Here is a 71,194-nt window from a genome sequence, read left to right on the forward strand (position 1 = left end):
CCATAAGTTCACCCGAACTAGTGGTTCATCTGGAAATTCAATTAATTAGTTGCCATTCACATGGAGCAAATCTATTATCTATCTATCTATCTATTATATTACATCTTTGTAAAGCAGAAACATTTCGAAAGCACTGGTGGAGAATGCGATCGATTTTTCGTATTCTCACAAATCAATTTGATTTTTTCTTAAAAAAAAGCTTCGACATATAAAATAATATTATATACAATTTACTTAACTGTGCAGTAAAGTTTACTTAGCTATGAAGTAACTTTTGCTTAGCTATGAAGAAAGCACAAAAAGAGTTTAATTTGACTCCTAGAATTAATAAGGCGGTGAAAACTTTATCTAATGTAATTCAATCTTATACCACGGTGAAAAAAATATTTAAATAGGAAGAACTACTTATAGATCCCCATTGACAAAAAGAAATAAAATAAAGGAATATTAAAAATATAAAATAACTATTACAAATTTAATATAACATTAATAAATAAATATATATATATTAAAATTAAAAATTTTAAAATATTAGAACTAAAATTACAAATTATATTAAATAATCAAATCAATTAAATAAAATTAAAATGAAATAAAAGAGAGAGAAATAAAAAGGTGATTGGAGGGGATGGGGACGCCCCTGTAAACCACCATCTCCATAGGAGCCATGTTCTTAAAATTTTACTTTCCATAATGTTAGCATAATTCTGTTCAACTTGATTCTATAATATTTCAAAAATTATCATGCTTGCATGAATTATCGACTAGTACATATTTAAAGTGGAAGCATTTCAAGAATTTTAGCGAAGCGTGCCATATTTTTCATACTCTCGCGACTTTCTTTCTTTTTATAATATAAAATTATAAATTTCATTTTTCTAACTCACAATATAAAATAATATAAAAAATATACATTACTTAACTATGAAGTAAATATAATGATAATATGAAATAATATAATACTATATATGTTTACTTAATTATAGAGTAAATAATGATAATATATAAGTTCACTTTTTTTTTCTAAATTTTGTAATATAAAATGATACTATATATGCGACTTGAATTAATATTGTCACATTTAATTAATTATGACATAAATTTTACTTAACTATGAAAAAATACAAGAGAAATCCTATTGGAGACCTTTCAATGTTAATGGCAGTTTGAAAAGTAATTAGATGGGACATTACTTAGGGTTTTCAGGGTTTTGTCATATTTACCCTAAAACTAGGGAGAAACAAGGAAAAATTATATACAGATGCCTATGACAGCAACCAACAAAATGAGGAAAACCATGAAGGCTCTTTATATAAATAAGATACATCAATATGACAGAATAAAGGTCAGTCAAAGAGAATATCATGTACCCTTAGTCCATGTTGATTTCCTTTGAATTCCGGTCAAATGAACTTTTGCTATAATTTATTGGTGACTTTTTTTTTATGTGTTTTCGGTATTTGCCTGTATTACCCATATGTAAAAATATATAATTATATAATTTTTTTTTCAAAAGCTAAATTTTTTCAACAATTGAAAACTATTCCTGTAGATATGTAATATTCTTTTAAGTTCAATATATTAAATATCCTATAAACAGGAAACATAAAAATTTATTTTATATGTGATCATTCTACTCGCAATAATTTTTTTTTTAACGTTGACACCTATATTTATATAATATCTCTCGCTCTTCGTAGGTACCTCTATATATATTACATTATTGTTATCTTTTAATATATATGTTATTTCATCATAAGACTAGATAAATATTTGTTTGTCGTCAAAATTTTTCATTTCTAGACTCTGATTCACAATTTGTAATGTACATATGTATATACGTAGTAGAAACTAAACATTTTTTATTATGTGTTGATTATCTATTTTCAGTCATAGAAAATTGACAAGAAATTACCGCACAAGGTCAGGGTTACAATTAGTTATCAATTATAATATATAAAAGCCGACAAGAGTAATGTGGACGCACCATACTAGCCTTGGGATATCTTGAGCTCATGATTAAATGACTCTCCGACTACAACATTAACGACCAAATTATAATCATACTTATCTAGGTGATCCTATGGTGTTTGACTAGAAAAAATAACTATATGATAGTTGACTATAAATCGTCGTTAGATTTTAATCAAGAAATCTCATCCGTACATGTGAAAATATTTATGTAAAATGACAATTCCCTGCTTATAGTTTTATTTTTTGTATTTTCATCCATAAATATTTCCTACAATACTCGATCACACCCAAAGACCAATCGATCACATAAATTTTTTTTTTGGCTAACCCGTGGTGTTCGGGCTTCGCCCCACTAATTCCCGAGGCTCCATAAACTCCAGCGATGCACAAAACGGGTAATCACGCCAAAAGCGCTTCAGTGGCTCCAAGGAGTTTCGAACCCGGGATCGGGTGGTACTTAAACTCCTTCTTACTACCAGGTCAAACTCCTTGGAGTTACCAGTCAATCCCCTTTAATATACTTATTATGGTGATAGATATAACATCAATGGGAAACGTATCTGCAAATTGGAGCTCGTACAAAATGGGGTTGGAGACTGCAGCTCCATGAAAGATGCAAGTGAAGGCATCGGAGGGGGAGGTGTCGGTGTCGGTGTCGGTGTCGGTGTCGGACATGAGAGGTGCAGGTCGGAGATGGGAGACGCGGGTGGGCAGCAGAGAGGGAAGGGATCCGAAATTGATCGTTCTGAATCGATTTTCAATTGTGTCAATTAGGGATACTTTTTTTTTCTTTATGTATGATGTTTAATTGGATTTTGATCATGGATTGAATCGATCTATGGCGGTTTTTTTTAATGTTTAATATAATTGAGTTTTGATTGTTGATGATTTTTATATATTTTAAAATTTATATAATTGAATTTTCTGCTTTATTAAACCGGCCAGTATGGTTAACCAAAAAAAAAAAGGCCAGTATGATCTGGAAATAATGTGAACTGGGAGTGACCCATTTTTTAGTGTGTCTGAGTGTTTTCAAAAATATCCGTGAACGGAAATATAAAAAATAAAATTCTGGATGGGAAATTATCAACTACTATAGTTAAATGGGTGGCTACAACGATTGGTATCCAAAAACAACCACCACGATTGTTTTATTATGGCCGTCAAATTACCTTACTTAAGATCATGACTACACACGAATACTAAATTCTTTTTATTTAAAATTCACCCCTCATAATTTAACAATCCATATATTCAGCCACGCATATTCTCGTCGACGCTCGATCTTATCCGTGAAAGAACCAGATCGGTCAGCTATTAAATCGAACTGAATTGCACCAGTTCAATCAAATAAAAAATAATTTAATTATTTAGAAAAAATAAAGAAACATAGTTTAACGTAGTCTTCTATACATCTTCTCAAATTGAACAAAAAACAATTGAGGATGGCATACAATCTTGAAGAGTCTCTCCCCTCCTAGTTTCTACTAATTAATTTGTCGTCAAATAACAGCTCATCAATCTGTGTCGGTACATAGAAAAATAATAATAATCGCATTGATCAGGAAATCTCCCAACAAAGATCGAACACGACGGTCCTCATAAGATTCACTCTACCATGGCCAAAATATTAATTTCAAATTTACACATGATCAAAATATTTTTACTTGAAGATTCACTCCTCATATTTTAACTTTCATTATTTTCGGCTGCACATTTTCTCGACGACACTCGATTGCGCATGTGGACGAGTTGAATCCATTTTGAATTAATATCAAACAGAAATCTATCGGTATAATTAAATACATAATAATTTTGTTACTTTATAAAAAGGAAGAAAAAAATAAATAATGAAACAAACAATTTTTGATATCATCGTTTATTTTCCTCCTAGAATAGAGAACCCCGGTAAAATCAAATCAAACAACGCTTAAAAAATTCAATCGATATTTAGTTTTGTGCCATGCCCATTGTAAGCTCGTGGATGTTCATGGGATCTGCAAGAATTGCCTCTTCTCGTTCGTCATGATCAACAAATCATTGCCGAGATTTACATATTACCGGTGGGGAAGTTGGGGGCAGCATCAGACTCTGTGGGCTGTAGGATAAGGAAATCAAGTGCGAAGTTGTGCTCATGCTATAACATGCCATGGATCTCGAGGGATCCCATCCAGATATTGATTCAGAACACCTCGATTTGTGCATTGAGTTTTTATATTACTCTAATGCATTGAGTTTAAAGTCAGCTTTGATGTTATTATATTATTCTGGAAAATCTACTAAATCTGATGTTTGCTTAATGTCGATTTAATTTAATTGAGTTTTCGTTTGAATTTTTTAGGGGTTGCTTGATTTGATTTTGCGGGTGTTCTCACTTCCAATCTTGAGAGAGGAAATAAACGACAATGTCGAAAATTGTCTGTGTTATTATGTGTTTTTTCTTCTTCTTTTTTTAACTTACAAATTGTTATTTATTTAGTTGAATTGGTAGATTTTAGTTCGGTTTAATATTAAACCGAATTCGACTCGTTCACGTATGTGATCGAGTGTCGTCTAGAAAATGCATAGTCGAAAATATTGAAAGTCAAAGGATAAAAGATGAATCTTCAAGTAAAAAAAAATTTAGACACGTGTACGGCCCGGATCTTACCTTACGGGATCTAATGGCTGAAAATAAAACAATCACGAGGTTACTTTTATTAGTCAACCGCTGTAGAATCTCCAATAGTTATATTATCTACTAGCTCTCACACACCTGCGATATTACTTTTATATTATTATCTATCAAACCTTGGTTTTGATTTTTATGCAAGATTTGTTAGATTTATTAAAAATATGATTTATTTTTGTTAATATTTGGTAATTGTTATTAAACAAGTAAAGGTGGATAATTTTTTAATGGAAAGAAAGTGGCCTAATTTTTAGAAATTCTACCTTTTTATTTCATAAAAATAAGAGTATAATAGGATTGGGGTTTTACAATAAGTTTAAACTATAGAAGAAAACATAAAAGCAGTTACAACATGATACTTCTAACTTAAATAATAGTATAAGATAAGATATTAAAATACAAAAAAGGGACTTTATTCATGACTAAATATCAAATTATTTTTGAAAAATAAAGAAAAACGATTCACAAATAATTACTAAAAGTATTCATAAAATTCTCTCAATAAATCAAATTTTTTCCATATATTGAATAAATTAATTTGATTAACTTTATAATATACCCGTGCCTACACCAAGGTACTGTTGTCTTATACACGGGTCGTAGTGGATTGTTTTCCCACTGATCGAAGAACTAGTATATAACCCATGCATGCACAGGGATTTTTGAAATATTATAGAAGCAAAGTTAACAAAATCGTGCCGACGTTGGGGAAATTTTGACATAGTACAAAATCCTTTAGTGAAGTAACATTTTGATATTTGTTAAAAAAAAAGTTCGTATGAAAACTAAAATTGTTATAATTTTTATACAAATTGGACGAAGTTTTAATTTTAAGTTAACACCATTAACTTTAGCTAACGTGACTCCTGCGCAGCTATTGGCATGTCGAATTTTGAGAACATGGCCCCTATTGAGATGGTGGTTGACAGGGGCGTCCCCACCCCTATTCCGATCACCCTTTTTTCTCTCTTTAATTTCATTTTTCGTTTTTATTGATTTTATTCGATTATTTAAAATATCTGTAATTTTAATTCTAATATTTTTTTTTAAAATGTTGTTTTATTTTTATAAACTTATAATATTTACTTTTATATTATATTATATTATTTATTAGTCTCATTTGGGATCTATAAGTAGCACTTCCTATCTAATTATTTTTCCACTGCGATATAAAATTAAATTATATCGGATAAAATTTTCACCACTCATTAATTCTAGAAGTAGAATTAGACTCTTTTCATACTTTCCTTCATAATTAAGTAAAACTTACTTCCTAACTGAGGAAACTTTCCTTCATGATTAAGTAAATTATATATATTATTATTATTTTATATGTGAATACCTTTTAAGGGAAAAAAAATCAAATCCATTTGCGAGGATATGAAATTGATCGTACTCTCCATAGGACTAAATGCTTTCGCTTTACATATGAAAAATAAATAAATATGTATATATTATACTATATATAATATAATAGAAATATATAATAAACATGTATAATAGACAGATTTAACTCTTCTTGAGAAGTTACTATGTGTATCATGATAGACTTGAATAAAAAAATTGATTATTTTCAAAAATAAAAAAGTATCTTGCTTCATAAAAAAAGGTTCTCCAAAAAGTTAAAATTAAGATAATTTTTCGAACTTGCGTAACCGCCAAGCATAAGCAATTCGCGGAAATTTACGGAGTGAATGAATCTTCATCCTCATCGTCAGCCAAATATTCTTCTTTCTTTTTCTTCTTAAAGGATAAAGCACAAAAAGATACGTCACGCGCTTTCTTCCTCAAAAAGGGGCACTCGAAAACGCGTCGAAGTGACGCCCATCGTCCGTTCCATTTATGTTCCTCATCTGAAAACAAAATAAAATAAAATACGATAATAATAACAAGAAGAACGTCTTGATTCCGCCATTATCGCCACCTCCGTCATCGCCATCCCTCTCTCTTGGAACGGTTTCTTCTGGTGGGTGTGTGTGTGTGACGATCTCCGTCTCCTCTCTATCTCTCTGTCTATCTATCTGGCTTTGTCCGTATGTAGTAGTCTCGGCTCCATCTATATATGCGTCGATTTCATTCTTTTGTTTTTCTCGGTTTCAGTTGGTCATGCTTGTCGTCGTGTTAATGGATGGATCAGTCCTGTGTGATGATGTTCTGCACGGTCCCTTTTGATAATTGTTCGTTTTGAAATTATGGGCATGTGTTAAACAGCGATTTCCAATGGATGAAATTTGTTGTATATATGTGGTGATTGCATTCCAAGCCAATGGCTTTGCTTTCAGGTTACGCATGTTGTTTGGATTTCGCTTTGATATGAAAATATAATGTTACCTATTTGAATGGAGGGATTTGGTGGTCTGATGCTCTGCCCTGGGTCATCCGTCTCCGAATCCATCATCCAAACAAGGGTTAAAAGTTTAGCAGAAGATGTCCGGATTTTGGGTCACATGATAAAATTCTTTTGCTCGAGTTGGTGGGGATACTACATGGGAAGCAGTAGCCTGTTGGAGCTTGTTTAGATCACGGGTTACAGCTGGTTATGGAGAGTAATGATTTGCTGAATGTCGTCATAGAACACTGTTGCCCTAGGATAGCTCGGCCCGCTTGCAGAAATTGGTTCAGAGTTTTTCAGGTTTCGTAATGTGTGGGTCTTTAGTCATTGCTTCTCTATCCATAGTTTAGAGAGCCATTCTCAATCATAGAAACCTTAGTCCCTGCTTATGTTTACTGTGACTTCAACCTATCAAGAATAACACCGCTAATCTTGATCCTTCTTTATGGGAAAAATGAATAATCCGAATGACTTTTAATAAATTAAAATGCCCCCAAAGTAAAATTTCATTAAACAGCCTGAAAAGATGCAAGAGTCTCTGCTTCATATCTTTCTTTGCACACTTGTGTTACCCTTGAATGACTCTGATAGACAAGGACATGCATGTTATTCTAACTCTGCAAGTTTGGCTGTTGCAGTAGTGTAAACAATGGGAGGTGGAAACGACAATCACGGCAACGAGTCAACTGACAAAGGGCTATTCTCGCATCTTGCTGGATACGCTGCAGGCCACTACCCTCATTCACATGGGGCATACGCCCCTCCTGGTGCATACCCTCCTCCGCCCCATCAAGGGTATGGATATCCCCAGCAGGGGTACCCTCCTGCTGGATATCCTCCTGCTGGATACCCTCCTGCTGGGTACCCTCCTGCAGGTTACCCACCCCCAGGAGGATACCCACCACCAGGGGGTTACCCTCCCGCTGGTTATCCCGGTCCTTCAGCTCCATATCATCCAGGTAAGAAATTATGAAAAAGACGCTTCTTATTTAGTATTTGTGCATTGTAGTGTGAGTAATTTCACTGTTCAGTCGACTTGTACTGCAAAATTTTGGGACTGCCTCTTTGGTGCCTTTTGTTTGTACTTTTGTGCCATAATTTGAACCAGAGATGGATGTTGAAGAGGCACTTGGGTGAGATGCGGGAACTCGTGCAGATGTAGGATCATCTCCGTGTTCAGTGTTGGGGATCAGCAAAATAACATTGAAATTGATTTTTGTGCTAGAAAAGTTAGGTTGAATGACCGACGTTCTTGGGAATTTTATTGCACAAACAGAGTATTTGCATGGGAGTCAGAAGACTACTCGAGAAAGATTCTATATTTTGTCCAATGCCATTTTGCGTTGTCTCCAATCTTGCTGCTCTGGCTGGGAATGACATAATATCTATCCCTTTAGGTGGGCATAGCGGTCATGGAATGGGAGCAGTGGTCGCAGGGGGACTTGCAGCGGCTGCTGCTGCCTATGGGGCGCACCACATGTCTCATGGAAGCCACCATCTGATGCACGGCCACACGGGATACTATGGGCACGGGAAGTTCAAGCATGGCAAGTTTGGGAAGCGCTGGAAGCATGGCATGTTCGGGAAGCATAAGGGCAAATTCTTCAAGAGATGGAAGTACTAACCTCGGTCTGCTTTTGCAGCTGCTGATGCCACCGCTCGCTGCTACCTCAGCGGGGCCTTATGATATTTGCAAATTTTATGTCCTGATTTTAACGTCAAGATTCTTATTTTGGTTATTTTTGTTTTGGTCGTGGAGATTATGTTTGGTTGTAAATACGCGAGTGATTCTATCCGGAAGAACCAACTATTAGTCATGAATTCAATGGTTGTGTTGTACCTCGTTCATTTAGCCATGCTACTGCTTTCAAGATTATTTTTTTTAAGCTAAAGGTTTTCGTGAATAATTTACTTGGATGAAAAACACAACATCGGGCTGTTCAAAAAAATCAAAATAACCGAAATTTTAAAAAATCAAATCAGACCCATTCCAAATTTGATATGGTTTGGGTTTTGGTCGGATGTGGTTTGGGTTTTGATTTTCAAAGTTGAAACTGGAAAAGTACGAACGGAATAATTTATTATTACTTATACTGAAAAAGTGAGGGTGTAATATTCATTTTTAAAAATTACTCCTTTTGAAATATTTTCGCTTAATAGCAATCAAAAGAAGTATTTCGATTAATGGTAATCTCCAAAATCGGATTATAATTACAAATATACCAATTAACTACATATCTTAGTTTCTCTCCATCACTTTCTCACTCTCCTCTCTTGCTATACATTCTCTCCCTCACCTCACCATACATATCCTTGTTTTTTTTTTAATCAAATTTATTTTTATTATTAATTCATTTTAAACAAATCAATTAATTAAATTAAGTTGTAAATTATCAGCACTGGTTGGCAATCTACACTAAGGTGAATAAACTATTTACTGAAACTAATGTTATTAAATTAAATTTATTTATCAGTAATTTGTGATCATAAATCCTGCGCATAGCACGTGTATGGCCTGTATTATATACATATTAAGTTTTGGGAAGATGACCTAAAAAAGCATGAATATTGCCAATTTTCTTATTTCTAGCACTAACTTTTAAAAATGGCATAGAAAGTCTCCAAGTTCGATTTCGTTATCATGCAGTCAATTCCAATCAATTTTGACAGATTTTACTGATGTGGCACTAATGGTGAGTCATAAAGTATTTCAATTTAAAAATATTAAATTTGCTAGAAAATTACAAACAACAAAAGAAAATTATAGAGAAAAGAAAAGCAAAAAATGATAGACTTGAAAGAACGAAAAGGGAGCCAACATGGGGGCCTTGTAGTCGCCACCAGCACCCCAACCGGATGCTGATAACCTCAGAGGTCGCTAGCGACCCCACATGGGCAGTGTTGGCACCGACGAGGCCCATCCAAATTTACAGAAGAAAAAAAAACAAAAAAAAAGTGATGTGGAAAAGGAGAGGGCATCTAGTGTTGAGGGTCATGTCGGCACCATGACCACTCTAACGGGGTCACTGGTGCTCCACAATGGCGGTGGTGGTGCAAGTGAGGCCCTCGCTGCCCCGAAATTGAAAAGGAAAAAAAATCATGAAGAAGAAAGTTGCAGGGTCGACGGTGGGATCCTCGCCAACGGCTACTGCCCCTCCAATTGGGGTCCCCCGTGACATTAGATCTCATGGGCAACCCTGATTGGGGTAGTTGTGGTCATCAACGTGGGCCCCACCATCGGCCCCCCTTTCATCTTCCTCTTCCCAATTGGTTTTCTCTTTTTGTTTAAATTCGAGATAGTGGGGGCCTTGCCGACGCCACTACTGATCCAGTCAAAGTCATCGGCGACCAAGGTTGCACTGGCAAGACCACTCTACCAGCACCCCTCCTTCCATAATTTGCTTTGGTTTTTCCTTTTTTGTCTTTAATTTTTGGGTAAATTGCACTAATAGTCCAAAAAGTTTTACAAATGTTTCAATGTGGTACAAAAATTTTTTTGCTACTTAATGGTACAAAATGTTTCAAAATTGTTTCAGTATAGTACAAACCGTCATCTCGCTATTGACGCCGTCAAGCCGTCCTTTACAAGATCTGTAAATTTTGCACCATCATGTAACTTACATAAAACATTTTGTACTATTAAATTACAACTTCAAAACATGTTGCACCATCATGTAACGTCCCACAAAAACTGATTTTGCACCATCAGCGTCGATTTGACAGCGTTAATGGCGAGATGACGGTTTTGTATTATACTGAAACAACTTTTAAACATTTTGTACCATCAAGTAGCAAAAATAACTTTTTGTGCCATATTAAAATTTTTGTAAAACTTTTTAGACCACCAGTACAATTTCCCCTTATTTTTTAACAAACTTAATGCTATTTAAATGTTTTATGGGCCCACCATGAGTGTGACGTGTGCGCCATTAGCACCACATCAATAAAATCTGTTTAAGTTGTCAAAGAATTGATGACATACTAGACGTGATAATAATATTAAAGTTGGTGACTTTCTATATCTTTTTTAAAAGTTCGTGTTAAAAATGAAAAAGAAGAAGAAGAAAAATTCATAGTTTAATGTCATTTATTCTTAAATTTTCCCTCTAAGTGGTTTTTGTCCATGATGATTCTAGGATAGAACGCTAACTTATGTTCCATGGTAGAATATTATTTTAGCCATTAAATTCTACTAAATCTCATCCGTCCATTATTTACATGTTTTGCGCTAGTATTTCTAGTCCTTTATAGTTTAATTTTACGATTTTCTCTTAGAATACTATACCATTGACCTCAAATATGTCTATCACCTTGTACCAATTACATTTAGCCACGTCACCCATTAAATCGGTTATACGAACCGTTATATTAAATCGCATCGAAATGAAAACCGAATGTTGCAAAAGTACACCAAGCCATATAAATCGGTTTTTCATCTAACTATAATCTGGTCACATTATCGACACGTCATCAACATTTATTTCGACATGTAAGTGACCTCTAAATTTATTTTACTATATATGCGCCCCGATGGATTTGAGACAAAATTGAAAGTTCTATGGGTGAGAATGTTATAATAATTTCCTTCTAAACCAATCCCGAGCATTTTTTTCCAATTTAAGTTTAGGACCTACAGATACGAAAATTAAAGAAATCTTAGAACATCTTAGTTTTCTTTCGTCTCATCTTTTTCAATTTCAATAAAATTTTTGGCTATATTTAATTATAAATTAATTAAATAAGTATTTAGACATTATTTAAAATAGCTATATGAACAATGAGTAGAAGATCATGGTCTAGTCTACTTAATTATGAATAAATTACACAAAAATTTCATGTTTTTACTTTTGTCTCAGTTTTGACATTACTTTTTATTTTTGACATAAAAAATCACAAGTTTTTGTTTTCATCTCAAATATGGCACATTGTTTGCCTTCCGACACATTTTCACTCTAATTGCTTATGTGGATGATAACACCATCAAGTAGACCCCATTTGGCCAATAGAAAAGTGACATGTATAATATTATATTTTGAAAAATAAAAAATAGAACCTCTATTTTTCTTAATTTTGCAAACATGCCTAAACTATCTCCCTTCTCAGCCCCTCTCTTATACAACTCACTCTCTCCCATCTCTCTCCTCTCCTCTCACCATCTACCAACAATATCGTCGCCACCGTCTCTCTTTTTTCTCCTTTCAGCTTCCACCTTTAGCTCCCCCTCCCAATAGTATATTTGTACGTAAGATCAGAGGGTCTCACGGGCGGTGAGGCTATGCGGTGAGAGTTGTCAATCGATGCAGCCACCAATATGAAATGAATCATTATTTGATTCATGACAAATTTTGTTGAATCTCAATATTTAGAATAATGTCCATTGATGATTGTAAGCTGAAATTTGAAAAATATAAATGCCCGACTATTTTTTGAAACTGTGACCTATGTCAGAACCTTTGAGCATGACTACCATGGCAGCCCTCTTTTCTATCCCCAAGAACAAGGAGCTCTCTAGAGTTCATGATTGATCTTCTTAGATGATGTCTGATCCAAAATTGTTCCTCTTTTTGTCCTTCCTCATTGCCGCTCACGATAGGGGTCCTCCAAGCTTTTTTCGAAGGAAAAATCTATGGTCAATGGGAACAATTTCCACCCGAGAAAAACTCCTAACCTTTTGCGAGCTTCCTCGCTAATAGATTTATTTGTGTTTAGAATTTGAACATCTAAAATCCCAAAGTTTGAAGTCGCACGATAGCTAATATAATAATCAAGAGATGGTGCATGGAGGAAATAGAGGGGGAAAAGGAGAGAGAGTTGCATAAGGGAGGGCTCATGGGACAAGTTTGCAAAATTAAGAATAATAAGGGGTCCATTTTTTATTTTTCAAAAGATAATATTACATATGTCACTTTTCCATTGGTCAACCGGGGTCCATTTGACGGTGTTACAACCACATAAGCGATTAGACAGAAAATGTGACGGAAGGCAAACGGCATACCATATTTGAAACAAAAATAAAAACTTGTGATTTGTACGTCAAAAATGTAAAAGTAGTGTCAAAATTGAGATAAAAGTGAAAACTTATAAATTTTTTGTGTAATTTACCCCTCGGTTATTAGATATCGCGTTGGCGTTTACTTTTTATATTTTTAACTAATATTTTAATCGTATAAAATTCATGAAGATTAATATGATAGAAAATGAAAATTGAAATTGAAGTGTCGTGGAAAGATAAGAAGTTATGCAAGTGGAAACACTTGCAGGCAATAGTTCGTGTGCAAATATAAAATATTTTCACAGCAGAGTAAAAGTCTGATTACCTAATAAAATTTTTCTAATTTGCTCTTGAATGACATCAAGAAAGAGTGAGAGATGCAGAGAGAGAGAGAGAGAGCTGGAGAAGGAGAAGTTTTCAAAATGATTCATACAAAAAATTCTTTAAAAATTTTGTATTTGAAAATAAACATAAGTTTTTGTCATAGAATTTTATACTTTAAAATATTCTAAAAAAAAGATATCGTATGTGGATTTTCTAGTCTTATTTGTATTGTAGCAATTCAAGTGCGTGTATATATATATATATATATATATTAGCTTTAATAATGAAGAAGTAATGTATGCCTTATAAATTATCAAATTTTGCTTTTTCATCATTTTAGAAAATTAAATCATTATTAAATTTTCAATATTTATGTATAAGATTTGAAAATTGAGAGTAACATTCATTATAATTTCATGTAAATATTTGTAAATTTCTAGAAGTTACATTTGTATGAATGTTATTATATTATAATCATTGATGGGAAGAAGTTAATTTCAGAGAATTTTATTATGTATATCTATTTATTTATTATCATAAATAAAATAAACAATTTAGATGATAAATAGTCTAATTATCAAATATGTCTGATCTCAATTGAAAGTAACCGCGTATTCATTTGAGAAATTTTCTAGTAAAAGTACTAAAAGTAATTTTTACCATAACTGCTTTTTCCATACTTTATTTTAAAACCTTAAATTATAGATAAGTTTTGTTTTTGTTACAACTATTAAAATACATTTATTAAAAAAATGTTTCAATTATAATATTCATCTTTTAAAAATATTTTAATAGTCAAATTGTTGTCGTATAATTAATTCATCCTAAATATTCACTTAATGCCTTAAAATGTGCATGCGAAGGGCCGATTCACCATAAGTTGAGAAAATGCTTAAAAAGTCTATGTGGAAGGCTCTTATTGATCAAACCGGAAGCATTTCATTTCATCTGATATCAGGCAATCTAAATTAATAACCTATATATATATATATATATATATATTGAGGCAATACTATTTAATGAGTAAGAAAAAAAAGACTTACAGGAATAAGTTATTTTTCACATTTTCTTATGTTCTTTTCTTCTCATAAAATATTTTACATCCTTATCATTCATTCGCTCTTCCTAATTCATATACATTTCTTTTTTTAACTAATTAAGTACTTAATTTTAAGCAGTTGATTTACCAAACATCACCTCAGCTAGAGAGTACTCCATGCCACTTAGGTCTCATCTCACAAATATGATCCACCGCAGGAATTAAGTTTCCCGTAACATATTATGGCCTAATACACCTAAAAAAGAAATTCAGTTACCAATCAATCAATTCGAAAAATCGAATTCTATGGTCTGGTTCTTTTTTTAAAGAAATAGATTTGATATATACATGATTTCAAAAGATCATGTTTATTGCTTGGTTTTGATTTGAACCAAAAAATCCGAACCAAACCAAAACCAGTATTCCGACAAAGAGCATACATTGCATGTCCAAATCAAACAAAGAAACGTAATTACCAAATGAATAATCTCGTGTTTTGGATATTCGTCCTACTCAACCGGTTGCTATTAGGTTTACCTGCCCAGATAGGTATGTCAGCCAATAGGAATTCAACGTTTGGACTCGTCGCACTCAATCGTCGCGTCATACAATTGGAATTCAACCTGGAGAAGGCCCTTTATTATGAACTGAATAATGATAAATTACTAGAAAAAGAATTCGAGTGCTGTAGTGAAGTAATTTTAGTAAAAAAATATATTCAAAATTCACATTTTTGTTACACAAAATAACCGACTTATTATAACTTTATCATTTTTTTATTTTTAAAATATAATATTCAATAGTATTTCTCAATAGGGTAAATTACACTGGTGGTCCAAAAATTTTTATAAATGTTTCAATAAGGTACAAAAAGTTTTTTTTGCAACTTGATGGTACAAAATGTTTCAAAGTTGTTTCAATATAGTACAAATCGTCATCTCGCCATTGACGTTGTCAAATCGACGCTAATGGTGCAAAACCAGTTTTTATGGGACGTTACATGATAGCGTAAAACGTTTTGAAGTTGTAACTTAATAGTACAAAATGTTTTACGTAAGTTACATAATGGTGCAAAATTTACAGATCTTGTAAATGACGACTTGACGGCGTCAATAGCGAGATGACGGTTTGTATTATACTGAAACAATTTCGAAACATTTTGTACTATCAAGTAGCAAAAAAAACTTTTTGTACCACATTGAAATATTTGTAAAACTTTTTGGACCACCAGTGCAATTTACCCTTCTCAATACCTCTTCATACATATGAGACTATGCCATATAATCATATAAATTAATCAAATATTTTTTTTTTCCAAAACAGGTAGGAGTTTTGCTAAATAATAAAAAAGCAATATCAAGATACAAACTTAAGAGAAAATGTGAAGTCATGCAGCATTTATGTTAGAACTTATCATCCTTAGATAAATTAAATTAAGGATATCTATACTTCTAAATAAAATAATAAAAGTCAGGACGAGACATAGGGAAGAGCCATGTAAGACAAGGAAACTTTTCGTCGTGTAACTTTTTATGTGTCGCCAATAAAAATGTTAATAAGTGGTGGAATGTAATGTTGTCATCTCGCTTCTAAAACCGAAAAAGATATATACTCATGGAAGACAATAAGACTAAAATATAATAAATTAGCTAAAGTGAATAATATTATATTACAATTCCGTCGCTAAAATCTCTTCCAAGAGAAATGAATAATATTGTGATGTCGAGTAGAGTTGCTCTAATATGAGCAAGGCAATAGAATCACACTATAAATATAACTTGAGTGTGGGAGTCATTCTTCATGATTATGGAACAATTTCGTCCATCGATTGAGGTCGTACTATAGATTTGTAAATAATATTTTGTTTTACAGATCGTACGATTAAAAAGGTTTTTGTATTTTTACGAGAAATGAATATCAAAGTGATATCACATTTTTTGTTACCATGTTGATCATGTTGGTCGAGAATTATCTCACATGAAAATGGAAAGCATAATTCAACTTAAGCAATTTAGGATTGTATGTACTGAAAAAAATTAAATTGAGAAGGAAAAATGACTCGCTCAAGCTGGGTATACTTTGAAACTTTCTTAAACTAAAATATTATTAATATTAATGAGAAAATTCGATTGGTCACAACATGCCTCTAGCCCACACATATGCCCGCACGTTAAGCTAAAAGAGAATTCCAAAGGGGAATTCCCTTTAGCCACATGTCATCAAATAGGGAATTCCTACATTGAAATATTTTAAAATCTCATTCTCTTCTTTCTAAAAAAAAGAAAAATTCAAATGGTAAGATGATGATGATGATGATGATGATATATATATATATATATATATATACAGTAAAGTTATATATTAGGTTGTAGGGCTTTTAAGAGGAATATGTCATTATTCTTGACATATTTATATTTGTATTTGTTTCAATATATCTATCCTATTCTTATTTATACAAGAATTTAGATATACTTCAAGAGTTCTTAGAACTTTTTCCACTAAAAGTGAATCTTTCAAAAAGCAAAATATTATTTTCATTTATGTACATTTAAGGGTCATATATTACTTATAAAAGAATAAATATTAATTTTTCTAATTTTATATGTATGATTTTGTTCATTTTCAATTATCTAAACTTCACAATCTTCCACAACAAACTTTTTTATATAAAATTCTCTTGCATTATCATATATATTTATTAAATTTGATGTGTTAATATGCATTAATTACATTTTTATATGCATACCGATTACTCAAAAATTTTATTAAAAATAAAATGTCCGTGAAATTAACACGTATTTTATAGTTATAAGTTAGTGTGATTTTTTATAACTAATATTAACAAAAATAAATAAATATAAAAATTATGGTTTAAAAACTTTAAAGGTGAAATAGCCTAGTATGATGTAACAGAGTTGTGTATCATGTCAAATTCTAAATTTTTTTAAAATAACTTGCATTTAATTTGTTGAAGACATATCAATCTCATTTTTGAGAGCTTTTTTTTTTTAGTTTAGTAAGTTCATAATTTTATATTACATTCTCTTCATGATTATTAGAATAAGCATGAAGAAAAGAATTTGATCATCGTAATCTATTACCATTTCGTATCATAACATGTGAAGAGGAAGAAATATCTATCCAAAATTTTTGTAAGGAAAATCTAGGGACGATGAATTGAAGTTAGTATTATAACAGTTGAATTGTTAAAAGAAAGTAGAGAAGGGTTATAAAATAAAAGCGTAGAAATCTGCACCATCATTTGATTTCATTCAACCATTTCCTTGAACACGAAAAAAAATCTTTAGAGCAAGATCGACCATTAAGTCACATTAACCTCGTAGGATACAAGATGGGCGACAGAAGTTTTAGAGGTTGGATTAAGGATGTTTTCTCTCCCACTTGCCTTCACGTCGGCTTTCTCTCTCCCTCTCTCTTGCCTGCCTCGACTTGCTACCACGGGAGCCACTGTGCCTTTGCCCCGACTGCCCCTCGAATGCCGACATCAGCTCTGGATCCCCAACGCTGTTTGCATCACCTGAGTCCTTGCTCCCATCAAGATTTTCCTCGTAACCACTCCCATATTCGTCGGCACGATCTCGCGACTGCAAAATCACAGGTGGTTGGCCAGAGTATGACCGAGCAAGAACTTGCGGTTCTGTGGTTCTACCACTTGCTTCAGCACTGGACCTTGCACTCTCCCTTTCTCGGTACCTGTCTCGGGACCGACTGCAGGTTCCAAAAGGCAAAAATATCAAGAGAACAATTATCAAGTATTTGCAAACTAATGGCACCGCTACATATAGCTGAATTATTTGATACATGTCACGCGTGTTAACCCAAGATTTCGAGGACGAAGCTGATCACTGGAATTAAAATTTTAAAAAAGAAGAAGAAGAAGTAACACTTGAGAAAATCACACATTTTAGGAGCTCATGACTTGAGATTTTCAGCCAAATTGATCATGATGCTTAAAAGAGATGCATTCATTCAGGCAGTTTAAGAGAAGTCGCTTCATTTTTGCTATTAGTTGTAATGCTATCCCCTCGAGCAATTTACTTACGCCCAGCTGCCCATCACTCCTAAAACGTGCAATTTGCTCAACTGCCCTATTTTTTATACCTGTGAGCACAGCCTCGTCCTGCCAACAAAGAAGAGATGATGGAGTTTACCTAGTCTGACTGGAGGACGGAATTTCACGTCGCGAGGACCATACTCCTGACTCAATCTGTTCCATTTCACGCTGAAGTTCTCTCTGCATGTAGTGCACATATGAAGAGGTCCTTTCCATAAATTCAGGGATTGGAAACCAGAATAATTATCGGGACTTGACTTCCTTTATTTCGAACAGTAATCATCCTAATAAAATCATGATAGACGCTCCCAAAAAGGATCCCAGAATTTCCCTGAAAATGTTAAGGAAATAGGGTATCTATCTACCTGTGTCTGCCTCTCTCTTTCCAAATCAAGGTTGAGACGGAGTTCTCTTGTTTTCGCACGTTCAGTTTCCAGTAGCCGTTGTCTTTCAATTTCCTTTTCCACTTCTGCTACCCTCTCCCTGATATAAAGGAATGGCATATCATAACCACAATTTTCATATTTCTACACCTAAGAAACTGAGGGAGGACAAGAACCTATCAAGCTCTTGCAGAAGCTCTGCTTCATGCAGTGCAGCCTCTTCGAGGAACTTCTGACGAGCATGCCTCATAACAAGTTTCTTTTGCCGGCGGGCTATAATATCTTCTCTAAGTTTGGACTTGTCTCTGTTATGAAAGAACAGTTGCATATCAGAAGACTATGAAAGTAAAACCCGCAAAAGAGCAGAAAAATCAACTAGCAGAAGGGCTTCCTGGGTGTCACATGAGCATTTAACACCAAGAAGTGGCATTTCAGATACAAATCAAAGAATGCGAGTGCTTATGACATGAGGCTGACTATATCATCGTTGCATTGGCTCTCTAAATAATGCATCATCTTCATCCGTCAAATATTTTAAAGAAGCCTATGATAGTAGCACCACTCAAGTCTCTTGCAATCTTGGAGCTCCCTTAATCAGTTGCAACATCATATCATCAAGAAAATATGAAAACAACAAAAGCAAAAGAACAGTTTTGAACTAAGAGAATCTCACATGCTCTGAGAAGAACAAGCATACTATTTATATTGACCAAGATTGTACACTATTTCCTTCCACCACATTTCTACCGTCAAATGTTGTGTGAATCATGGAACTCGGTTGAAAATAACTTTGAAGAGACTAGCTATAGCTAGTTACTGCTATAATGACTTGCAAACATTGTGATACATTAATGCCTTGAGGCATATGAGAAATTGAAGTGGAGATAAACTGGGTGTGCAATGAAACAATTACATACATGGAAACGATGCGATCCTTGATTTGCTTAATGCGGCTTTCGTCCGTTGGAGGAGCTGCACAGATAAAAATTGCTAATTAACGTAAGTGCTAGGTAAAGGTACAAACATGTCTCAAAGTAGCAATATGAGATAAAAATCAAGGATATGAATGTCACCAGCTGGAGATGCAATTTGGTGGCTCTCTTTGGAAGTTTTTACCAGCTGCTGTGATGGATGTTCGTTTTGAATAACTTCTAATTCCATTTCAACCTCTTGATCCTGCAATTCGTCTTCAGTAAGAAACGAACATAAAAGAAGAAGCCTGGCAGATAAGAAATGGCTATAAGGATATGGTAGCTAACCGTAAAATGTTCAATCTCCGTGGAGAACGCATCAATATATGATTGAGCAGAAGTTAGATTTGTTAGTACCTGAAACAAGCACATTAATCAAAACCGCATCCGAACAAGAGAGAGAATAAGTCAAAGAACACATGAAAGAACATGGCACACAAGATAAGCAATGAGAATGCATGCTAGAAATCCCAAAAAATTGCCCGAACTCCCAGTATATTTTAATAGAACAAAAACTTGTAATGATGGGCACAAAACGAATCATATGCTAGTTGGGGAAAAACAATGTTAACAACATAAAAGAATAAATTCAAATTGCAATCTCCATAGTTCAACTGCGAGACGATTTTTGCAAGTGGGCAAAATGTCACTCTCTGAGAAAGGCCTCTCACAAAAATCACTGGTAGATGCTTCACAGACAAGGACATGAATGTCCCAAAACAAACAGATATGAGAATTCACAAAATGATCAATTTGACAAATTCAGGAAACCAAAATATTAAGCTAACTTGAATCGCTGATATGTATAACATGGTTTTTGACAAGAACTTGGGGCTTTTAGTAGAAACACCTACCAAAATCCCCTCACTACACTCTTCATCTTCCTCTAAGACGATTCAGTACACTCTTGACATAAATAGCATCGTAGAGCAGAGCTAATGAAGGTAGTGGAATTCCACATCATGGCAGGTTATCTACTTCTCAAGAGTAATTATTAGTAAGATTCGTCCTTCTTATTGATCTTTCACTGAGCAATCATGTTTAAATATATGTGGTTAAACTGCAGCAGTGCCTGAAGCTTGTACAGGATGAGGATGGTCATATTTGTACAAGCTCTAGCTACATATAACATACGGAAAAGCAACTAAAAAGCAAATGGGCGTTCTCAATAGTATATCAAATAAATCAGAGGCCAGTAGATGGCTGCAATCTGCTTAAAAGCAATTGATTTTTACCGTTTAGTTTTCGATAGTTTAAAATCAGAGCTTTAAATCGGCCAAAAAAAAGAAGTCAGGGCCTTAAATGTAATGAACTAGATATTTCAGAAGGAATGAGAAGAAAAAAAAAACCATTAGGCACAAGGAGTTGCAGCATACTTGACGTGATCAATAATAATGATCGGTCTACAAACAGCCAGAATTTATCATAATGAGAGTCCCATAACTCATTTAAGTAATTCAAGCATCTTTAACAAATGTTTACATGTTTGAGACGACTTAATCCTTTTCTTTTATTTTTCTGAGTTGACAAAGTTTCTCTCCGGGTTCATAAACAGTCCTCATGCCTAACACGGAGGTCCATCCGCAAGCAAATGTTTGGTGGCTTAAGGGCTACACATGTTATTGAGGATTCGAACTAACGATCTAACTCTTTAGTCACAAGGCATGCACATTCTAACCGATTCATGAAACATGGTAAAATCTTCCTTCACATTTGTACATCTCATATAAAGATCTGGAAATAGATAGCTGGCCTTCAATTTCTACATATTGGTAATCATCTCACACGTTTTTGTAGATCAGAGAGGTTTCTTACCTGAAGAATTGCTTCACGGGTACTTCCAAAATCAGGATCAGGTTGTTTTATTGTAGTTGAAGAAAGAGCTTCTCTCAGAGCCTTGCACACAAAATTATGGTTTGAATAAGACAATTGTCGAAGCTCTAGAAAATGAAATGCAATGTATGCGTAAAAAGTTCAACGAGTTCTGTGATGATCATTCCCGCCGAAAACACGTGTGAACTCATGAGCCCAAGAGCCAACAGCTTGAAAACTAAGCACTGGGCTAAGTATCGCATCCCATATCCAAACTTACTTCTTCCTCCTCATTGCCTTTGATTTTTAATCTACAGAGAACCTGGCAAGTCCTCCTTTCCAGATCTCCAATTTTACTTTCTGCAATAAAAACAGGAAAAGAATTCTTTAGATTACATTAAAAGATGTGCACACACGGACAAAGAAAGAAATAAATTGGATATGTATTTAATAATTGATTTAGCACCAGCAAGGAAAACATCTGATACCATTCTCTGAGGCGGCTAAAGTTTCAATATTCATCCACACATTCTCAGGAATCAAAGAAATATCTTCTTCCAGAGAGTACAGGCAAGCGCCTGCAATCAGTGCCAGAGAAACTTGGAAGAGAGGACAATCGAAAGACGGCTGTGGAAATTTTCCCAAACCATGAAGAACAGTATCTGAACAGGCAAGAAATGATTGCAGCTGGTCCCGCTTAGCAAAGGGAATATAATCTACGAGAAGGGCCATTGCACGAGTCCTCAAGACAAAAGATGTATCAGAAGAGGCCATCAGAGTAACATAGTCCCATGTACTTGATATAAGAATGGAGAGAATTGACTCCGGAATTGCGCTGACTGTCGTGGGAGAGATCAACTTATCGCGTGTTTTTGAAAAAATCACAACCGTGTCTCCATCGACATCTTGGCCAACTAGCTTACCTAGGTGCTTCAATGCTATTAATCGCTGCTCTGGTTCATGATGAGCAAGCATCACAGAGAATAGCTCCACTATTGAAACCTCAATTTCGTTGAAGTTATAGAAACCTCTAGCCAAAAACATGGACAACCACTTATCAGTTTGTAACCGCCAAGAAATTTTTGGAGCAGAGCTGGAAAAACTCGTGATTGCCGAACATATGGTCCCAATGATTACATTCAGGGGAAATCCCGTTGGAACTGCAAGTAGGCAATCAAGCATCAAAGACGAAACAACCCAGCAATAGCTTTGTAAAATCCTTGGAAGAATGTCAGCAACACCCTGAACGGCAACCGCCAATGCTCTAAAAGTTGATCAACTGAATTGACTGCTTCAAGATATTCACCAACCACACCTTCACCGTGATGAAAATTTTCCATAAGTGAAGATAAACACCTTGAAAATATGAAGCACTCTGCTGCTGTGATAACCAGCTTCTTTGTAAATTGATGATGAAGCGTCCAACAGTGCTCTAGCGTTGGATAGAGTTTCTCAAGTAGGCGCTCCAAGTGTTCAGTGAACTCCTTTATCTCTTCCATAGACAAACTATTGATCTTCTTAACTAGGATGACGGCATCAGCAGCAGTCTTTTCAGCACCTTCAGTTGGAAGTTGCGCAGATAGTATGTCATTGAGAAACCATGCATCTGATTTTGAGCTGCCATCATAGGATAAAGTGGTCCCACTACCAGAATGGTTTGACAACTGAAGTGGAATTGCCCCAAACTTACTCAAAGTTTGAAACAACAGAAGTTTGCAGCTGTCCAACAAACACTGAAAAGCACAAAGGTAGTCATGGAAACTAGAAGTTGGTTCTGAAACAGTAAAGTCAGACCACGCAAGCAAAGACTGCAACGTCTCTCTTCGATGCTGAAATGATAGATCAGGTAACACAGAAGCCAACACAAATATAATCAGAGGTCTTCTGCATAATTTACCAGAAGAAACACCACTACCATCTTTCTCTGCGAGTTCACTAAAGAGCTCATTAAAGCATAGAGACTCAAAATTCAGACATAATTCATCAGCCAGCAAAACCTCATCGGAGAACTTTTGCATGGAATATGAAATTATTGGATTCAACAGCAGCAGGACCGAACCAAGAAATGACACGTCACAGTATGGTGCTCTGCAAAGTGAAACCAGCACGTGTACCAATCTAGGAATTTCATGCACCATTGCTTCCATGTGCTCAACCACGATGGCTTCGAGTACATACAGGATAATTGCCTTTGCATTTTTTCCCGCACAACTCTTCAAACGGTCAGAACTAGTCGGAGAAATGCTAGTGTCCTTCCACAGAAATGGTGACAAACATGACTCAGAGAACCAGCACAAAATATCTGGAAGGACAGTTGATGGAAAAGACTTCAGTTGCAAGGCAACAGCATCCAGGATGGTTTCTCCAAACAATTCAAATTGCTTTTTCATATTCGGAAAAAATCTACAAAGATCAGGATAGATGATATTGAAGGACCGGTATCCACTTTGTCCATCACCTTCATGCCCTTTAGTCAATGTGCTTGCTTGGGTTATATGAGAATCATCAACGTTTGTATCATCCTCTTTCCGGTTAACAAGTTTATCTACCATTGAGAGATCATCAGCAAAAATGGACAATAAGCATGTCAACTGTGACAGCTCTGAAGTGAGAAAAGTTTGATCCTTTATATATCGCCTTGCATTACGTGATACAGCCATCCATCCAAGAAATCGGACAAGGGGGGAAGCAGAACCAGAGAATGAGGGTATTTTTTCTATCCAAGCTGAAAATGGTATCAAAGCGCCATAGCGAAAATCACTAGTACGACTAATTTTAAACTCTGAATGTTGGTCACTTCCACTTGATGCTATTATCAATTTCTGAAGCAATATCCAATGCCTTCGCACCTGATGGAGTTGGCCAGGGCTTTGCGAATTCCCTTCCTTGGAATGATGATAGTGGGACACGACCACTCTATTTAAGCAGTCACCGGAGCTTAACATTATATCAATCACATCACCGGGGTCACAGCTTAATGTGGTGGCCCACTCCAACAGGAATAGGAGACTCTGCATCAGTACTTCATGCATCGAATTTCGCTCCCTTTGCAGTTGCCGTATCAGAAATTTACATAGCAGGGACTGGTTTTGTCTAACCAAGGTGATCGCATCTGCAGTTTGTACGTCACCTGGAGATAACTTAATAACTCCTCCATCAGATAATTCCGAATAGTAAGTCCTGAGTTCTCCACCTGACATCTCCCAATAGTTTCTGTCCAATTCAGCAGCCTCAAGAAGTAACTGTAGCACTACCTTGTCCCTTTTCTTCTCAAGACGAGCTATACTTTCCAAGTTACTTGAATTGCCAGCAAACTTCTTTGATACTAAAACATCATTAGATTTGTCAACCTTGATTCTGCCCATATCCCTGTGACTCAAAACTTTCCCGCTGGCCTTTGAGGACATCATGAAGAACGGATTGATGTAGCACTCTGCAGCCAAAAGCAGAGCATCTACAGCAGCATCATGACTCTCAACAGAGATTTCCTGCTGTGAGTGTAAATCTGAGGCCAAACGCTGAAACTCGGTGGCCCTGACCTCACATTCCCCATAGTTAGCAAGTCGATAATAATCTTCTTGCAAGTTAAAATATTCTGCTGCAAAACCATCATCTAAAACTAAATTGCTCTGAAGGTGGTCAGTAAAGCTTTTCTCAGCCTCATGATTTTGTTTGGTGCTCACACCAACCAACTTAGCATCCAGACTGCTTTCTTCTTGAGTGCTAGATAGAACTGTCAGCGATATGCTCTTTAATTCAGGAGAAGCAAAAAATGAACTCCCATCTTCGAAAGTCTCCATCTTGACAACTGCATCAGACATGTCAATCTTTCCATCTGGTTCTTCTTCGCCATTTGTTCTTGAAGAAGCACTGCCATGTCCAGCAGAAGGAAAAGATAATGAAGAAGAGGACACCTGTTGAATCATCTCGGAGGCAGAAGACTTGCGAAGGTCAATTTCTGGAGGTAACTGCAAGTGAGGTTCCAATATAGAAAGAAGAACCCTGTACATCATGTATATCAATTAGTTACCAATTCTTGCCTTCTTCTGGTGAAATTACAAATTCAACATAGCAAAATGCACATATAGTTCAGGACAAAACTTGATTGCGTTTTTCATAAAGTAGGCACTTGAAAGCCTGAAATGAAATCTTCTTCTTTTTTCTTTTTTTTCCCCCCTTTTGACATATATAAATACTTAACAGAATGAAACAATGTGATAACCACGGTCCTGGAAACTTAACTGCTATGATAACTCTTCTCTAAAGATAAGAGACTGATAAAACCTTGCACAGATTCCATTGCTAGTCCTAGATGGCATCATTCTTAATATTCCTACACTTGCTACTTGACAGCCACAAGAGTTACTAAATTCATTATTTTCTCCATTTATAAAACCTGTTGCCTGCAAGAAGCTTCTCCAAGGACACAAAAGGCAACAGCATTTAAAGGAAAAAAGAAATGATTGGACAGCTTAGCAGGATATGGGAGTTTCAGAGAAGCAGTCTACAGATTTTAAGCCAAATATTTTTTTCTTGCTCTCAATAGGACATTAATGGTAAATAGGATAAATAAGTGGTCAAATTTGTCCAGAACCTGCAGATATAACAATCATCCGCCAGCTCTAGGTTTCTCAGATTTGAGAATGGGATGTTTATTTACATGCTCAAGCAATGGAGGACACCACCATTTTTTACTTGCCAAAGGCGGGAGGAGTCTTGCAACACATAGGTCACTTTGGATACATGAATCGGAGAGAATATTTGTTTGAGGGATATTACAAGATGATAATGTCTTGAGCTTGGGAGATATTTAACAAGAATGGTATACTGCCAAATATACTATAGGGCACTCAATTTTACATGATCTAAACTTTCAAAATAACAGGAAAGACTGTCAGCCTATTTAAAAAAATATAAGATTTGAGTGTCTTGGATAGCGGGAGGATCTAGCCAATAGAAGATAAAATGATCAAAAGCTATCTTTCTTTAGTAGCCCAAAAGACATGAACGATAGGAAGCATGAAAGACTTTGGCTCTGCTTTGTGTCAGAAAAATCTGTTATCTGCATTTGTATTCTACAAATAGAAAGTCGGCCTAAAGTGAAATATAGCAAGAACGAAGAGCATTAGATACCAGAAGGATGTTTTCTAATGAGAAGATCAAATGCTCAAAAGCTTCCCTTTTTAGTAACTCAAGACGAACTAAGGAGAACAAGCACTAAAGGGATCATCTCCAGTTGGGGTCAGAAATACTTCAGTTGTTTGCGTTTGTATTCTAAAGAATCATAAAAGCATTTTATGCAGAGTTCTAGGGCTCAAAACCATTAACTTTGACATTGTACACCATGGTCAAGAGAATCACTTTTATCTGTTCCATACTGATAATTAAAATCAGAACAGAGCAAACCAATGAATACCATACAAACACATTTGTTTAGCCCTTTGATAGGAAATTGCATTAAACCCAAACTCAAAAGAAAGAAAGAAGCCTTCAGAAATGCATGCAAAATAATCCCCAGAACAAACTTCAAGCTTAAAGTATGGAAAAGATTATCACCTAGGAGTAACTGATCCACTCCGCCACTCGTATTCCAGAGAAGGTAGTACAGCTGACTTCCTTATAGCTGTACGAATAACATTTAGTGCAATCTCACAATTGTGTTCCTTCTTTTCAGAAAACTCAGAGCTCACATCTCCAAAAGCTATTGAACTTTTGAATTTTGTTATGGCAGGATCCAGGAAAGGCTCCAGCATTTCAATCAAAAAGAGAATTCTGCGCTTAACCTCCTGAATAGAGCAAAACTTGATTATTGAGCAAACAGAGAATAAATGAAATTCTAACTGCCTGAAAAGAGCACCACTTAATTGACAATCACAGATGATGGACAAAAAACAAGTCTCAAAAAAAATAAATTAAAACAAAGTAAAATTGCAATTATACTTAATGCAAAAACTAACAAACAAAATAAACGCTCGAGACAAATGATAAGATACCTTGTATTTCCCTAGCAAATCATCCATGTGCCCAGACAGAGCAAGCAGAATATATTTAAGAGCAGCACGTGCATGTGGGAGAGAATGAGAGGCACCCTGAATATGTATCACAGAAACAACCAATTCATATCGTTCATAATAATAAGATGATAAGGCCAATGATAACATGAAGAGGTAATAGGTCAGAGCATTAACATTGTTCAGCCCACCTGCCAATTCATTCATAATTACATATACACTAAATAGAAAATTTATCAATGCCAAGTAAAAGAAATAAACAAATAAGCAAACGGGCTGGAGATTCCTATTTAGATATCCCACTTAAATATTTAAGCAAGAAGATTTGTCAATTCATCCAAAAGATTAACTATAGATGGAAAAATCATATTATATTCAGTTTTAGTATTCAGTTTTAGCAAGCATTTGAGCAGCATTAACACTATGTCAGCAGCAAGGTCATCTGGACATGCAACAATATGATTCATCATATAAAATTCCCAATAAGCTAACAAACTCCAGTGCGCATCTTTATTCTAAACAGGAAAACTAAAATGTGGACACAGCTGAGTACCACGAAGCAAATCAACATTTTTTGGTGCTTCTGCTCCCAAAAATATCAGCTAGTGTTTGCAAAACCAGATATGGCATGGCTGTCATTATTAATTTTTATTTTTCCAATAATTCATTATCTGTCAATTTCATGAACAAGTAGTTCAAGTTCCTCTATCCCATTTTAAAGGAATGATATGTCAAAACTACCTGAATCATCCCCCTTTTTTTTGGGGGGATAAGTTACATGAATCATCTTATTTACAGTAGAACTAGCAACAGATATCATGGGTTACATGCATAGACTCATTGACCTCTATCTATGTTACATGAAACTCATAGGATTATGGTCGAGCCATGCTATTCGGGCTCCACTCAGTGGAAGCTTGAATTCTACTTGATATTCTTGAGATCGGGAAGTGCTCAACTCAAGATCAATGCTTTAGTGAGTCAAACCTGAGCTTAAGGCAACCTCAGCTTGTGAACTCGCAAGCCTGCTCAAGTAACAATTTTTTAATTTTAGGTTTCTCATTTTACATTGCTACTTCTAGATTTATAAAAATAATGTTAATTTTTATTATTTTATTTAATAAGATATTATCTACTCTTTTATTGTCTTTTACTTTTCTTGTTACAAGAAGTCTTCTTATTATTTCTTTCACAGCATCTGCAGAAAAATTATAGTTTCCATTCTTATTGTTTCAAATGGTTCAGATAAAAATCAATTTTAGTGGATAGGGATTCTCTAGACACTAGCCCTTGAGACGGTGAATGTCAAATAGGCAGAGTGCTACCTGGGGAGACAAAGGGAGTAACACCATCATGTCACTCCATAAACATCATTTAACCATCACACACCAGGCAGATGAGAGAAGGGGAGGTGGCAGGGAGATGGCTTCTTTCATATTGCTGGTCATCGGGTGATCATATCTTACCTTCAAATGGGCTGAAAATTAGGTAAACTGGGCCACAAAAATAGACATTTACATTTTGGCTCTTGAGCCAAATCTTTTATCCACTCAAACGGAGCTGATTGAAGATCTCTAGTTTTCAAGCTTGGAGTTGAGTCGAGCTAAGATATTCTTGGCCTTGACAGAGCCTGAGCTCAAGAATCTAGAGCTAGAAAGATAAGCCATGCTCGGCTCAGCTTGACTACCACCCAGTCACTCGGATGCCTGTTTATAACATGAGCTACATGAGTAGAGTCTTCATTAGTTATGTAATTGTAATTTTTTGGAAAATCTAGACAAAATAACACTGCCAAGAAAAATAAGCATGCCCCTACACCTTCCATGCTTGATCTGGTTCTTTTCCACTGATGTCTCCAACTTAGTCTTGGCAGTGGTTTGAGCCTTGGAATATTTGCGACTATCAGAGATCAAACTTTGGGCCATTGAGATGAGGGTACCGGTTCTAGGAGAGTGCATATAGCTGATCCCTTGGCTGATTTTGAGAAATTGAATCATCATAAATAGGGTTTTGAGGGGTTGGGATGATTAGAATAGAGAATTAGAGGTCAATGAGAATATCATCCTGACTTGTGATATTTTCTACCATAGGTTAATCTGTTTAATTCAGATTTTGGCTCTAAGCAAGTATCTGGGATAGTGATACAAAGTCTTTTCGCTGCTCGTTAACATTTTGTTAATGCTATATTTGGACAAAACCGAAGCATTAATGGATCAATCAAGAAAGAATTCATAATTTTTGGATAAAAATCAAGCAGTCAAAAGTCAGCGAAATTTTTCAAAAAAAATATATATATATATATATATATATAAATATTTAAAAAAAGTGATGTTAGTTCTTATTCTAGCTAAATTCTTCAACCAGCACAGTATTATTGCTGAATAAGTAAATCAAGTTTCTCATTATAATAAATATTGGTAGAAATTAGACCGCATGTGAAAAACCAAACCTGAACAATGCTCAAAAGGTCCTCCAGGAGCTCCACAGCGAGATCAACCTGATAATGAAAAACTAAAATTGTTACAAGAAATGGAAAGAATTTAAGGTGAAAATTGAACCAGCAGATAATTAGTAAGACCAATGAAATTGTAAATCTTCCTCAGATTGACCTTGGCAATCATTTGGGGCACCCAAGGGGCTAAAACACTTGAACAAAGATCAATCAACACGCAAGCGGCTTTGACCTGCTTAAGAAATTGGTAAGTAATGTTAAAGCAGCTGTCAAAAGCAATCACTTATTTTAATGCAGCTTCTAATAATTAAAAGAAAATAAAAGATATTATATCCTTTCCAAAAAATAAAAGAAAGAAAAGAAAAGTAAAGATATCCAATAACCTACCTACATCAACCAAAAAAAAAAAGAGTTTCAGAAAGTATCGTCAATATAAAGAAAAACATGTCACACTATAATCTCCCCCTGCAACATCCTTAATTAACGCATGAAACAAATATAAAACAACTTAAAGTATAAATAAGATGATTTTAGGAATGCATTAATATGATAACATCTGTGTCAAACATAAAAATCATATGCAAGCCACCGTTGTCAGTGTTGCTACTACAGGCACGCACATGTGATGGGGAAAACGATGATAGATATCCAGCAGTGGCGTGAAGAAGTGGACGGTACACTGATGAAGATGTTGTCATGACAATCTGCACATCCAAGACCAGGGTAAGTGGTCTACTTTAATTTACATGAAGAAAAGTAACACAGGTACCTGAGACAGGGCTTGTTGGATAAAGGGTTGCCTCCATGCAGAAAAACTTTCATCAAAATGATCAAGACTGCTTCCCGAGGGACGAAGTGCTACACAATGTATTCAAAACAAAGCAAATCAACTCATTTGCCTAAACCCATGTGATTCAAATGTGGACCGACGAAATTGCTATCTAATTAAAAACCAAGCAAGATATGATATAATTTACAGATCCCACGCATTACTGGATAAAACAAGGAGAAGAAATTTAACAACCAGAAATGGATCAATTATGTTATATCATGTAAGGAGCAAGTCAACAAGATGTACAACATTTTGTTCATCCAGAATGGAAACAAGACCAGAAATAAGACGCTTGAGTATTAACCTGGTAACAATGCTTGTACAATTGGCAGTGCGGACCAAAACTGAGAAGAATTCTCCGCCAATTTGCAGCAAAGCGTTGGCTGTCAAGAGTCCAATATTCAGTAAATCTATGAATACATAGACCAAATAGAAGGAAAACAAAGAAACAGCAATAGAGAACATAAAAAATATAAGGAGATCCTCTGGTAGTATCAGATGAACAATAATGCATTTGACCTGAGACGCACAAGCATAAAGAACATGCAAGATCCCTTCTTCCACTGCCCGTAAATCCAAAATGTTGAAATAGTTAATGTCCCATTCATCATCCGGCATGTGGAATTCTTCCCCAAACAAGCTTGAGTAATCTACTAATGGGAAAGGATTCATTAAAACAGGTTCTACTGTCTCATCCTGCATAGATGTCTCCCTGGTGGTGGGAACACAAGTTTGTTGCCCAACAGCAGGCTCAGTTAGCTGCTGCAGCAGTCTAGAAGCCTGAATCAGAGAAGAGGAGAAATAATCAAACAGATATGTACATCTTGGCAGATAATCTTAGGAGCAAAGGAGTAATTAATACCATTTTGCAAATTACTCCAAGATCAGCATCCTTATAAGCCTTTCTGAGAAGAGTGAAAACTGCATCTGGGCGGAAAGCCGTTGAACTTGATGCTGCTAACAAGGGTGATGTGCTGCGGGATCTCCGAGGCTAGACATGCAAATTCGAGTAGTTTAGGGACTGACTAATTTTCTACATTTTTATAATACTTAAATTCAGAATTTATATTCCAAAAAAAAAATGCTGTACATTGACCATGACTGTATAAAGGAGGTGAACAGGGAAAAAGTAGGCATTGCCTCATTTACGAGACAAAATTCATAACCTGTTATCTACCAAAATGTAGATGTGAAACTCACATACCATAAGACATTGAAAAATTATATATACAAGAAACTTTAGGAAAATTTTTCCATCCACCAAGTGACCTGCATTAATACTTTAGACGAAAGAAAAACCAATACAAAAAGACTCCCTGCCAGTTCCAGAGGGATGAGGAAAAGAAAAAGGTGCATTACCTGAAGCTGAAAGTAGTTGATAGAGGTTTGGAAAATGTATGTCTCACTATGACGTACTTATAATACTCAGACAACCTAAATGGAAAACAAAGAATCTTAAGCAAGATAAACTTATGAGAAATGATATGCCACCTCAAAATTCGAAGAGACGGTCAATGCTGATGGTTGGGGGCTCTTAGAAACATCAGACTCCGGCATGATGGATAAGGACCTTGTGGTTTCTCTGCACGAGCATCAAACAAACTCAGGAAGTACGTTGCTTCATAGTAAGTACAACTATGATATGACCCACTAGCACAAATATTACCAAGAAGACAGTTGAATAACATAATACTTTCTAAATGAAGCAAATTTATACTAATGTAACATAAATTCACATTTGGAAGATGTAAAGGGACAAGCCAAAATGAGTGTAAAGGAAAAAACTGAAAACAAAACAGCAAGTATCGGAAAGTATGTTAGAGAAATAGCCTACAACCCATTTCACTCCATATAATCCACACAGCAGAGACAAGTATTGCTTTACATGCTACATCATTAGACTTCCCAGACAAAACCCACCTCCAGATGAATCACATTATATCACCTCAATAAACAAAGCACATTAAATGTTAAACTAATGGATAAGTTGCCTCCTCCAACTGCTAACACATACAGTATCTATTCAACACAACCAAAGTTAATATATCAGTTGTAAGAACCTTCCTAAAGCTGCCATTGGCAAAAGAAAGCTATTCTAGTGGGTGCCTCACCTCCCATGAATTATAGTCTCATTTTCAAGCACCCAAATATGTACTAAAATAAAATATGTATTACAAAATTAGTAAGTATTCCAATCATTTCTATGATGGGTTTTTCTTCATGGGAGATCCCATCTTTATGATATATCCCACTAACTTGCAAATCCTTTATTTCTCACATCGAACATTGACAGGGAAATACATAACACAGCGGGGAGTTCTTCATATGAGAGCTGGTTGCTGGGCCTACCAGCTACACAGCCCTCAAGCCCAACATCAACAGGGCGGGGGTTTGTCATCATAGTCCTCAAGCCTCAATCTAACTTCCGTGGCCTTGCCTGTTCTCCTGTAAGGCCAGGTGAGCCCTCCCCTACCTTGACTAGCTAAGAGCAAGGCCAGTCTAGGTGACCGAAGACCCAGTTCAAACTCTGGAGTTTTACTTTTGCCAGCAGCGTCTAATGTACCTGTAGGTTGGATTGATGTTTATTGTCCACTGTGTGGCTGCAAACAAGATTTTCTAGGAAAGCCAAGCTGATAAGTTTCAGAATTTGCCAAAATACAGGAGGGTAACTTCGCTAAATTAGTTTCAAAAGATCAAGGTTGGTCTACAACTGTGGACAGGATCATGAGGCTAAATTCCATGCTCATCAGTAAGCAGAACTTTCTTGAGAAAACCCTGTTCTGGATCAATCATACTCCAAACTGCAATAAGGAGGCACAGGATTGACCCACAACAGCATCTCTTACTATAATGTACCTAAAATTGCAGCATGTTTTCCATAAACTCCATTTTCCTCAAACCACTGAGGAGCTCATGCCTCCAAAATGATGTTAGAGCAAGCAATAGCAGGTCTATACTTCGACCTGCACGAAGCCATCAGATCTTTGATAAAGCTCCTGTCGTGATATTTTTAATAGCATTCTTGACCCTACTGGATCAGCTTACATGGATAAGGCTACTACACTGATCCAGGTTTTGGTGATTCAAATAGGTGCTCAATGATTGGATGACTACGGGATCAGTTCTGAGTTCGTCATTTAATACATTGACCCTCAAAAAATATATAGAGGACAATAAAATAGAATAGAAATACTGTTAAGTATAGGAAAACAACAACATACATGGAGCTGGACAATTGATTGTAGAAACTAGAGTTTTAAAGCCTGCATCTTCTCCTTGCCCTAGGTTTTGTGTTGACAAATAGTAAGTTATTTAGGATACCTAGAGCACGGTGACTGGATACTTAAGAGCACTGGGACTGAGAAGTTGCTTATTGGAAAAATGACAGGGTAAAAGGGTATAATACTAGGGACCCAAATTTTTTTTATTTTTTTATTTTTGGTTAACGAGGGGTGTCTAGGCTTTGGGCTAACCAATGGCATGAACACACTATAAGCCTACGGGACGGATAATTCTGGGCACAAAAGCCGTGCAAGTGGCCCAATAGGGATTACTCTCTTACATGACTTCAGGTGACTCACTTGTGTCTTTAACAAGAGAGTAGCGCCACCCAACCACCTAGCCAACCCTGTTGGGTTTAGGGACCTAAATCTCAATAAGACTGACAAAAGGTTATGTCCAAAGGAGAGGAGAGTTGTTCTATTGTCCCCCTCTTATTTACTTTTATTTTGTATATGAAAGTGTACCCCCAAGCTGCAAGTGAATGCAAGTTAATATTTACCAATCCCCCCTTAAAAAATAAAAAATAAAAAGAGCAAAAGCCATTCCTTGTAACAAGCAAGAACTTGTTGGGTATTCACCTTTCATTTACAATGTATAATATAGGATAAAATGGTCCAGCAATCATGGCAAGGAACCGCAGGTTCCCCTCGGCATCATCAGTAAAACTGGCTAGATCCACCTGCTCAATAATAAATCAAGTGTCACCAATTTCAAGGAATATAACATGATCAAATGAGTCTATAAGAAATTTAATCAGATATACCTCAAGTTGTGGGAGGAAAACAACCAACTTGTTTGTCATGTCTTGAAGCAACTACAAACTAATCAGCATCAGAAGCGAACGAGTGTGACAAATCAAGAAAAGAACATATCCGTGGCAAGAGGGCAACAACATATCTTGTACCTGAAGATGCATGTCATGAATATCTTGCTTGTGAGCTACAATTTGGGGCAATAAATGACTGACAACAGGTTGAAATTCCGGCTCAAGACCAACCACAGGAACTCCAATCAACTGTAACACGGATTTCAAATTTCCAATCAAATTGTCACCAAAATACTCGAATGAATTGTCAAATCACAATCTATATTGACCAAACATGCATTGGCACCCAAAAGGTCCATTCTAATTATTCAAACAAATTATTCTTTCCGACTCCAACTCCTACATTTTCATGGCAATTCTTTCATGCATTGTCAGATTCAGCAACCACAAGCTCAACACAGCTAATACATCAGCAAAAGTACGAATAGACCCATCAGGAAGGAACATCTATTAAAGGAAGCCACCGGAAAAAAAAAATTAAAAAAATTAGCGACCAACCACAACAACAAAACAAAACAAAATTTAAAAAAAAAAAAAAAAGAATACAGTGCCAAATGATAACATACAATGCCAAGATCAATGGTGACTAAAAAACCAACAAAAAAAAAATCTCTGAATAGTGATGTATTTCCTTCAGTAGAGAGTCAATTTACCCTTCACTAATAAGCTAAAAGGAACAAACTAAAATTATCACTTCTACCAAGACAGGAAGCCATACATCAACTAATAGTTTAGCACTGATGCAATAGGGTGTGAAGTGTAAATGGATTATGACCCAAGTTCAAAGAATCCAAAAATCCATTGTTCTACCTGAATAAAAAATATTGCTATTGGGTTTCCCCTCAAACAAGATATGCGAACATAGCGACATGGTGTGTAATTCATCTGGTACATCACTTCCCGCCGTGGTGCTTCACAGCGAGGCCGAACTCTTGTGAATGTCTCCGGCTGGTAAAAGAATCCAGAAAATATCAGCTAAAGTGAATAAACTTCCAAAGATTCTAGTAAAATAAAATCATCCAGACTAAGATTATTATGACCACTAAAAATTTTCCACTGACGGATTTCTCATAAGCCTAACTTAGATTATCCAATTGATGGAGAGCCACAAAACAATTTTTCATTGAAAAAAAACAATGTTGCTTTTCGTTGACTTTCTCGGTAGGTGTTACATGATAGAAAAAACTCAAATAGGCAATATAAGTAAAAATATAGTTGAGTAATTTCCAAAACCATAATGTCAAATAGACAATAGAAGCAAACAGTGTTGTTCACACTTCATGAACATGAACAACTACAATCAGTTGCATTAAGCAGAACAAATATACAACCCAAAAACAAAAGGAGAAAAATGATGGCTCTCTACTTCCCTAACAAGCACCTTCATGCACTGAAGTAAAGCTTCTCGTGCTAAGTTCTGCTACAGTCAGCTAAACGTTGGGATTTACAATAAGGTCATGTTATCAGCTTTATCAGATAGAAGTTTTCAGAGAACATAGCTTCATAAACCGAAGCCTCGACAAAGATTCTCATGCTCTATCTCTCAATAGCAAAGAGGTGCCAAAAGACAGTGACGGAACATTAAAGATAGGAAATATGAATACTTTTCAAGACGTTCATTAGGTTTTCAAGTGTTTAGAATGTTATGGGATTTAGGTTTATTAGGGTGTTTAACTCTTGAATTGCTGGTATTTACCTTAGAGAACTTAGTTGATTTGTTAGTAATTCAGTAGTAGGTCCCACAAACCAGTTTTGTCAACTGAGCTCCCTCCTAGAATCCCGTTAGTGGTTAATGTATAAAGGATGCACTTTATTATGGTCAACACCTTCACTTTCCATCTTCATTAAATAAAATATGGTTATTTTTCTCCCTCTTTTAATATTCTGAAAAATGTACCAAAAAGTTTCAATGCTTTATAGAAAAAAAAAACCGCAAAATGCAATCTAGAGTCTCTTACTAATTTTCATTTTACAAATTGCGACACAGAGTATCATTGACTAATTATCCTTTCTCCCAATAGAAGAGATATGGCATGGAAGAGCATATTTCCAGTTCTTCAAATCGAAAGCTTCTTATTCATAGTAATAGACAGTCAGCAAGCAAATGCTCTTTGGACCTTACAATAACTATAACATTAAAGGCAAGTTTTTGGAGGAAAACAACCACTTCCAAAGACAATTCAGAAGACAATGCCACAAGCTTGTGAAATAGTTTTTTCCTGCTAGAATGAGTTTATGAAAGTAAATAGGAAGGGCCATGTAAAAATTTCACATCGCCAGCACTAATCAAGGCAGGCAAGCCTGACAATTGAATGGAAAAAAAAAAGGGTAGAAACACATATTTTAAAAAATAAAAATATGGAAATAAATTTATGCTTCATCAACTTTAAGAGACCTCGACCAATTTGCAAAATGAAGGGCTATCCATGTATAAAAAAGCAGTGTTCTATGCACAAAGAGGGGGAGTGAGATCTCGCCTCAGATGTCAGGTACTATCACCAGCAGGGCCATCGTGCCCTGACATACCTGGAAGAGAAGGCCCCTTCACCTCCAAACATAATCTAGACTTGACACAAGTGTCAACCCTCACAGTTTTACACTTAGACTTAGATAAAGCAACTTTGCCATTCCCTGTGAATAAATTGATTTAACTCATGCGACCCCTCTGGTTCAAGTTTGTTAAAGACAAGTATATCTGTAACAAATAACACCTTCAGCAGCCCCATTGAAGTGGAAGGCAACGAATGGATCACTCAATCGGTAGGCCTTCCTTAAAACCAGGCAAATTTTTTGGCAAGAAGAAGTGACCTAGAAATATTCTGGGTAATAGAATTACGGCCGTAAGAAATAAATTAAAGGCCCAGAAGTAGCACATCCCCATTCAAACATTATCAAAAACTTCAGCTATGAAACAAAATAGCACAAATGAAGCATAAATTGCACCAACTTATACAAAAAACAAAAGTTTATTTTCAACTTGAATTAGGCCATTCATTGGAGAAATGAAGTCTCAAATAATCATAGTGCAGGTACCCAACCTTGAACCGCAAGCCAACTGCAATCTCCCACTCCAGTACAGACTTATTATAGATCCTTATATGTGATAAAAGACAAGGCTCCTGAAAAGAAAAACAAATAAATAAATAACATCTCAAAGAATCTATAATGGCAATAAAATACTGGATATTAGACACACCAGAACCTTTTGCTGCTTTACTTCTATGTAGACCATAACAAAGATTTATTAATCAGAAACGACAGAATTAACCAAAGAATTGTTTGATTGATTTTAAAAAAATGGCAACTCAAAAGTTGAAACAAAAGATCATGACAGACAACCAATTGACTGATAATTCCCCTCCTCACTTGCACCTATTGAAGCAACCGGTTTGAAAAACAGTATTGAGATTCAAGATATTCTTTTTCCTTATTTGAAAACCAAAATAAGCCTAAGCGCCATCATGGTCCATGCACAACTACTCTACAACTAATAGTACGATTGTAAAGTGATTCAATTCCACCAGCTCTTTTACACATCTATATGCAAACCCCTCTTCCAAAATTAGCCATTATCAGAATTCTGCTTTTGATGGCAAGGCAGCAAAGAGGGCGATGTGAGGACTCTCACTTCTTCAAATCTACCATCGAAGGATGTAACAATGTTGAGAACTGCCTCACTATATGGGAATATGTTTTGTCTTAGAAGAAATGCTTGAAAATGCTATAAGCTCCAACAGAAATATATTTCAGTGACAAAGATCTTGAAACTTCGACCAGGATCTTGAAACAACTAAAACCTTCAAACTATGAGGTTGTGACAACATCACAACAGCAGCTCTACGCTATGAAACAGGGATTTCATAATCAATATATTAAGAATCTATATTCCTCGTCAGTTAGCTCCACCGTGTTTTAAAGACTCCACCATTCATCAAAGAAATAGAAACCACCCAAAAATTCCAACCTGGAGAACAAGGCGGCTTAATGACGGCGAAACAGCAAAAGGGGATCCTAATTCATGAAATAACTGTACACTCATAGCAACAGCAACACAAGAGGGACCAAAAGAACCGTGAAGCGACAGTACCGAACTGCATCCCAATGCCAATTCGATGAAAAGAAGATGAATTTCAGCACAAAACAACACTGCGAAAGCCAGCCACAGGGAAGAAAGAGGCGAGCAGCGTGGGGAGTAGAGAAGTACGTACGTCGAGCTCTAACAAGATCCACTCCTTTGTGTTGGTACCGGTGGACCAGTGGGAGCGGAGGTCGAGCTCGAGGATTTGAGCCGCCTTCTGGGTCGGTGGGGACTCCCTCGAAGCGGCCTTCACCTTGTAGCCCAGTGGCTTCACTCTAGGCTCCAGTTCCACTTCCATCTCTCTTCTTCACCTTCTCTCTGCAAGTAGACCACACACTCTACCTCGGACGAGCTTAGAGTTTTAAGGTTTAATCTGAAGGAACGTGGTCGTCTTCGATTTGCTTCCTACAGTTCTCTGCAGACTCCGATACTCGGAAGGCCGGAGCTGTTGCTACTGTTATGTCCGGTCGTCGGCGGGGGAAGGGTCTCTTTAATATGTTTCGGTTAATTTCACTTTGCCCCGTCAAAGTTTCTCCTCTATCTCAATTTGACCCCTCAGGTGCTGCTTTTCTTCAAAGATGGCAACGGTTTGTGTCAACAGGTATTTTCTTCAGGATCTTCTTGCAGTTAAAGATTAAGATGGAAGTTACTACTCATATTTACAAACTAACCTGTATTTTTTTATTCTCTTTATTCTAACAAGGCCGGAACCTCGCGCGATGCCTCTAGGTCTAAAAGTTTTTTTTAATTATTTATTATTCACATTATATCAATTTATGCAACTATATCAGTAGCATATGGACAAAAAATAAATGGTACAAACAATTATCTATGAACAAAATTTGCTAATTTCTTTCAATTTGTTCATAATTTGATGGTTGTTAATTAATTGAATTATTTAGGGTCATTTACGGTTATATTTGAAATTGGTCTAACTTTATTTTTCGCCAATCCTTAATACCTATCACATGAAAATATACAAACTTTTGATTTTGTATCATGTTTAGTGCGATATCAATTTCACTTTTTAATTTTAGAAGGATTTGTCCATGTAGTAATTAACGGTTCCACGTGGTTCATCGAAGCTAACCTAAGTGAGCTCCAAAAGAATATTTTATATAGGTTGTAAGCGATCCTTTAAAAAAAGTGGTGGCCTCCACCCCCCAATCAAAAATAGAAATCGCGAAAGGAAAAGGGGAAGGGGGACCAAAAGTTTTACTTATATAAATTTCAAAATTAATTTTTGACATCTCTTATCCTTAAGTAAGGTCTCGCGTTTTAGTCATGTAAATATATAAAATCCAAAATAATTTTTTAAATAGGTTGTTGGCGATCCTATAAAAATGGCATTGGCCTTTGGCGCCCCACCGCCCCAAATAAAAAAAAATCTGAAAGAAAAAAGGAAAAGGGCCCTAGAGTTTTTGCTTACATAAATTTCAAAATTAATATTCAACGTCTCTCCATAAGTAAGATCTCAAATTTTAGTCAGATAAATAGAGAAAGACAATTGGCAGACTTTTACCCTTTAATGGGTTGACCTGGACTTAAACTTAAAATAGTATAGCTCCATTGCCTTAAGCTTTCGGATACGAGAGGTACACGCACAAAAATTCCAAAATTAATCCTTCTAATTAAGTTATAAAAAAAAAAGACCTAGAGTTTCAATATGCAACATAGATATAAATTTTGAAAGGAAAATATTATACAACAAAGGAAGAGGAGCACGACTAGGAGGTGTATTTCATTCTGAGCCACCTCAACAAGAAGTTTGAGCTTGAGCTAAAGCAAGGTGAGGCCACACCAAATTCGGCCTTGTCCATGCTTTCGACCTACTTTAACACTTTGGTTATGGACTATAAGAGCTCCATTTGATGCATGACGAAGTTAAGGTGAAGCGAAGCTATGTCAATTCCGCCTCCTTGATGGTAGTATGCATCGCAGCCATCATGTCCTCCAAGTCTACATCTTCCTTTGAGAGTTTCGTCCTCTTTCTCTTAATCACTCATGCCTCATTCCATTACTTCATTGTGCCACATTGACGATGAGGCTTATTCTCTAGAGACCATCTTTAGTGTGGTTGATCACAAAGCCAATCTAACAATCAACATAGCGGGTTAGTTCTTCATCATCAAGGCTAAGACTAGTCCCGATCAACCTAGCCATTTGCATACTCTTGAACTTGGTCTACATCCGAGCTAGAGTGAGAGGTTGGCTTCAGCATAGTTGCATTCTTCTTAAAACTCTTCCTTGTCGCAGCTAGCTTTTGCTCAAGGCTAGCTATCTCTATCTTCAGCTAGCCTTAATAGCCCTTTCTCCCTTAGCCAGTCTCTCCAACCAAGCTGCTTGGTTCACCACGGCAAAGTCTGCTTCCATACCAGCCTCATGGGTAGAACTCTAGAAGAAAGCAGCCAAGGAAAGGGTTGAGGTCGTCAAGGATGTTGTTTCCACGCTTTCCTCGCACTAGCTGGCTCCCAGTCAACCAGAACATCAATTGGAACCTCAGCTGACTCCCAGTCAGCTAGAACCTCAACTGGTACTTCCTCAACTATTGTTTTAAACATTGAAAATAGCTTACTGAAATCATCAAGGATGTCACGAAGGTCCATTAGCTCGTATAAGTTTCTTCCACTCCAAGCTCGTGGATAGATAGCTCATTAAGGGAAAGGATGTAATGGCTATTTTAAGCCATGAGTTCTACATCCTACAACTGGAGTTTATCCTTACATCATTTTATGAGCCAGTGCAAAAAATCTCATAATTACATATTAAGCCATGCTTGACTCTTTCTCGTGCGACTAGACATACGAGGGGTATTGTTTACCTCCATTTTTCGCACCTAACGAACGTTATGAGATCGTGATGGATCTGACATTTGGACGAACATTGTTGGTCGGAGGGATTAATTAAGGCCCATGACTCAACATTCGCATTTTTTTATACATGAAGAGGCCCGTGTTACGAGCCGGCCCATGATCGAGCACTTGATGACCTGACTTGATGATCCGCAACATTACCCAATCCAGACAGCCGCTAGTGGGTTGGCTATTCAAGAAAGAGGTTATGGTAACTTTTAGCTAGGATGATCTGTTTGGATTAGCTGGGAGTTTCAACTGAACACCGAATGATCATGATTCTTTCCAAGACGAGATCGACGCACGAACTTGGATATATAGAAGGGAAGGATAGCAATTCTACATGGCTGCTCGGGATCATTTCCTTGGCGAATCAAATCGAACATGGGAATAGCAGAACACACAAGGAAAGGAACTCATGTAAGGAAATTGGCTTGATTCTTTCCTAGATGGATTGGACGAGCATACAAGGCAAGAGAAGTACAACCGGTGCCCTTACTCAGCCTCTAGAGGTGCTTCCATGGACAGAGGATTGCATTTCGTGGAGATTGCTTGGAGATTGGACAAGAAGATTGTCTTACCTTGGCATTTCCATATCTTGGCTACATAGAATATTTATGTTTCCTAGTTTAGCTAACTGTTTCGGCATCACAAATTTCATTGCTTTCTTTAGTTTATATCCTTGTAATAAGGCTGAATCTATGTTCATTAGGGTTCCTAGGTCTGACCTATAAGAACAAACGTGGCCATTCATTGTAACTCTCCCCGCAACAACACAATAACACAACACATCAACACAATGCATATCTAATTTATCATTATATTCATCTATCCTTACTTTTTCGCACTTTCAATACCTACATCAGACTCTACATATCTATTTTTACCTGCATAAGTACTTCAATATTTATCCTTTCTGCACTTTACCTTTTCCGCTCGCGTACTTACATATCTTCTTTCACGGACTTATCTTTTCTCACACAATTTACCCAAAAATGCAATAACTTTCCGGAGCACCCTGCCGATCCCCTCGGCTTTACCTTTTCTAGCCATCACTAGGCTTTTAGGCTAAGAATGGTCTCCATCGAATCAATGGTTTCAACTTAAGACTACTTCTTTTCGGCTACCTTGTAACCAAGATCCGCCAAACACGAACCTTTCGGGCCCGTGATCCTATCCTTCCACAATCGGCTTTAGGGTCGTAATTATACCTTTCGGCTGCCCCCAGCCACGACCCACCTACAAGGAGGCGTCACCCGAGTCAAGGCTTCTTGGCGAAGCTCATCCATTTCGGCTTCAATCAGCCGAGACAAATCTTCACAAGCCTTTCCTAGGTCGTGACCATCATCACTTAGACCGGCTCCCAAGCCATCTCAACATTACATACACCAGCTTTCAAGCCGTCTTCATTCAAGAATTGGGCAACACATCACGCGCAAGTTTGAAAGAACTTGAACGGCTTAACCCTCAAAATCATGACATCGTCTACACCATCTATACAACCTCCCGACCGACATCATCATACCTCTACGATTGAAAACTCAGTCGTCGGCTAATCCTATAGACCTCAGGGGTTGTGGTGCAATGCTTTAGCCGGGTTAGAACGACTGGTGGTTTCGCCCTCACTCACATCTCACATCTTGGGACTGCACCCTATCACGCTTGGCAATCTAATCGCCACGCAACAACCAGAGAGTGGATCGCGAATTCCAGGCGAAACACATAGAAATTTGAATTGGACATCCATGGCATTTATATGTGTACGTGATCTTGGTTGCATGAAACTGGGTGTGGAAGATTTATGGTTATTAATAATGTCAAACATGTTATACTACCAGTGCATACTAAAGGGGAAAGAGTTCCTAGTTTTGTATAGGAGGTTGGAGCCTGTTAAAGTCTATTGGACGACTTATGTTCTCATTTACATTAGAGGACAAATAAGGAGGGAGGAAATCTTACTTGATTGGATTGAAGTTGCTGAATGTTATGACAAGTTTTTTTTCTGTCCTCTTTTGGCTATACATGTCGAAGAAATTGATTTAATATTAGAAATCTATTGGTGTTTCAATAGAGGGAAAAACATGGAATATGAGCTCAGTCAATGATCAATGGAGGATTGTCGAAGCGGAGCTAAATATTATTGGCCAACTGACTTAAAAGGGGGTGAAAGGGACAAAGAAGGAAAGTTGAAATATTATTTAACAAAAGAGAATGATTTTAATAAAAAAAGAAAGAAAGACCAAATTGAGAGTAACCATTTCTTCCCCGTTAACGATGTCAGTTCTATTAAGACCAAGCTAATGTGTTTATTTGTCAGTGAGGGACTACCTTGTACTAAGGAGTTCATTGATCCTACAAATGATCAATTTGATATTAAAAAGGACTAAAATGATGTTACCAAAGACTAAAGTGATGTATCCGGGACTAGTTTGATGTTTCAATGGACCAAATTGATGTTCTTAGGGACCAAAGTGATGTTGTTTTAAGCACGTGACTAAAGTGATGTAACTTGCTCAACTCATGGACCAAATTGATAGTTTTCTCAAATCCTAATCGTCACTTTTTATTTTTTTAATTATGGGGCCAAAGCCTTAAAAATTAAGAAATGCATAGATGAGGCATGGAGCCCTCATAAACATCACCATTCACCAAATAGCAAAAACTCAGCCTAGATGGATACAATGTAAATAATGAACCCCCACCGAGAAAGAAAAAGCAAAATTTGACAACCAGTCCAAACAACTATTCCCTTCCCGATAAACATGGCTAGCAGTGATCACCCAATCACGTGAAAGTAGCTCATGAATATCTTGAATAAGGCCCCCATACCAACCATTCACATAATGTGATGCGAACCTCAACGAACCTACCTTGAGACCCAACAACAATAGAGGGAGATCAAATCCATATCGTCTAATGAATGTTTCAGGGATATATTACATTGACCCATTGACTATAGAGAGCTAGAAACCAATATTAAAATATAGAATATTGATGCACTAGTTATAAGGAATTAGAAACCAATATTTCAAATTACGAAAATCGCAAATAATCGCACTTGCAATATCCGCAAAATTGTTGAAGAACAGTTTGGAGAAAATATCTCACAAAGTTGAATGAAAACTGATCTAATCCTCTTACGGAGGCGACATGCCAATATATATACTAGATACTAACCTAAATGGATTAATGGACTTGGCTAAAATAAATTCTAAGTTTAATAAGCCCACAATGAAATAGGTCTAACTTATTGAAAACAAATAATTATTATGTCTTGGAACAAATAGTCCAAATTCAGCCATTTGAACTAGAATCATTATCGAGTTGGACTTGTAGGATATTAACGGTCATGGCTTCTTATTCCACACGCATCTCGCCCAAAAGCTCGACTTCTCCTCCAAGGACGGGCAATACCGGCCCTTGTGTGTCTTGTTGGATTCATTTAGCTCATACTTTTATAATGGATCCAGCTGGCACATGCATATCACTAAGCTTCGCCTTCATGCCCGACTCCGTCATCCCAAGATTCTTCCTCTTGCCCATGCATAAGGTCCTCTAGCTCGTTCATATTAGAATGTCTTGAACTTAGGAAATGCACAACAACTTTAGAATCCATCTCGAGAATGATCCTATGAAGTCCATGCTCCCAGCCATCTCAAGACCAGCGTGCACCACCCATAGCTCTGCCATACCCGAAGATGCACGGCCCAAATTATGAACGAATCCTCCCAGCCACGCACCCCACGCATCTTGTGATGAACCCCCCCACAACTGCCAAACCCGGATTACCTCTAGAAGATCCATTCGTATTCAACTTGACCCAGCCATTCTTCGGAGGTCGCCGACGAACCAAATTCCAAGCTCTCGCTTGCTGCTCCTGTGAAGTTAAGCCGGACAATCCATTGAAGAAACTGTTAGCCACCCTAAAAATGACCCCAGCACCCTCAGGTGGCCAAATGAATTGAGGATCAATTAAAGCTTTATTGCACCACGACCATAGAAGCCAGCAACCAACTCCAAAGATCAACGCCCATGCCAGCTCACCTGGTCTTGGACGCGTCGCAGGGAGGTTGCTTATGAACCACCGCTCAGGAGGAGCTGAGGAAAAATGACCCTTGATCACTTTGCCGTAACTAACCGCTTCCATAGAGGCTGCACCAGATGACAACCACGTAATACGTGCAACACAGTTTCTGCAGCTGCACTGCAACAAGAACACAAATCACTAGCAGCCAACCCCCTCGAATTTCTACGGGCATTCGTGAACAGCCTTTCATGTCCTACGAGCCATAGAAAGCTCCTAATACGTTGTGCCCCCTTCCACTTCCAAACAAGCTTCCAATTAACCTCTACATCCCGAATACTCTCCTTTGTTAATGAATCATACGCAGATATTACCGAAGAAAACCCCATTAGCTGAGAATCTCCAAAACGGACAGCCGACTCCGAGTTCCCAATGTGGTGGCTGAACTGCTGCTACAGCCAACAGGGAGCTATTAGAAAGAAAATGTGAAAACAAATCTCATCTCCAATGGCCCATCTGATCCGAGAAAGAAGCAGTCGTTAAATTCCTCCAGGAAACCGGAACTTGACCAACTGCAGATTCCAAAAGAGTACCATGATTTGGCACCCAAAAATCTGTCCAAAATCTTGCTGTTGACCCGAGCTTAGACTCCATCCCATACCATGAGCTATTCCCGTCCAAGCTTGTAAATGGTTTTGTTTTTCTCTATAACAATGAGGTGTTTTTAACCTATTGACTGAGATCAATGCCGTGTCGCACTCAGTTTTTTCATTTCTAACACATTCAGCTTATTTGTTCCGAAAAATAACAATAAAATATGTCTCGTCTCCGAAGAAATACAATGAAGAATGCCCGCCAACACCACCTTTCTCATCCACAAAACTAATTATTGACTTCACTGACACGAACCTGTAACCGAAATGATTGTTACATCCTTTTCAAGACATTTCTCGCACACAGTCTATACAGAAAAGCATAGCTACCTGATAACATCTCACTGTACCCGTAGTCTCTTTCGATGACAGAAAATCTAGGCAAACCTATCTCTGTCATGGGGTGAAGAGTAGTCAATAGCTGGGCCCTGGGGAATGATCCCAAATGGATTGATAGTCGGATGGCTCCCATAGTAATGCCGCTTGATGTGCTCCATATTCACAGTGCTGCTCATTCCGCGCAACTGGAAGACATCTTTAGTGTAATTGAACAGATTCGGGTACTCCCGGAGCAATTTCTTGTTGCATTTGAAGTGAACAGCATAGACCTTAATTTGAAGTGAAGCCAGCAGTCATAAGCAAATACAATATATAGAAAGTTGGACAGAGTATAAGTTCCAGCCCATTATTTTTACAGCATCAAAGCAGCTAAAGAGTTTCCACATCCAACCTTGGTCTTGAACAAAAGACTGAGTAAAACAATTTTCTGGGGAAATACTAGTCTGATCACTAAGGATAGGCAAGGGAATATTGTCTGAGTTTTTGACTCAGTGAGAGCGAATTTTTACTAAGATTTGCATGTACAACGTAAACCACTTTATCATGCAATATATCAGGGATGATATTTTTTCTGTAGAAAACATTTCTTGCCAAAAAACATAGCCTAACTTCCCGCCTGCACAATGGGGCAGGAAATACATTCCACGGGGAAAAGGAGAGACTTTGATGTCGAAAGCCTTATAAAATTACAACTTTTCAACCATTGATAAAATGTAGAATAGAAGAATCAGCCAAATAGAAGGAGCTCTACTGAAAAAGAAGAGAGACTGTGCTTCCCCTTCAAAGATATAATAAAAACGTGGAGAATCTTATCCATACCGAAAAATATATGCATCTTTAGTCTTGATTGTCAATCTAGAAGCTGAGTGCTGAGCGGAACCTAATTAATGAATTAAATTGACGCCACAGACCTCCTTTTTGTGGAAAGAGAATATTATTGCATTTAATTGTTAAAAAAATTAATCAGGATTTGTTAAATTACTCAATTTTATTGATTGAAAAATCTTTCACCAAACAACCAAGTATTGATACCTCATCGAATCTTATAAGGGTGACAAACAGCCGAATGTCCGTTTCCGTCAGTGCATTCCCGCACATGTAGCGTTGTTTGCCAAGTATTTCTTCACATTTATCTAGGGCTTCATATAATTTCTTGACAGCCTGAAGTATGAATAACATACACAAATTAACAAGCAAATACATAAATGATATAAAAGCCCAGTAATTAGATAATCTATCAGATTCTAGAAGAACTACACAAGGAACAGGCCACCGTTTACCTCATCATAAGGTTCTTGCTTCCTCGCAAACCCACATTTATAGACACCATTGTTTATTAAATCATACACCCATTCATTAGTTTCATGAATGCAGGATCGCAAGCAAGGAGGGTAAAGGTCCAGGACAGCATTCTCTGCAATGTCATTAAATTCACTGTTGAGCATCCGTATAATCTCTGAGCTCTCGTTACTGACAATTGTTTTGAGTTTCTTGTCCCACAATACCTGCTCCGTCCCAACAAGTAAAGAATTGGCATGAGGGAAAGGAATCAAAGGGAAGTGATATTATGAAGTCAATAACAACAATAATGAATGAAAATGATCTCACCATCATTCAAGATACCAAAATACAGTCGTACCTATAATAGGAATGGAAGAATATAAAATGATATATCTATGCTAATACTAGTGAAACAATCTAGAAGAAAAGAAAACAGAAATCACAATAAGAAATCAGATCTCCGTTTTCTCGTTTTTGCACCAGCCCAGTTTCAGAACGAAGAGAAGGATCAATATCCATGAAATAAGCTTGAATTTAGGAAAGTACTGCGAGAGACAAACTACATACAGGAACTGTGTACTTTCCAGTGTAATTGGAACTTGCTAGCTCATAAAGTTCCCTGACACTTTTAGCCCCATTAAGAGGATCAGGCTCAGCTCCAGGTTCCTCTGTGACCGTGGAAGGGAACACCCATCCCATGTGCTCATCAGTATCCTTTGTCCTCTCCCACTTGGGCTTTACTGACTAGGCAACACACAAAGCAAATAGTAATCCAGTAAGCACCTATAATAATTGCTGCATGTTTGGAAGAAAATCATTGCTGCAGAAGCACCTATAATAATAACAAACCTATCGACCATCCAGGCACTTGACAGCTCATTCAACTGAAGGCTAGTAGTCTTATAAGTTGGGATTGACAACTGAGAGAAATGTCTCTATTCAAACATTGTGCCAAATAATAATTCTGCTTCTACGAGCAGAAAAAAGAGCCACATAAGAACTTGTTCATTTCCGCAGTAGTTTGCACATGCTTCAACAGCTAATGCAATGGAAGAAATATCCTCTCAAGTAACTTTTTAGCACCATGGTACTAAGCATAATAGTATATCTAATTAATTGTAATTTTATGCTGTAGTTACCGTGAAACCTATGGCTTTGTCGAGTCCCTTGAGCTTCAAGTATGCCAGGCACCTAGAAGCCCAAGGACAAGCATATGATATGTAAAGGTGATATCTTCCAGACTCTGCTGGAAACTGAGAACTCGGGTCCCTTGAGATGAAATTACGAAAGGTCGAAGCAGTTCGTTGAAAAGCACCGGAGTTGGACATCTCGTCGAGGGCTGACCGAGCCATTTGAAGATTGTGCTGAAACAGATGTAAAATGCATCAACAACGCTAGTGTCTGTAAAAACCCAGCCAACATTCCTAAATAGAATTTTCAGCTTTCCAATTCGCTAGATCAACATATCCACCTGCATATGAAGTTAAATGTTTTAAATTGTTGACATCAAGCTTTAGAACAAGGCTAGTTCCATAGAATTTATATGTTTCCAGGTTGCTCCTCAGAGTAAATCATGGTCCGGTTTTGCATTGATTGAGAAGAAAAGCCAAAATCTCGACCCAAAACCACCAGTTGTAAATTTATTGTTATTCTCTCTTAGTCCTAAAACATCCTTCCATTGCTTTCAGAAATTGCCTTCATAATTACGCCATGTGATTCACGTAAGGTGGTGCTTTTACGGCAGGGGTTCTTGAATGATGTTTCGGAAATGGTGCAAAGTGGGATCAAAACTTAAAACTTGCAGGAGGAAATAGTACCACAAGCGAACATCACAGCGCAAAATGCTCCTAAACTTGAAATTTACAAGGTACGAATCGGTATGGTACCACTCTATAGTTCCAAAGTGACACGCAGACAAAACTTCGATCTGCAAAAACCCAAAATTTTTCCTAAACTAAAAGAGCTAATCATGGTGATCTGATCCATATATTTAAGTCAATTATTTCACCAACGATTCATCAAAGTCAAAGATAGAGGGGATCAAACAAAAGTATAAGACACAACCATTAATCCATTCATTCATGGTTCAGCAACAAATTACATTTTGATGGGTTTCAAGAAATCAGTGATATGCAGGCAGGAATCTATTCCGACAGAAGATTAATCCCGTCTAGCGAGAACCCATCAGAAGAGACTTCCGTTTTTCCTTCCATTGGCATCACCAATTCATCTATTTCACCACCCACCCAATTTGATCCTTCGAAGCCCCATCGTGTGATGATCGATCATCTAATAAACTGCAGAGGAAGAAACCGCGAAACGAGAGAGAGAGAAAGGGAGAGGGCCGCGAGATGAAAAACCTTGAAGGAGAGCTGAGCAGGGAGAGCAGAGGCTAGACAGAACCTCGAAAGGAGCTGAGAAGAGAGAGTAAAGGCGATCGGTTTCTTTATGGAGAAGGAAGTCGAATGCAACATTATTAGGACCAGGAGGCAGTACCACCTTTTTTGTCGGAAAATTCTAAAGTCAAATAGGCAAGGCTTTCCCAGGAGAAAAAATAATTACCTCCACCTAATACCCTATCATCTTTGCATTTGCGGTGAATTACTTTTCAGTAGGGGTGCTATACCTCATATTCAAAATTCTAATCAACCCATCTAAATTCAGGACCGAGTGAAGATGAATTTTCTCAATTCAAAAAACTCAAATTTAAAATTTAAGTTAAAGAGAATATGTGTTGAATCACTTGTAGTCATACGGACTAATTCTGAAATTTACGTATTGGGCGGACAATTGTTATTTTTTCTTGTAAATAAATAATATTTTTGTAAATATGAATTACCGTACTTATAGTATATTAATTATATATCGTATTTATATTAATAAATATAACATTCATAGAGGTTATGGATTTATTATTTTTTAAATATTATTTATTCGTCAATGTTTTGTAAATTAAAATTATTTTGTAATGTTATATCTACAGGTATCGTTATTTCTGTAGAATAACAATCATGTACACATATATTTTTAATAATTTTATAGGAATTTTTTATAAATGTGATCGGTTCCTAAGATGAGTAGATCTCGATTAATATCATATTCAAACCTAACCGGATGGTCAACATAAGAAGAGTTTCCCAACTTCAAGTAGCAAGGTCTCGAATTTATCATAATATTGTGAATAATTCATATTACAATTAATACTATCAAGTTTTCTCTCATAATACTATATATAATACTATCCAATTTGGAGCGGTGATCACGAGTGGACTCGGAAAATAAGAATGAAAGACTGCAATAAGAAGATAGTAGAAGAAGACACAGACAAATAGAGGCGTGCTGAAAACATATTGAAATTTGGAAACATAATCTACTTATATATAAAAAAAGGACAATGTAAATTTATTAATGCAACTTAAAGCTTAGCTGAAATAAACATGGGCTGTTAAGAAAAAAATAAGCATGGAATTCGGCCCAATTATTCACAGGAAAAGAAAAGGAAAATATAATTTATTGTTGCAGGGAATTCAAAAGGACAAGCTAGGAAAATACATCATAAGCCCACTTGGAAAGTTTTCATTGAATGAATGGACTCGTTATATGTGGAAGTCTATTTTAACTACCTATAATAATATAGAGATTGGTTAAAAGAACTAAAATTTTACTATCAATTTTGTCCCTGAAATATTAGTGAGCCAATACTTTGGTCTCTCAAATAATTTTGCTAACGATTTGGTCCCTAAAAGATGATTTTATCTACTAATTTGGTCTAGCCGTTAAATGGGGCAACGAAAATCTAATGTGGCATGCACACATGAACGAACACCGTCACTAATCTGATGCGGACGCACAAGTGGATTTCGATATAAAAAAATTAAAAATAAAATAAAAGATAAAAAAAATAAAATCAAGTGGGAAGCCCATGTGGGGGTTCCCCGCCAAAGGGGAGGTCGTCGAAGGCTTCAAGGACCTTTGGGAAGCCCCCACCAGAGCTTCCCCTCCCTCTGTTCCTTCTCTCTTGATGGGATAACGAACAAAGGGGAGTTGTCCCTTTTTTTCAAATTTTAATTTTTTTTTATTTTTAATATTGAAGTCGTAAAATAATTGTTGTTTTGATTATTTTATACTATTAGTGATGGCGTCAATCAACGTATTACCCCTTTAACGGTTGGACTAAATTAGTAGATAAAATCATCTTTCAAAGACTAATCATTGACAAAAATCTTTGAGGGATTAAAGTGTAGGCTCGCCAATATTTTAGGAACCAAATTGAGAATAAACTGGCAATTTCGTCCCCGACTTACGCAAATTGCATCATCTGGGTCCCTAAAAATTCTTTTACATCGAATTCGTCCTTGATCAAATCGAATTCGTCCTTAGTTATATCGAATTCGTCCCTAGTCACATCAAATTTGTTCCTGGTCACATCAAGTTCGTCCCTGGTAACATCAAGTTCGTTCCTGATCACATCAATTCGGTCCTTCGTCACATCAATTCGGTCATCCGTCACATCAGTTTGGTCTTTGATAACATCAAATCCATTCCTCCGTCAAATCTATCGTTAACACTGGACGGAAAATATCTTATTCATCAATATCGTCTTTCTATGTAACTGTTCAATTTATTGCCAAATTTGAAATTATCAAATTTCAATTTGGAAATCAAAATTGTATAAAAATGATGAAAAAAAGCCTAAATTACAAATACAGACATAAAAGACCTTTTTGATACACATTAATCTGGTCTCTCACGGAGCTTTAACGGCAAGGGATCGTGGGATTAATATGATATCACCAAAGACCAAATTGATGCATACAATGACCATTTTGATGTGACCAGAGACGAATTCGATGTGCTCAGGGACGAACTTGATGTGACCAGGAACTAACTTGATGTTACCAAGGGCGAATTCGATGTGCTCAGGGACGAATTCGATGTGAATGGGGATGAATTCAATGTGAACATGAACGAATTTGATGTGCCAGGGCATGGAAGAACTTGATGTTACCAGGACGAATTCAATGTCATCATGGACGAATTGGATGTAAAAATTTGTTTAGGGATTCAAGTGATGCAATTTGCATAAGTTAGGTACGAAAAACTGATATTACCACTCAAATTTTGTTCGTAAAAATATGTATGTATGTAACGTCGGCCGGCGGAGCACAGTAATATTCCCGTCTGGCTTTCTCAGTCTTTCCTCGTTAACCCTGATCGGTAGCTTGGCTCCGCGGCACTGCTGCTCCTCGCCTAACTGTCACTGTCGCTCGGTGGCTGGTGATCCCCGAACCTTTCTGCCCGCTTTAGCCGCTTGTCTCTCCTGGGCGAATTCCCATATCTGCAGCGCCACTCGTTCCGGTCCCTGCGATACTCTCAAAGGTGACGAAGTTTCAATCTTAGGTTCCTATAATTTGTGGGTTCTGGCCTGATTAGCGAGTCGATTCACCTGCGATTGTTGTATGACTGGTCCAAGCATGAAAGCACCGCCTTTAGATTGTTTTTCTGGGTTGGGTTCGCAGCTATCGGAACAATGGAGTCTTAGAAGCAGCCATTTGCTTGCGCATTAGAATTTGGTGGTATGAGTTTCTGGAAGCTGTCGGATATTGCTGAATTGGAGTCTTAAACACGCGATATTCCATTCATTAGATTAGATATGGCTCATAGAAATGTCCCCCCGGGGATTGCAATTTACTACTACAATGTTTCAATGTGTTCCTGTCAAAGATTGACCCCTCTACTGGCTGAGGGAACAATAATGTGAAATGGACCTTCCTTCTTGTTAGTGGTGATTCTCATTTGTATTAGTGTAATGGTCATCTTAGCCCATTGAGTTATGTCCATTGTGAGTAGAATCAGATCTTGACTGGCGTTTCCCTTCTCGAAATAGATTGAGCCCCATACAACAAACTGAAATTTAACGATCGTCAGCTGAGGCTTGCACTCGCTGCCATTATGAAACCCTGCCACCTTCTGCCTTGTCTTAATCCCAGCTTCTCGCATAGGTGGTTCTTTGGTAGGCATCCTTCTGTTCGGGTGCGGTCTTTCTCTGCGATCAAACCCCAGGCTAGTCAAAGATATTTTGGTTCTTTACTTCTTTTCTTTATGTGGGGTTTAACAGTACTCTGTATTGAAGAATCGGTTGCATTTCTTATGTGACAGATGACCTCAGAGTACTACACATTTGGACCTTACAAGATAAGCTCGAAGGAAGTCTTCTACACCACCCCGCTCTCCTTCGCCTTCGTAAATTTGCGTCCCGTTCTTCCTGGTATCCCTCCTTCCTTTATTTTCTGATGTGTATATTTTTATATAAAGTGTTATACGTGTTCTTGTTTGTTCTTGCACATAATAGTTAATTTTTTTTTTTTATTTATATTCTTCTTTTGCTATTGTAATGCTTCCACTCTCTTCAGTTGAGTTCCACTTCCACATTTTGCCACTTGGACAGTGTTTTATTTTTAATCCATTCTTCTGAATTACCCATCATCGTATCCTTGTTTGGTTGGTGAGGAGTGTTCAGTTATCAATGTATGAAATTATACTTCTTGTGGCGACACTTTAAGTGGTGCTAGAGCCTATAGTCAAGAAGCGATATACAAACAACCACTCTGTAGTTACTGACTCGTGGTATGGAAGTTTTCAAGCTCCATAACTTGAGCTGGCTAGGGATATAAGTAATAGTTAGTTCGTGCATTGCAAAGATACATAGCCATCCATTAAGCTATCCATGTGAAAGAAAAAAATTGCATCGGATGAGGAGTTTAATAATTACTTTTTTTTTTCTTGTAGTCATTTAGATAAGGGCAAATTAAGCCATATAACCTATGGATTCACCGTTTTTTCAAATTTATCCTATGCTTTTAAAATTATCAAAAATATCCCATGATTTACATTTTTTTTTCCAAATCTATCCTGCCGTTATATCTTCCGTCAACATTTAACGGTCTTGCCATTGTGGCCCTTTACCCGGGATAGATTTGAGAAAAAAATTAAAACCATGGGATAGATTTGAGAAAAAATTAAAACCATTGGATAGGTTTGAGAAAAAAATTAAAAACATGGGATCGATTTGGAGCCTACTTACGTTTCATTAACAAAAAATATAACGCCGGGATGGATTTGGAAAAAAATGTAAACCATGAGATATTTTTGATAATTTTAAAAGTATATGATAGATTTGAAAAAAAGGTGAAATCATGGGATATATGGGGTAAAAACCCCTTTAGATAATTATACTTAGAAGTGAAAAGCTCAAACTTCTGAAATCACTTTCTTAGCCTGGTTCTCTCCATGTATTCCAGAGTTCTTAGCATGTAGGGTCAAAACTTGAGGCCAGTGGACGCGAAATCCTTCTCTTGTCTGTTTTGAATTTTCAGCATCTAGTAATTTACTTCAATTTAGTGTCATGTAATTTAATTTATGCTCATATATATGAATTCCTTCCTTCCGATAATGATTCAAATTTACATCTTTGATTGTTTGCAGGTCATATCCTTTCCGTGAATCAGATAATAATACATTTTTATGATTTTCTGCTGAAGATTGGTTTGTAATGATATATATATATCTCTGAATGGTCTCTTTCTCATCTCTGATTATTATCTGTGTGATTGGGACGGTTTGGATTATGTATCCTGCTCTTTGTGATTTTTCAATTGTGGTTTGCTGTAGATTTAAAATTTAAGGAACAGTTTGGCTAAAAATGTGCAAAGCTCTTGTTTCTATCTATGTTTTTGTTCCCGAAGCCATAAAAAAACTTGTGTAACTGGATCTCGTTATGTGGATATTTCTGTAGTTAGGATGTTTATCTCAGTAAACATCAAATTACTTTTGCTTTGCACCTATTATTATGTTGTTGGCACCATTTCTATATCTTTTTAAAAATAATTTTCTGAGTAATAAATTATTCTACTATTCCTTTCATTTGATTTGCATTCATCTCAGCTCAGCAAGCAGTAAAAAGGACGTAAAACATTTTGCTCTTACAGTTATTTCTCTTTACTTCTCTGAGTAACTTTGACTAGTTATAAAGAGTGAACTTTAACCAAAATCTGCATTTTAAGTTTTCTTAGATGAACTTAGGGTTCACAAACGAGAGCACAGTGGTTTCTCTCAGATGTGGAGTTGTGGTTTCTCTTTAAAATTTCTTTCTAGGTCTTGCATAAGCTACTTCTATGAATTGCTTGTCTCTATAATTAGAAAGAATATCCTTCTACAATAAAAATGAAGAATAAATTCTTCTTTCTAGGCTCCATTTACTCTTTTCAGTTATCAATCGACTTATTGTTACTCAATCAAATAAATATTGAGCGTGCAGTATATATGTCTGTGTTATCACTAATCTAGATTGCCTCATACTGAAGGCCCTCTTAAGTCTTCGATTTTTTCCGGAAAACATATTAGAAGTGGCACAAAACTATACATGGATTTTTGCATTCTCTTACCTGGAGGACATTTGAGGAAGAATGTTTAATTTAATTATAGGAATTGCATAGATATTTAACCCTGAACTACTGATAATCTTCATTTGGAAATGAATGTGTTAAACTTTCATATGCAGTCGAATTTGTTAATGGCCATATTATTCAGTGATCAAATATGTGTTTCACTTGACATGATTTACATGTGCTTGTCTGCCCAAGGCGTGAAGTGAAGCGCTTTGTGGATCTCACTGCCGAAGAGACCAATGATTTATGGCTTGCTGCGAAGAAAATTGGAGGTCAGCTTGAGATATTCCACAAAGCATCTTCTCTGACATTTACGATTCAGGTAAATAGTTCCCCAATTTTTGAGCTAATCAGATTTGGTTTATATTTGATTTACTTTGTGCCTTTTCTATTACTTGGTTTTTACTGATGCATTATAAAATGACGTTAAAATCTAGGCACTCGGTCCAAGCCTATATGATTTAATGTACAAAAGTGCTAGCAAGCCCTTCAATGTTGTGGAAATGAAGGGAGGAGGCAACCCTAGTACATTGGATACAATTGAGTTTGTTAAGTCCCCATTTGCTGTTTACAGTGTTACCGATTTAGGAGCCCAACATCACGTGTAGCTATTTACAATAAGGAGAGGCTTATCTTGACCGCTTGCACAGTGTGTTGCCCTCTTTTTGATGTCCAAATGCCTGCCTCTTGTTTTGTCCAAGGACTTTTCGTCCAGGCGTTAGCATGTATAAGAGACGGTAGGTAATTAGTGGGGCAATTAAAATGAATGAAGACTTATAGAAAGAAAAAAAAAAGAAAAAGGTTAAAGTGAATGAAGAGAACACATAATTGGTCGGGCTTAGTTATCCAGAACCCAAAAAAAAAGTGGTCAGGCTAATCCTCTTTCAATGCATTTTTTCCACTTCCTGACTTATCCATTTATTTTCATGCGTCATTATCCTCAGTTCAGAGAGGCTATATCATTTACATTATTACATTTTGTTTTAAGAGTTATTTAGCCTAAAGAGACTTTTTGTCTATGAATTATGATTTATCATTCCTTATCAGGAATGATCAGCAGTGTTGATGATATTTTTTTTTTGGTGGCTGAAAATTCACATTCCTGATCATTCTGATTGTTGATGAGTTGTTTTTTAAACACGGTTAATGAACAGTCTGTTGATTTCCCTGTTTGGGTTAAATTTGTTCTGTGTTTTATAATCACCCAGGATGGGCCTGATGCTGGGCAGACCGTTCCCCATGTTCATGTCCATATCCTCCCTCGTAAGGCCAAGGATTTCAAGAATAATGATGAGATATATGATGCGGTAAGATGGGAAATTCATCTTTTGAGTACCATTCACTTGGCCTCTTTTAAATTAAAAATCAATCTTTTCTTCCTGGTTCGAGGCATTTATTAATTCAATTGCTGCTCTCCCAACAGATTGATGAGAAGGGGAAGGAACTAAAGCAAAAGCTCAATTTGGATCAGGAGAGAAAAGATCGGAGCCTTGACGAGATGACCCAAGAGGCAGATGATTATAGAAAGCTTTTTTCGATTCCTGACTCTTTGTTCCTCTAAATTAGTAAGTACAAGGAAGCTATTTCCTCCAAAATGGGAATTTGGGACAGTTCGATTATTCATCGCCACAGATGCTTAGGCCTTGCTAGCACAGTGTTTTCTTTTAAGTGATTTGTTACAGCAGGGAATGAAGTGACGTGAATGCTGGTTATATTGTATGCCAATATCATAGCAAAATCTTAGATGTGTGTCTTGAAATGTAAACAACATCTGAGCTAACCTTTGATTAGCTTCTCTGTTTACTGATTTCTGTGTGGGTTTAGCTTGTATTGTATATGCCGATATCATACCATCTTAGATGAGTGTCTTGAAATGCAAACTGAGCTAGCTGTTCCCTCAGGCGGCCTTTTGAAATTTGATTAATCAGAATGCTTGCTAGCTAGGGTAGAGTGATTGGTGGCCGTCCAGTGGCCTTATTGATGCCATTAATCTGAGCATGTCACTCTCTACCTAGATTGATGATGCTGCGTCCTCTGTGTATCAATGCGCTGAAGCAGCCTCTACAATGTACACCTTAAATCGACACTGAGGAGGACATCGGTATGGGCCCCTGCATAATCATATTCATTTATTCTTGCTGAGAGTAGAATGGACTGAAATTCTATATTAATTACTGAATCAATTATTCAAGTTTTAGAGTGTTCCCATACTAAGTCGCTCCGCCGGTCACTGCTGACTGGCCTCTCCGGCGTCTGATACTTCCCATCCCCTTCCCTATCTGTCCGTCCTCCATTAGTGCTGATGCTCCTAACTCTCACCTCCTTAGCTACGCTTCTCCTACCCTCCCCCACGCTCCATCTCCCCTCCCTCGCACTCCGTACCCTCATTATTCCGTTCCCTCTCCACCAACATTATTTTTCTCCTCACCTCCCCGTCTGCTTACCCTTTCCCTACTGCCAATGGATCCCTCCGACCAAACTGACCCTCCCCTCCTCAACGATATTATCAACCAAAACTTCCAACCTCTAGTGCACCCATACCACCTGATGCACCCTGCTCGGGTTGACAATAAGAATCCTCGTCACGGTCGACCTAAGAGGAATGGACGTCACTTCTAGGGAGAAACACCTAAAAGATAAGTCTGGAAAATATAAAAGGTAGAATCTGGAGATTATCCAAAACTCCATTTAACATTGCATACTCAATTACATACTAAAGGCCCTATTTATAGAGGACAATTGAAAAGGACATTCAAGCTAACCATTAATAAAATTCGTCCATTTAATACCCCCATTTCCCAAACACAACAACTCAGCTATTACCCATCTATTTACAATGATTTTCAACTACTCAGATGTTATTAATTATACTAAATGACTTCCAGACATTCTAGAGGCTTCATATCTCTAGGCCAGCCATAATCTGCACCAAATGGATTTTTTTAGCTCGTGAACGAGTAATTGGGCTATTATAGCTTTCTCTCTCTAAATTGGCATTCTCACTTTCTCGATGATGTGGCGCATCATCCTCCCCTTGTTGGAGAGAATTTGACCTCAAATCCATGCCTTCTTCTTCTTCTTCTCCTAAGCTATCCTTTAGGTAGCGCGTAAGATCTCGAATATTGAAGGTTGGACTAACAGTGTATGTATCCGACACAATTTGCAAGCGTTGTCATTTATCTCATCAATGACCCTGAAGAGACCATCAGGTCGTGACATCAGCTTGAACTTCCTCTGGCTTGGAAACCTTTCCTTTCGAAGATGAACCCATACAAGATCATCAGGCTTGAACGATGCTGGATTCCTTCGCTTGTTCGTGGCACTTGCATATGCCTCATTCTTCTTTTCAATCCAGGCTCGAATCTCCTTATGCATTGCTTTAACTAGTTATGCCTTCTTGGCTCCATCTAAGCAACTCCTTTCGCTTACTGGAACTGATACCAAGTCAAGTGGGGTGGTTGGACTGAAATTGTAGACCATCTTGAAAGGTGAGTGCTTCGTAGTGCCGTGAACACTGAGATTATAAGTAGACTCCACACAGGCCAAGCATTCATCCCAATTTTTCAAATTCTTATTCATCACGGTTCAAAGCAGAGTTGAGAGGGTCCAATTTACCACTTCGGTTTGGCTATCAGTTTGCGGGTGGCAGGTTGTGTTGAATAGTAGCTCGGTTCCTAGTTTCCTTTATAAGGTCTTCCAGAAATAACGTAGGAACTTAACATCATGGTTAGAAACAATGCTTAATGGAATCCTGTGCAAGCAAATGATCTCCTTGAAGAAAAAATCGGCTACATGGCTCGCGTCATCCGTTTGACGGCATGGAATAAAGTGTGACATTTTTGAGAAGCGATCCATGACCACCATCACCGAAATCTTTCCCCTTTGAGTCCTCGACATTTCAAGAATAAATCAATGCTCACATGTTCCCATGGGTGCTCGGGCACGGGCAATGGCATCTATATTCCTTGCGTCATCTCCTTGCTCTTCGCCTTTTTGCAAGTGATACACCTTTCCACGATCCTATTGACGTCCCAATTCATAGCTGGCCAATAAAAATAATCTTTCAAAGCTTCCGATGCCTTCTTCTCTCAGAAATGACAGGTGAAGTTTCCACTATGACCTTCTCATACCAATAGCTCGCGAATGGAACTAGGGGGAATGCACAATCAACCAAAACGAAAGAAATACCCCACGTGCTGAAAATAACCTTCCTCTGCACCTCGTGCGCATTCTTTATAAATCTTTGCAAAGTGTAGGTCCCTTTTGTATAAATCTTCCATCAAGTGGAATCTCAGTAATTTTGTGTTGAGCATTGAGATAAAAGCATACATTCGCTAGAGCGCATCTACCACATTATTTATGTTTCCCCTATTGTATTTGATCACATAGGGAAAACCATCCAAAAACTTCATCCACTTGGCATGCCTCCGGTTCAACTTCGTTTGGCCCTTCAAATGCTTGAGCGACTCATGATTTGTATGAATCACAAACTCCTTGGGCAGTAAGTAATGATGCCAAGTCTCCGATGCCAAAGTCAGCGGACAAAACTCTTTGTCGTAAATTGAGTAGTTGAGGCGAGGACCACTAAACCTCTTGTTGAAATAGGCAATAGGACATCCTTCTTGCATAAGAATAGCTCTGATACCGATTCCAGAAGCGCCGCACTCGACCTCCTAGGTTTTCGAAAAATCTGGCAGCACAAGTACTGGAGTGGAACTATACTTCTCCTTAATTAAATCAAAACTTCGATGTGCTGCTTCAATCAGATAAACTCATTGTCCCTTTTCATGCACTCTGTTATAGGGCATAGGACGGCACATGAGTTTTTGACAAAACGCTAATAGAAAGATGCCAGACCATGAAAACTCTGGACTTCAGCAATGCTGGACAAAATTGGCCACTCCTTGATGGCTCGGACCTTTTGTTCATCCACTTCCAACACCGTTTCGAAAGATGATATAACCCAGGAAGACTATGTGATCCTTGCAAAAGTTGCATTTATTGAGATTGGCGTACAACTTCTCCTCTCCAAGTATAGTAAACCCTGCATGAAGTGCTCCAGATATTCATCAAAGTCCCACTTATACACAAGTATATCATCAAAATATACGACAACAAATCTACCAATGAACTTCCTCAAGACATGGTTCATCAACCGCATGAATGTGCTGGGGGCGTTGAATAAGCCAAAAAGGCATGACTATCCACTTGTACAAACCAAACTTCGTCTTGAAGGCAATCTTCCACCCATCCCCTTCCTTTATCCAAATTTGATGATATATGCTTTTGAGAAGATCACAACACCATGCAATTCTTCTGACATGTCATCAAGTCGTGGGATCGGGTAATGGTACTTTACTGTAATTTTGTTGACAACTCAGCTATCGACGCATATGCACAATGTTCCATCCTTTTTGGGCATCAAAACGCACGGGCTCATGGATTCCTGGTTAAAGCCCTTCTCTATTAATTTCAAGACCCACCATTGGAACTCTTTGGCTTCCTCGAGATTGCACCTGTATACTGGTCTATTAGAGAATGTCGCTCCTGGAATGAGATCTATTTGATGCTTTATGCCTCGGATCAGAGGCAGCCAGCCTGAGAGCTCTTCCGGGAAGACATCCGAAAATTTTGCCAATACTTCCTTTAACTTCGGGTGAGCATACTATTCTTCACCAGAATCCTCCTTTGCCACTAATAAATAGCCAGTCTCATTCGAGAGTAACGAAAGTCTTACCTCCCATTTTTCTGCGATTAGGCTTTCCTTGGACACCTTGCCAATCGCCAACTGATCTTACAATACTTGGGAGGGACTGAGTGGTGTCAAAGGTACTCATTTGCCATCCTTAGAAACTAAGTAGGGTGTTTGCTCGGCAATTATGAATAACTTCTCGGTCAACCTGCCATGGTCGTCCTAGAAGTACGTGGATGGCACTCATGAGTACCACATTGCAAATGACTTCATCCTTGTATCCCTCAATAGTGAATGGTACCTTCACCTACTCTGAAACTCGTATGTCCCCTTCACTGTTCAACCATTGCAGACAATAGGGCCGCGGATGCTTGGTGGTAGCAAGATTCAACTTTGACATCAAAGTGGAAGAAGACACATTGGCATATTCAACTTTGCCATAGGCCCTTCACCTTCACCCTATCTCTGTGCCTTTACATTCTCCCACCATAGATTGGCATAATCAGTGAACTCTAGAGTTGCAAGTTTCACCTTCTGATCCTCGGTGTAATTTTGGCATTCGAGAATTTTCTCAACATGCTACACCCACTCCAAGAGAGCTGGTTCCCTGGAAGGGCGGAATTTTCATCTTGATGTTACATGTGACCTCGAAAGCCAATGCTGTCGTGGCACGTCTTCGGCCTCATCGTACTCCTCAAGGTTGTCATTCTCAATTTCCTTTTCATGATCAACTCCTCACTGCTAAGGATGTCGAACGGTTAGCCCCCCCCCTCACAGGCACAAGATGATCCAAGTGTGCGCGGAGTTCCTCGTCGTTGCGCTCAAGGTTCATAATCTGGGCTTGATCTAAGCTCATATTGAGTGGGAAGCTCGAAGTCGAACCACCATCTGAGGTGCCTCTTTAATAAGCTTTTAGGAACTTTAGCTCTGATACTAGAATAATGCACCCAGCTAGGGTTGACTGACAATAATCCTCTCCACTATCGACCCAAGAGGAATGACGCCACTTCTAGAGAGAAATACCTAAAAGATAAGTCCATAAAATATAAAAGGTAGAACCTGAACCCAGAATTGCATTCAACATTGAATATCACATACTAAAGGCCCTATTTACAAAGGACCACTGAAAAACACATACCAGCCAACCATTAACAAATTCTGCCATTAACAGTTATTACCAAACTAATTACATTAATTCCAGCTAGCCAGATGCCTTTAATTCTAATTGACTTTCCAAACATTCTAGAGGATTAATATATGTGGGCGGCGCATAATCTTCACTAAATGGATCTTCTTAGCCTGCGAACGAGTAATAAGCCTATTATAGTTGGTCTCCCTCTCTAGATTGATATTCTCACTTTTCTGGATGATGTGGCGCATCACCACCCTTCGACTCGCTCCAGACCCCCTCAGAAACCTCCACCCTTACCAAGCTTGCTCTCTATGATGAAATTATCTCCGATGCTGACCTAGACAAGAAACCCGTGAAGCCGGAAATCATCTCCTCGTGGGATCTCCAACACGAGGTCTATGCCACCGTAGTGGCTCGAAACACTTTCCTCTTCACTTTTGCCTCGGCTGCAGATAGAAGAAAGGTCATGGTCCAAGCCCTTTCGAATGTATAGAGATATCATATCGTCCTCAAACCTTGGCTTGTGGATCACAGCCTTTGAAATAGACTTCTCCCTCACCAACTTCTAGGTGCAAAGTCCATGGCCTACCACTAGATCACTTCACCAAGGCCAACGCCCAAATGATTAGAGGCATGTTTCACAGCCTTTTGGACTCTGACTTTGCAGTGGATGAGTCCCTCCAGAGTCAGAAGTTCATGCGTGTTCTTGACCAGTACACCGTAGCGGACCACCTCAAAAATGGGTCTTTTTTCTTGGAAAAACCTTTTGGGTTCAATCTGTGGGTCCAATTTAAATATGAAAAACTCCTGTATTTCTATTTTAGCAGCGAAACGCTCGGCCACTCTAAGCATTCTTCCGCCTACAAAATCGTGAGCTCTTTGGACAAGGCCAAGCGCAAGTATGGTTGTTAATCCTTCGGACCTCAGATGATTGTGGAGATGATTCGGCTCAACTTTTCTAAAGCTCATGGACAATATCGCCTCCTGTGACCGCCACTCGTCGACGTTCGACCCCCTCCCGAGATAACCCCTGATGCTCCACCTCTTCCTCTTGCCTTGTAAGCGCGTGCACCCCCCTCATTTTCTCTCTCGTAGCCTCCTTTTAATGAGAAAATTTTGAATGATTCTACCTCATAATGATGTGGTGAGGAAGAACCAATAAGATTGCTTCAATTAAGAAGACTTACCACAATTAATCGAGTGATTAGCACTTATTATTTAGTTTATTGCAATTTAATTGATTCTTCTTCATGCCATGTGGCGAGGTACGATCACCCAATAATCTTTTCCTTTTAACCCCTCGTTCCACTCAAACCAAGCTAGCTCATCCTATAATCCTAAAAGGAAAAAATTCCTCGTCCGACAATATTCCCAGCCCTAAAAAATCCGCTTGCAACCCATCAACTCTGGCCCAGCTCTCCTCCCCTTGGCCCAAATTCCTCTGGCCCAAACCCAGCTCAATCCCAGCCCACCCGATTCTGACCCCGCCCAACTACCTCTAGTCCAACTCCCTCCGACCCAAATCCCTTCAATCACTGTTAATTTCGCCCTTCCCAAACACCGTCCCCCTCTGTTTATCTTGCCCCTGTTTCATCTTCCATCGTACCTCATATCAACTACCCCTACTCTTTATCGGATCCTTTTCTCCTGTCAACTTCCTCACACCTCTCCTCCTCTCTAACCTCCCCAAAATCCCCCTATCTTAGCGCTTGGCAAGAATTGCTACATCACATTGACAAAATGCGGATGATCCAAAGGCTGAGGAAGCGAGTCAAAGCATGGCCCTAAACCCTTCATGTTAGTCCTCAGCTGGAACTTTCGGGGTTTGGGTTGCCTTGCGGCAAAACGTTCCCTAAGGACCTTCATTTGGAAACACTCTCCGAACTGTATTTTTTTTTATGGAAGTTAAAATTGAAGTATCTATGGCCACTGATCTCTTATCGTGGCTGGGATAACCACTAGTTCAATACGAGCAAATTAGCCAAAGACTTTGTCATATAGAAGCCTTACAGTTTCTACCACAAAGCGGATGACTTTTTTGCGTGAGTACCTCTTGTAACACATTATTTACGAGGCACAATTAAATTGCAGACATCACTCTCTCATTAAGCTCGTCGCAATCCAACTGCTCTGTCTTGTTGGGCTTCTAACCCATCACGACCTCCTTCAGGCCATTCCGAGCCAATATTGCTTTTGAGGCCCTTGACAGATTATTGAAGGATATTGTTGGATTTGTATATCGTGATGGTGCAGCAAAGCCATTTAGATGGAAGAATATCCTACTTGGAGGTGATTTTAGGCGAATTTTAGTAGTGATATTGAAAAGGGTTAAATTACTATGAAAGTCCTAAAACTATGCAAAAAGTGAAACCTAAGTCCAAATGTGTGAGTTTGACTCAAATAGTTCTATCATGATATATTTCTTTTTTTTTTCTTTTTAAGAATTTCTAAAAATTTTAGAAATTTAAATTATTATTTGACTAATCAGGAAGTAACACGTGGACTTAGTTTATACCGTTAACTTACCGTAATAATTTTGGATAAAAAAGTCTAATGGATTAAACATTTAAAACTATTTCAGCCAATCCTATACATTTAGAACTTAAGTTTTACCTCTAGTATAATTTTAGGACTTCCCCGAAAATTTAGCCTATCGAAAAGTAGTGGGAGGGAAGACAAACTAGATACGTGCATAGATTTTATTTGTGGGATGACTACAAACTGTTCTTGCTTTCAAAAAGCATGAGAGCTAGTGACACTCCAATTAATGTGAAGTAAATTTCGACACAGAAGGGCTTAACAAGTGGCTTCTCCATATTGGTGATGGAAAAGTCCCTTTAATCAGTAGAGAAGATGAAGGTCCCTACCAAGACAAAGGTACCACAACAATATTTACCAAATTGTGATAAAAGTACATATCCTGATTTTGTGCAGCAAGCTTTAGAAGAAGAATACCTATGCAACACTTACAGCTCGAAATGATACTATTGAGGCGATCAATGGTTTTATTTTTTGTATGCTTGATGGGCCAACAAAACAATATAGAAGCCCACATGAGATTAGGAAGACTTCAAATACTGTAGCTGAATGAAAAATAAATTATATACCCGGTCGAATATCTAGACACCTTCGTTTTTAGGATTCTCGAGTCATTGTTTGCGATTGAAAGAAGTAATACTAATTATGGGGCTCAGGAACATCAACCTTGCATCTCATCATTGAGCATTCGAGGGATTGGATAACTGAAGGGGGATCATCAAAGGAATGAATGTTGGATCCGAAGTACTCATCTCAAGAATAGTTTTGACTATTAATGACTCGAAGTCGAAGTGGCCTTTTATTTTGTGGAGGAAACATTTTCCAGTAAAGGTATGCTAAGTGATGATGATTACTGAAAGTCAAGGCCAATCATTAAATTCTGTCGGATTATATCTGCCAAAATCAGTGTTTTCTCATGGACAATTTACAGGTTGCGTTGTCTAAAGTAACCTCAACAGAAGTTCTGGAAATTCTAGTTCCAGAGGACAATGAGAAATATACAGGATGCACTAAGAACATCATGTGCAATGAAGTGTTTTTGCAGTAACACAGCTTAATTACCTCTAATTGCATGTCAACTGATTTTGTCTTATATTGTTTCCACTGTCTGCTACATGTCCCAGCAAAGATGAATTTCTAACACACTGACTAATTGGCTATGAGCTTTGACCAATTGACCAATTGAAGATATTTAGGGCGATGATGATGGTCATTGATGATGGTCTCTATTGGGCTCGGTTTGATCAGTTATGGAAGTAATTGCACACTCGGTACAAAAAGATTTGAAAAGTTACACAATTGGTACAAAAGTTTTTTTTTTACGCCAGTGGTACAAAACATTTGTAAAACATATCAATCAAGTTCACTTCTCTTTTTTGATAAGCAAAAGTATATCATTAATAAGAAGAAGTGTTTACAATATTAGTAAGGTTCGGATACCCTTCAAAAGTATAAAGCGATTGAAAATTTGACCTTACGCCGAGTTGGCTTAGATAATGTGCAAGAATATTATCCGACCTAGGAATAAAAAAACACAGCCATTCAAAGAAAATATTAAAGGATAAATTAATATCCGACACTATATTCCTAATCTCCCATGTAGAGGTCTGGGGATGCAAAATGACTTCAACTAGAAGCAGGGCGTCGCAAGGTATCTAGATCTTCGTGAAACCTTTGTTAGCAGCTATGGTCGAGGCAAGAAGCATTGCTTGGGCTTCTGCCTGGAGTGGTGTGTCTTCATTCAAGATCTGGAACCAATGAAGGCATGCAATTGGCTGATGTAGAACTCCAGAGAGGCATGATCTGCTGCAGTCCCATCAATCAAGTTCATTTCATCAATTCTAAAATGATGCCATCAGTTGCTGCTTACGTGGCAGATAACGTGTCACATGCAATCTGATGTGGTGCTAAAAATAATAAAATATTCATTTTAAAATTACAATAAAAAAATGAAAATCCAATTAAAAAATTTCCTCTCTCACTCCACTCTCCACTCCCGTCTCTCTCTCCTCTCTCTCCTCTCTCCATACGAGAAAGAGGAGAAAGAGAGAAGAGTGAGACGAGATAGAGGAGAGATAGGGAGGAAAAAGAGGAGCGAGAGAGGAGATCAAAGAGGAGAGAGAAAGAGGTGAGAGATATGAGAGAGTGTTTTTAATTGGATTTTAATTATTTTATTGTAATTTATTAAAAATTTAAATAATGAATATTTTATTATATTTCTTGCGTCACGTCGGATGGCAAGTGCACGCCATCTGCACGTAAGCAACAACTAATTGATGGCATTAGTCAGAATTAACGGAATGCACTTGATTGATACATAGTTCCAACGTTTTGTATCAGTGGTGTAAAAAAACTTTTTGTACCAATTGTGCAACTCTTCAAAACTTTTTGTTCCAATTGTGGGATTTACGTGACAGGTTCGTTGAAATGAGCTTTGATGAACAGAGAATGGAAAAAAATACCGGATCAATATGGAAGGAATGAAATTGGGAATCTCTATAATATTAAAACTCTTGCTTGAAAAGCCATGTGTCCCTCTATTTTTTTCCTTTTTCATTTTAAATATATTAAAAAAATTTCTTTTGAAAAAGAGGAGCGAGAGAGGAGATCAAAGAGGAGAGAGAAAGAGGTGAGAGATATGAGAGAGTGTTTTTAATTGGATTTTAATTATTTTTATTGTAATTTTATTAAAAATTTAAATAATGAATATTTTATTATATTTCTTGCGTCACGTCGGATGGCAAGTGCACGCCATCTGCCACGTAAGCAACAACTAATTGATGGCATTAGTTCAGAATTAACGGAATGCACTTGATTGATACATAGTTCCAACGTTTTGTATCATTGGTGTAAAAAAACTTTTTGTACCAATTGTGCAACTCTTCAAAACTTTTTGTTCCAATTGTGGGATTTACGTGACAGGTTCGTTGAAAATGATGCTTTGATGAACCAGAGAATGGAAATAAAATACCGGATCAATATGGAAGGAATGAAATTGGAATCTCTATATATTAAAACTCTTGCTTGAAAAGCCATGTGTCACCCTCATATCCTTTCAAACATATTTAATTTTTTTAATTTCTTTTTTTTTAAAGTTTTATTAATATATTAAAATATATATTTTTTTTATAAGAAAGTACATTAGATATATTCAATAATCCATTGAGATTAAATGAATCGAAATCGTTACCAATAAGTGAGTATAGTCTCGTCTCACCTATGATGGTAAACCTCTCACAATCGTCAATATTCTCCAGTCACAAGACTCACCCGATATTTTACCTAAACTACCAATTCACCTAAAATCAGCTAACATTGATGAAAGCCTATTTCAACTTTTTACAATTTAAGTAGTCTATTTATATTGTGATCTCAGTTAATCCAGATTCAAAAGAAGTCGACATACTAAGAGATAAGCCTCTCCCATTCGTGATTTTCTCCAATCACAAGACACACTCGAGGTCTTACCTAAGGATAACATGTGCCAACTCACATAAAACCAACGCATGTTGATAAAAAAAAGAGTCTAAGTTCTCGTGGGAACGATACTCTACTCACTCTATATTACTTGTCACGGCCCGTGCACTTGCGGGGTTTAAAAACAGTCAAGCACCAAGAAACATTATTATTGATGTGGCTTCAATTCTATGAGGCTCTCGCTATGATGAACTGATGTGAGATGCGGACGGAAAAATAAATTATTATATACATTTACTGATAGCTTTTAATAAAAATACTAAAATTTTCTAAAAAGTATACTTAATAATCCTTGTAATACTTCGAAGATTAAATAAAATGTCATTGGATATTGATAAAATTACATTCCGTACCAATATGATTAATATAATTAAATAATTTTGAGAAGAATTTAGTAGTGTTATCAGAACCGGACCGGATGGTGAAGCGAAAGAGGTATGAGTTCATGGGTTTATGGGTCCAACTTGAGGTTCGATAGGTCGGACCGCAAGTTTAATTAAAATAAAATAAATATTCATATTATTAAAAAAATTATGATAATTAAAATAGAAGTATGATGATTTCAAAGAAATATAAGGATAGTATAAGAAAAAAAAACATTTAATATTTCTTACTTCAAAATAAATATTGGATTTTAACAAGTACTTAAAAGTAGAGTTAATAAAATAAAAAAAAATAATGATGGCTTGGTTGGTAGTATGCTAGTATAGGAAGTAAGAGGTCATTGGTTCAAATCCTTACAAAACCTAGTAATTTTTACATTACATATGAAATCCTTAAAACCCATAGAACCGGTCGGTTCAATGAGATTTTACTAAAAAATGATGTTAAATTGAATAGTGTTAAATTATTATCCGAAAAATAAAGATAGCGGAGCCTTTGCCGATCATATCACATCAGCTGCCCCGTCAGTAGTCATTCTCTCTCTCTCTGTGCAGGTCCAGTCCTTCTAGGGTTTTGCTTGTTGGCGGGAACTCAGAAAAGCTAAAACCCACGACTTGAATTCTCCATAGAGTCAGGGGGAGGTGACCGGAACAGCGACGGCGAGGACATGGGGAAGGACGAAGAGGAGATGAGGGGGGAGATCGAGGAGAGGCTGATCAACGAGGAGTACAAGATATGGAAGAAAAACACCCCCTTCCTCTACGACCTCGTCATCACCCACGCCCTCGAGTGGCCCTCCCTCACCGTCGAGTGGCTCCCCGACCGGGAGGAGCCGCCCGGGAAGGATTACTCCGTCCAGAAGCTGATACTGGGTACGCACACCTCCGATAACGAGCCCAATTACCTCATGCTCGCCCAGGTCCAGCTCCCCCTCGAGGACGCCGAGAATGACGCCCGCCACTACGATGACGACCGCCCCGACGTTGGTGGGTTCGGGTGTGCCAATGGGAAGGTCAGGGCATCTGCTGCTATTGACTCCATTAATTCATTTCGATTCTTGATCCTGGATCCTGATATTCTGCTGAAATTTGATAGAGTTTTCCTTGTTTAAATTGTGAAGAATTCGAAGATTTGTGTTTTGTGTAGTAGATTGATTTGGGTAGTGTCGAGACTTAAAGACATGGTTATGTTATTTCTGATACATTATAAAATTTCCCACTTTGGGGAGTTTGGTGATGGCGTTATATCCAGAAACGATGAATAAATGATCTTGTAATAGTTGACTTCCTTCTTGTCAATTTTTATTCGATAATTGAACGCC

General features: G+C 37.3%; 6 protein-coding genes across 16 annotated transcripts in view; 3 read left to right on the plus strand and 3 right to left on the minus strand.

Annotated features, from left to right (window-relative positions):
- Window positions 1-6,415: 6,415 nt before the first annotated feature.
- Window positions 6,416-8,825, plus strand: LOC116215265 (glycine-rich protein A3-like). 4 transcript variants are annotated; one of them, XM_031550903.1, is made up of 3 exons: window positions 6,416-6,611; window positions 7,616-7,936; window positions 8,375-8,825. In XM_031550903.1, exons 2-3 carry the CDS (start codon window positions 7,627-7,629, stop codon window positions 8,599-8,601), a joined length of 537 nt encoding a protein of 178 aa, XP_031406763.1. In that variant the 5' UTR covers window positions 6,416-6,611; window positions 7,616-7,626; the 3' UTR covers window positions 8,602-8,825. The 4 variants fall into 4 exon arrangements, with proteins under 4 accessions (XP_031406763.1, XP_031406764.1, XP_031406765.1 ...); XM_031550904.1 differs by having other exon boundaries at window positions 6,475-6,615; XM_031550905.1 differs by lacking the exon at window positions 6,416-6,611 and adding an exon at window positions 6,657-6,678.
- Window positions 8,826-17,535: 8,710 nt separating this feature from the next.
- LOC116212898 (A-kinase anchor protein 9-like) lies at window positions 17,536-22,652 on the minus strand. Of its 2 annotated transcripts, none has more exons than XM_031547638.1 (10): window positions 22,062-22,652; window positions 21,854-21,933; window positions 21,577-21,657; window positions 20,050-20,118; window positions 19,864-19,966; window positions 19,708-19,762; window positions 18,967-19,095; window positions 18,773-18,890; window positions 18,505-18,587; window positions 17,536-18,061 (listed from the first exon to the last, which is right to left on the minus strand). In XM_031547638.1, exons 1-10 carry the CDS (start codon window positions 22,615-22,617, stop codon window positions 17,713-17,715), a joined length of 1,623 nt encoding a protein of 540 aa, XP_031403498.1. In that variant the 5' UTR covers window positions 22,618-22,652; the 3' UTR covers window positions 17,536-17,712. The 2 variants fall into 2 exon arrangements, with proteins under 2 accessions (XP_031403498.1, XP_031403497.1); XM_031547637.1 differs by having other exon boundaries at window positions 19,708-19,780.
- Window positions 22,631-39,520, minus strand: LOC116212897. 2 transcript variants are annotated; one of them, XM_031547635.1, is made up of 17 exons: window positions 39,185-39,520; window positions 38,015-38,095; window positions 35,787-35,924; window positions 35,055-35,165; window positions 34,914-34,964; window positions 34,729-34,829; window positions 32,360-32,450; window positions 31,731-31,859; window positions 31,388-31,648; window positions 31,173-31,251; window positions 30,806-30,894; window positions 30,657-30,740; window positions 30,194-30,268; window positions 30,034-30,081; window positions 27,567-27,662; window positions 27,130-27,359; window positions 22,631-25,575 (listed from the first exon to the last, which is right to left on the minus strand). In XM_031547635.1, the coding sequence occupies exons 1-17, from the start codon at window positions 39,350-39,352 to the stop codon at window positions 22,755-22,757; spliced, it is 4,653 nt and encodes a 1,550-aa protein (XP_031403495.1). In that variant the 5' UTR covers window positions 39,353-39,520; the 3' UTR covers window positions 22,631-22,754. The 2 variants fall into 2 exon arrangements, with proteins under 2 accessions (XP_031403495.1, XP_031403496.1); XM_031547636.1 differs by lacking the exons at window positions 35,787-35,924; window positions 38,015-38,095; window positions 39,185-39,520 and having other exon boundaries at window positions 34,914-34,971.
- A 7,147-nt stretch (window positions 39,521-46,667) lies between these two features.
- On the minus strand, window positions 46,668-50,720 carry LOC116214047 (glutathionyl-hydroquinone reductase YqjG-like). 3 transcript variants are annotated; one of them, XM_031549278.1, is made up of 6 exons: window positions 50,564-50,720; window positions 49,343-49,567; window positions 48,771-48,947; window positions 48,203-48,427; window positions 47,955-48,083; window positions 46,668-47,191 (listed from the first exon to the last, which is right to left on the minus strand). In XM_031549278.1, the coding sequence occupies exons 1-6, from the start codon at window positions 50,675-50,677 to the stop codon at window positions 46,961-46,963; spliced, it is 1,101 nt and encodes a 366-aa protein (XP_031405138.1). In that variant the 5' UTR covers window positions 50,678-50,720; the 3' UTR covers window positions 46,668-46,960. The 3 variants fall into 3 exon arrangements, with proteins under 3 accessions (XP_031405138.1, XP_031405139.1, XP_031405140.1); XM_031549279.1 differs by having other exon boundaries at window positions 49,343-49,674; window positions 50,564-50,695; XM_031549280.1 differs by lacking the exon at window positions 50,564-50,720 and adding an exon at window positions 50,305-50,557.
- A 2,618-nt stretch (window positions 50,721-53,338) lies between these two features.
- LOC116214339 (bifunctional bis(5'-adenosyl)-triphosphatase/adenylylsulfatase FHIT) lies at window positions 53,339-58,480 on the plus strand. Of its 4 annotated transcripts, none has more exons than XM_031549757.1 (6): window positions 53,339-53,582; window positions 54,091-54,266; window positions 54,363-54,473; window positions 56,826-56,972; window positions 57,859-57,957; window positions 58,074-58,480. In XM_031549757.1, exons 2-6 carry the CDS (start codon window positions 54,156-54,158, stop codon window positions 58,209-58,211), a joined length of 606 nt encoding a protein of 201 aa, XP_031405617.1. In that variant the 5' UTR covers window positions 53,339-53,582; window positions 54,091-54,155; the 3' UTR covers window positions 58,212-58,480. The 4 variants fall into 4 exon arrangements, with proteins under 4 accessions (XP_031405617.1, XP_031405620.1, XP_031405619.1 ...); XM_031549760.1 differs by having other exon boundaries at window positions 53,342-53,582; window positions 54,194-54,266; XM_031549759.1 differs by having other exon boundaries at window positions 53,342-53,582; window positions 54,206-54,266.
- An 11,891-nt stretch (window positions 58,481-70,371) lies between these two features.
- The window catches only part of LOC116214646 (WD-40 repeat-containing protein MSI1), a 6,043-nt gene continuing 5,220 nt past the window's right edge, over window positions 70,372-71,194 (plus strand). Inside the window, exon 1 of the mRNA XM_031550044.1 lies at window positions 70,372-70,885. Within this exon, the coding sequence (XP_031405904.1) occupies window positions 70,541-70,885 (345 nt within the window). The 5' untranslated portion in view covers window positions 70,372-70,540. The remainder of the gene's footprint in view (window positions 70,886-71,194) is intronic.

The sequence above is a fragment of the Punica granatum genome, chromosome 7, assembly GCF_007655135.1.
Source record: "Punica granatum isolate Tunisia-2019 chromosome 7, ASM765513v2, whole genome shotgun sequence".
NCBI lineage: Eukaryota > Viridiplantae > Streptophyta > Magnoliopsida > Myrtales > Lythraceae > Punica > Punica granatum.

Coding starts and splice junctions, on each gene's coding strand:
- LOC116215265 (XM_031550903.1), top strand. CDS start 7,627: ATGGGAGGTGGAAACGACAATCACGGCAACGAGTCAACTGACAAAGGG. Junction 7,937..8,374: donor TTCAGCTCCATATCATCCAG/GTAAGAAATTAT, acceptor CTATCCCTTTAG/GTGGGCATAGCGGTCATGGA.
- LOC116212898 (XM_031547637.1), bottom strand. CDS start 22,617: ATGTTTTTGGCTAGAGGTTTCTATAACTTCAACGAAATTGAGGTTTCA. Junction 18,588..18,772: donor AAAGAGAGAGGCAGACACAG/GTAGATAGATAC, acceptor CACTACATGCAG/AGAGAACTTCAGCGTGAAAT. Junction 18,062..18,504: donor CCGTCCTCCAGTCAGACTAG/GTAAACTCCATC, acceptor TGGAACCTGCAG/TCGGTCCCGAGACAGGTACC.
- LOC116212897 (XM_031547635.1), bottom strand. CDS start 39,352: ATGGAAGTGGAACTGGAGCCTAGAGTGAAGCCACTGGGCTACAAGGTG. Junction 35,925..38,014: donor CAGTTGGCTTGCGGTTCAAG/GTTGGGTACCTG, acceptor TTCTTTTACCAG/CCGGAGACATTCACAAGAGT. Junction 35,166..35,786: donor TAGCAATATTTTTTATTCAG/GTAGAACAATGG, acceptor TCCGTGTTACAG/TTGATTGGAGTTCCTGTGGT.
- LOC116214047 (XM_031549278.1), bottom strand. CDS start 50,677: ATGTTGCATTCGACTTCCTTCTCCATAAAGAAACCGATCGCCTTTACT. Junction 48,948..49,342: donor ACAAAGCCATAGGTTTCACG/GTAACTACAGCA, acceptor TGTGTTGCCTAG/TCAGTAAAGCCCAAGTGGGA. Junction 48,084..48,202: donor AGCAAGAACCTTATGATGAG/GTAAACGGTGGC, acceptor TTCATACTTCAG/GCTGTCAAGAAATTATATGA.
- LOC116214339 (XM_031549757.1), top strand. CDS start 54,156: ATGAAACCCTGCCACCTTCTGCCTTGTCTTAATCCCAGCTTCTCGCAT. Junction 56,973..57,858: donor CTCTGACATTTACGATTCAG/GTAAATAGTTCC, acceptor ATAATCACCCAG/GATGGGCCTGATGCTGGGCA. Junction 57,958..58,073: donor ATGATGAGATATATGATGCG/GTAAGATGGGAA, acceptor CTCTCCCAACAG/ATTGATGAGAAGGGGAAGGA.